The 72,089-nt window shown below is 36.9% G+C and overlaps 2 protein-coding genes and 1 pseudogene across 5 annotated transcripts; 1 reads left to right on the top strand and 2 right to left on the bottom strand.

Annotated features, from left to right (window-relative positions):
- Positions 1–23,346: 23,346 nt before the first annotated feature.
- Positions 23,347–53,119, bottom strand: VAMP4 (vesicle associated membrane protein 4). Of its 4 annotated transcripts, none has more exons than XM_072648633.1 (8): positions 52,834–53,119; positions 45,331–45,455; positions 43,686–43,732; positions 42,044–42,094; positions 32,179–32,279; positions 31,163–31,242; positions 25,903–25,954; positions 23,347–24,499 (listed from the first exon to the last, which is right to left on the bottom strand). In XM_072648633.1, exons 2-8 carry the CDS (start codon positions 45,394–45,396, stop codon positions 24,471–24,473), a joined length of 426 nt encoding a protein of 141 aa, XP_072504734.1. In that variant the 5' UTR covers positions 45,397–45,455; positions 52,834–53,119; the 3' UTR covers positions 23,347–24,470. The 4 variants fall into 4 exon arrangements, with proteins under 4 accessions (XP_072504734.1, XP_072504735.1, XP_072504732.1 ...); XM_072648634.1 differs by having other exon boundaries at positions 42,044–42,091; positions 52,834–53,075; XM_072648631.1 differs by lacking the exon at positions 23,347–24,499 and adding an exon at positions 24,532–24,685.
- Positions 53,120–64,471: 11,352 nt separating this feature from the next.
- On the top strand, positions 64,472–65,375 carry LOC140524191 (enolase-phosphatase E1 pseudogene; annotated as a pseudogene).
- Positions 65,376–67,618: 2,243 nt separating this feature from the next.
- Positions 67,619–70,909, bottom strand: LOC140529746 (heterogeneous nuclear ribonucleoprotein H-like). The gene is made up of 2 exons (XM_072648630.1): positions 69,655–70,909; positions 67,619–67,896 (listed from the first exon to the last, which is right to left on the bottom strand). Exons 1-2 carry the CDS (start codon positions 70,482–70,484, stop codon positions 67,779–67,781), a joined length of 948 nt encoding a protein of 315 aa, XP_072504731.1. The 5' UTR covers positions 70,485–70,909; the 3' UTR covers positions 67,619–67,778.
- Between the last annotated feature and the right edge of the window lie 1,180 nt (positions 70,910–72,089).

Raw genomic sequence — 72,089 nt, 5'->3', positions numbered from 1 at the left:
AAAAATGGGAAAGGGTCCCACATGTACAAAAATATTTATAGAAGCTCTTTTCTGTGGTGGCCAAGAACTGGAAATTGAGGGAAATTCCACCAATTGGGGAATGGCAGAATAAGTTGTGGTCTATGAATGTAATGGAATACTATTGTGTTAGAAGAAATGATGAACAGTTGGACTTCAGAAAAACCTGGAAAGACTTATATGAACTGATGCTGAGTGAAAGGAGCAGAACAAGGAGAACATTATACACAGTAACAGCCACAGTGTGCAAGGACTGTTTCTGATAGACTAAGCCCTTCACAGCAATGCAAGGACCTAAAACATTCCCAAAGGGCTCTTGAGGCAAAATGCCATCCACATCCAGAGAAAGAACTATGGAATTGGAACGCAAAATGAAGCAGACTATTTTCTCTTGTGTTATGTTTTGTTTTGGTTTTTCTCGTGGTTTCTCCCATTCACTTTAATTCTTCTATGCAACATGACTAATGTGAAAATGTGTTTAATAAGAATGTATGTGTAGAACCCATGTAAGATTTCATGCCGTCTCGAGAAGGGAGGGGAAAGGGAGAGGGAGAAAATTTAAGATTTATGGAAGTGTTTTGATCCAGCAATACCACTTCTAGGACTATATCCCCAAGAGATCATAAAAATGGGAAAGGGTCCCACATGTACAAAATATTTATAGTAGCTCTCTGTGGTGGCCAAAAACTGGAAATCAAGGGGATGCCCATCAATTGGGGAATGGCTGAATAAATTATGGTATATGAATGTAATGGAATACTATTATGCTATAAGAAATGATGAACAGGAAGACTTCAGAAAGGCCTAGAAAGACTTAAATGATCTGATGCTGAGTGAAAAGAGCAGAACCAGGAGAACTTTGTGCACAGCAATGACCACAATGTGCGAGGATTTTTTCTGGTAGACTTAGAACTTCATTGCAATGCAAGGACCTAAAAAATTCCCAATAGTTTTTTAAGGCACAATGCCTTCCACATCCAGAGAAAGAACTATGGAATTCAGTCACAGAATGTAGCAGAACATTTTCTTTTGTATTATGTTTTGGTTTGTTATATGATTTCTCCCATTCATTTTAATTGTTCTATGCAACATGACTATGGTGAAAATGTATTTAATAGGAATGTATATGTAGAACCTACATAAAATTGTATGCCGTCTTGGGGAGGGAGGGGGGAGGAAAATTGGAAGGAGGGGGATGGAGGGAAAAAACTAAGATATAGTAGTGACTGTAGAACACTGAAAAGAAATGAAAATAAAATAAAATAAAATAAAAAGATTTATGGAAGTGATTGTTGAAAATCGAAAACAAATAAATTAATTAAAAAATTTTAAAAAGATCATTTTAATCTACTCGTCTGTTCTTTTCCCGATAGGGAACATAGAATCTCTTCTCTGCACATTTGGTTAAACCCATGATTGGTAGACATGACTCAGAGTATTTCAGTGAAGAAAGTGTCACGAAGTTTTTATTTTGAAATGTGAGTGGATTTTCTCACTAGCAAAATTAAAGAGTGATAGAATGCCAAGGAGGCAGAGTTTGCTCAAAAAGCCAAGAAGTTTGGCTTTAACAGAGAACAGTTTGTCCTTAAAAATCCAAACCAAATAGCTCATGTCCAGGTCTTAGAGAAAACATTTTCTCCTAAAAGAAATAACCACTCACTTTTGCACCTCTTGGAGCTCTGTATAAAAGGGAAAATTCACATGTGCACAACTGAGATGACTACATGTCATTTTGACTCTTACTCATCTTCTTGTGAATTATCTCAATTAATATCTCAATTATCCCAATTAATTCTCATCAGTAAAAACCCAGCCAGCTTGTGACTGGGGACTACAATGTGACTGTAATATCAGCCTAAGCAAATGAATGTGCTAAATGAATCTGCTAAAAAATTAATTAATCCTAACGGTGAATATAAACTTCTGCAATGTGTTGCTGTGACTCGGGATTACTCATTACTTATTTACTTAGTTTTAAATTCCAAATGATCTCCAAGGTGTTTCATCTCTTGTTCTAGAAACTCCACGAACTTGTGAACTTTTGTTATGTCTCCAATGCCTCTGACCACTCCTTTTCTGTCTCCTTTGCTGGCTTCTCTTCCTCGCCCTATCCCAATTTAACAAACATGATAAATGCCTACTATGTACATTTATGTTAGAGGCTGGGGATAATCCTTGTCGGAGGAGAGACTTGGAAGCAAATTTTCTCTATTGAGTCAAATGCTTTTTTTTTGTAATCAACAGACAAGGAATACGACAGACTTGTATTTTTTTTTTAATCTTTCATTCAATTGTATGACTATAAAGTTGTTTTCTACTGAGTAAATAATTTCAAAAAATTTCCTGTTTCAAAAATTTCATCAAGGATGCCCTCAATATTTGCATAATCTTTTTAATAAAAAGATGACAATGTAGGCCTACAGACTAGTAGATGTTGACATCTCAATTGTCTTTAGAGGTTTTGTTATAATTTGTGACATCTTTCACCCTTTTTTGGGATCTTCTTTTCCCTGAGATATTCCAGTGCTTTCCAAATGTCTTCATATTGGATTTCCTCAGGTACTTGATTTAATTCAGCCTCCTTCCTTGACTTCATCATTTTAAATCTATCTCTCTCTTTTTTTGGGGGGGAGATATTAGGGGTTAAATGACTTTCCCAGTACTACACAGCTAATAAGTGACTGAGGCCAGCTTTGAACTTAGGTCCTACTGCCTCCAGGACCAATACTCTATCCATGGAACCATTTAGCTGCCCTGTGCTGTCAACTTCTTAAGGACATTATGTACTGAGATATTAGGATCCAAATAGAGATACTGACCTGCTTGTTATGGTTTCCATTCATTTGTTACTTTTTCTTCCAGTTTCATCTTTGAAGGCACTTGGGATGATGGGACCCAATGGAATATCACAACAAGTTTTCTGTTGAATTTTTACTTTTACTTCTTTTTGTTTGTAAAATTTTACCACCATCCCATCCTCCTTGGTGTTCTGAAAATGAATTTATATTATAAAATGATGATGCCCTTGGCTGCCATTTCTCGTTCCTTGGCAAAGAATTAAGGCAAAGACATAGGTTTTCTTGGCTTCCTCTTTGTGGCAACTATTTTCTATCAATTAAACTTTTGCAGGATATGGTGGTATCAACCTCTCTGGGTCTCAGTCTCTTCATCTGTAACATAAATGGGGTTGAACTAGATACCCATTACAATCCTTTCCAGCCCTCCATCTATGATCCTATGATTCTAAGTCTCCATGGCTTGGGGACTTCAGTTCCTTGAAGTGGTCTAATTGTTCCAAGTGTCTACACTTGGATTGGGCTTCATTTCCCTCTTAACTGTTTTCATACTAGAATTTTTTGGTCTGAAGATCATTCTCCATAGCAGAGAAAACATAGGCTAAACACAAATTCAATAGCTATGCCTTTTCTGTTGCCCATTGTCATCCATCCGTCCAACCTAAACTCTTATCTTATCTCTTTTTTGATCATCATCTTGCCCCACAAATAGCTAAAAAGGATCCTTTTGTAGAAAGTAGAATTGATCATAATCCTAAACTTACATGGGCCCTGAACACTAAGATTGAGATTATTTTGACACAACTGTGCTGTTCTCATGTTCTTCCTTATTGACCTGCCTGTCTTCATTTTTTGTAGATGTCTTTTTAAAATCAAAATTGGAGAGTGAGTTTCCAACATATCCACATTAGTCTCTTTAGAAAGTTTCCCCATTTTTTCCTTATGGGAATCATTGGTGTTTTGGCATCCCTATCGTATTCTTGAGATCCTCTTGAATCAACTTCCCCCCAAGAATCTCTGACCTTAGGCAGACTTTTTCTAAATTCTCTGATGTTCTTTCCCCCCGCCCCCAGCCAAAACTAACATTTTTGTGAGACTATCACTAATATTTTTCTTTATCACAAAATATAGGTTGGTATGGGTACTTCCTCTACAGGTTCTCATCATTTCCTTTCTAACAAGCCTGTGACAAGGGAAAGAGCCCTGAGCCTTGAGTCAGGAGATATGAATTCAATCCCTGACTCTGATACTACCTGTATCACCTTGGACAAGTCACTTAAACTCCCTAGGTCTCAGTTTCCTCATTTGTAAAATGAAGACAGTGGATTTTCAAAGTCCAGAATAGCAGTTCTCATTGCTTCCCCAATCTTTGGAGAATGAAATCATTATTAAGACAAATTGAGACAATCAGTGGTTGATGGCAGCAGCTGTCAGTTTCGTTTAAGGTCCCCATCAAAACTATACCATATCTTTTCCCCAAATTTGTGATCTGTCTCTGGACTTCATCTTCTGTTCTCTTCTTCTGGCCAGATATACACATACATACACACATGTGTGTATACATATATACATTCATACACATGTATCTTCTTTATAGATGCTATTACTCTAGGTGGTTTAGTGGATACAGCACTGGACTTGGAGTCAGAAAGTACTGAGTTCAAACCTGGCCTATGACCCTGGGCAAGTCACTTAATTTGCTTGCCTCCATTTCTCCGTCTGTTAAATGGGGATAATAAAAATATCTCCCTTATTGGATGATTGTAAAGATCAAATGAGATTATGATGCTAAAACACTTACTTAGCACAGTGCATGGCACATAGTAAGAGCTATGTAAGGGTTTGCTGTTATCTAAATGTTAGCTCTTATTTATCACCCTTTAACCAGTTTCCTCTGGATAAAATATACCCTCCCATTGCTATCTTTCAATCTTGATCTATATCCTACTAAGTCCCAATGAGAATATTTCCCTGGCTTTCGTCTGTCCCTAAAAGGATTTTCAGCATCCATTCAAGTATTGACGCTAATAAGACATTGACAATAGAGCAAGTTTTATTTATCCCAAAAGGTAGTAAAAGACATCTTGTACTCCCAAACTGGAGGAAAGAAAACTTATCTTCTTCCTCTAGAGAGTTTCCAGATCTTGACATTTTTCCTTTTAGTGACTTCCACCTTTCCCTGAGACTTACACAGACCACATAATTCACAGTCTCAGTGGAATACTAAACCTGGATTGCTTCCTGGTACACATGCTTCCCTGTGGGGATGATCTTTTCTTCCACTTGGGGCCTGTGCATCTTTTTCCCAATCCAGATGAGGCTGGAATCTGACTCTTCTTTTGCCTATGAAGGCTCTGAATCTCATGCTTTTCTTTATTGAGGCTCCTCTTTTTCTGCATCTCAGTCTGGAGTTGGACCCTGCCTGTGATATCCAATAAATAGTGGATATGTCTGACCGACCCAGCGTCTGTTGGGGATAGGCCTCTCTTGAGATACAAATGCAAAAACCTAGAGTCACTGAATTACCAAATCTCTAGGTTGACTATCTAGTCTAACCTGAAAACACCTGAAAAATAATGTGTAGTGGACCGTAGCTGATAAGTGGTGATCATTCTCTTTTTAAATGTCACTCGCCAAAAGGAAGCCACCAGCTCCTAAAGTAGCCTTTGCCACAAATGTGCCTCTCTGCAGCCTTCATCTAATGAGAGAAAAAAGAAAATCAAATTCCTCTCCATGTGACAAATACTTGGACACAGTTATCACATTCCCCTGGAGTATTCTCTTCTCTAGCTTAAACCTTCTTCAGCTGAGCATCATATGACATAAACCTGAACCGCTTAGCATTCTGGGTGCCTTTCTCTAGACATCTGCAGAATATTAATGTCATTCCTAAGTTTTGATGCCCAGAACTGAACATAATACTGCAAGGAGGGCAGGGAACAGAAGTACTCTCACCTCTTAATTATTGAAAGCTATACTCTTCTTCCAAGAGACAGTATAGCAAAGTAGTTAGAGTTCTAGCTTTGAAACCTGGATTTGAATCCTACCTCTGAAACATACTGGCTTTGTGACCCTGGGCAAGCCACTTAATATCTGCTTTCTCTACATAACCTGCTATGACTAAGAGTTACAAAGAAAGTGGTGACTTGTGTTTCACACAGGAATTCCCTATAACCATGAAATTCTTATTTATTCATTTTTAATGCAGCCAAAGATGACATCAGGTTTTTATGGCTGCCACGGCATTTTAATGACACATTTGTCACAAATGAAAACTCCAGATTTTTTTTTACCAACTGCTTCCTATGCCTTCCCCATTCAATTGATTTCCATTTAAATAGCCTACTGTGTGGCAGGCAGCATGCTAGGAGCTCATAGTATACAGATAAAAGCAAGATAGTCCCTCTCCTCAAGGAGTTGTCATTCTACTGTGTTGGGAGGGGGCCAGATACAACACAGAGAAGTAAAGATAAGATATCTGCAAAAGGAAAAAAAGAGTAAAAGGAGAGGTCACTAATACCAGAGAAATCAGGAAAGGTCTTTTTTGGAGATGGCATGAGCTGAACCTTGAAGGGAGCAAGGCAGAGATGAGGAGAAAGAGAACTTCAAACATGGAGAGAAAAGGCATAAAGATAGCATGTAGAAACGTGTGTGCAGGAAACTCTAAGTAGTTCATTTGGTTGGTACAGGGGGTACACGAGGGAGAATGATGTACAACCTGGGAAGAAAGGCTGGAGCCAAATTGGGAAGGTCTTTAAACAACAAGCAGACATTTTTCTATTTTATCGTTAGATTTGGTTGATGTCCTTCATTCTCAAAGAGGACTAAAATGACATCACTATGTTAGAGTCAAGTTACAGTGTGTCTGACCATGGCTGATTAGACCAACATGTCTACCACAGGTTGGGCACAAATAGTCCATGTGAACGTTGGGGTGGGTTCTCTAAATCTGTGCATCTTACATTTCTTTTGAGCTACTACAATTCTGCTTTGCTCATAGAGCTCTGTGCCTTCTTGGATGAGGGTATGCTATGCTGGGTGGTTCTTTGCCAGCATCTCCCATGTCACACAATTAATTTCAAAGTTCTTAAGAGAGATATTTCATCATACAGGCAACAGGAAACTACTGAACCTTCTTCAGCAGAAGAGTGACTGTCAGAGCTGTGTAGAGGACACATTGGAGAGAGGACAGACAGGAGATGAGAAAATCAATTCAGAGGCTATTAAAGTCACCTTGGGAGGAACTGATTAGGTCCCAAACTAGGATGTTGGCCATACAAGTGGAAAGAAGGGAACGGAAATGAAATATACTACGGCAGTATAATCAACAAGATATGATGTCTAATTGGATATGAGGAGGTGGAAAGGAAAGAGTCAAGAATGATGGTCCCCAAAGATGAAAATTTGGGTTACAGGAAAGGGTTCTGGTCCTCAACAGAAATACTAAAGTTGGGAAGAGGGAAAGGTTTTGGAGGAAAGATAATGAATTCTGATTTGGGCATGCTGAGCTTAAGATAAGCCTATTGAATATCAGTGGGGACATATCCAAAAGTTGCCTATGTAGACTTGTGCTTATCTTGTACTTGTGAAATGGATTTCTTGAACTTATGTATAAATCATTTTATTTACTTAGAATATCTTATTAGATTCAACCCAGTGCTCTAGTCTATGAAGAGCTTTTTGGATCCTGAATCTGTCTTACCTTGTGTGATTTACACCTCCCATCTTTGTGCTATCTATTAATTGGTTAAACGTGTTCTCTATGCCTTTATTTAAGTCATTAATGAAAAATGGGGCAATAGATCAAGCACAGTTCCCAGCATTCCACTGGAGACTCCCTTAAATTCTTGGAGTCTGGTGGTCAATTGTCTCTTCATCTTATTCAACAATAGCATAAAACACTTTGTTAAGTGCTTGAATGATAATAAGATAAGAGAAAGAAATTAAAGACCTAAGTACTGGCATAAAGGAGACAAAATGTATTCTATTTGCTTATAAAATGGTAGTGTAATTAGAAAACCTTTGGAAAATCAACAAAAAAATTAATTTAGACAGTTAAAAAACTCTAGTCAAGTAAAAGGATACAAAAAACCTCAACATTTCTATATAGCAATAACAAAATCCAGAAGGAAATAATAGAAAGGAAAATTCCATTTAAAAAAATCAGAAAATGCATAAAGTGTCTAGAAGATAATCTATGAAGGCAGACTCAAGACTGATATGACTGGAATTATAAAATGTTCTTCAAATAAAGAATAACTTAAATAATTGGAGGTATGCTCACTGCTCATGGTTGCATTATGCTAATATAAAAATATGATGATAATACCTTAACTATTTTATAGATTTAGGATACACCAATCCAACTACCACAGGAATAGTTTATAGAGTCAGACAAAATAATAACCAGATCCATGTGGAAGAAGAGGATCTAAAATCTCAAAGATAATAAAGATTTAGGAATGAAGGAGGGATAGTATTTGCACACCTCAAATTATAGGGGGTGTCCCAGAAGTCACAGGGCAATGTAATTAAGGCTTAATAGTTAAGCTTTTTAATAGCTTCTGAAACACTGCAATATGCATTAATATTAAAATTATTTAGTACTAGTTAAAAAGTAGAAAAGTAGACCCATGAACAGACTAAATAAGAAAGATCTAGAAATAACTGAACTCACTAGGCCAATATTCAGTAAATCCAAGAGAATAAATTACTTGGGGGTTGGGGGGGAGAGGAAGGAGCTTCCTAGTTGTCAAAAATTGCTTGTAAAACTAGAAAATAATTAGGTTGAAATTATCTTTAGGCCAATGTCTCATACCATATACTATATTAAACTCAAAATAGATATGAGATCTGTATATTAAAGGTGACAACAGAAAAAAATAGAAGATAGTGAAATTACAGATATGTCTAGGAAAATTTTTAACCAAACTTAGAACAGTAAAAAATACAAAATAAATATTTTTTACTTCATAAAAAGAAGCTTTTGTACAAACAAAAAAATGCAATTTAGGTAAGAATAGAAGCTATTGAGTGAAAAAAAATACATCAAAGATTACATCAAATACCTTTGATCCAAGTCTAATAGTCAAGTTACATAGGGAATTAATTCAAATATATAAAGCCATTCCTTATTGAAAAGTGGTCGAAGGATATGAACAATATTTCTCAAAAGAACAATCACAAACTATTAACAACCATATCAAAGATTTCTCTAAATAACTAATAATAAAAGAAATACACATCAGAACAATGCTAGTATTTCTCTTTATGCTCAATAAAATATCAGATATGACAGAAGATGGAAGCTATCAATATCGGATGGACTGCAAGACGGCAGGCACACTAGTGCCCTGCGGTAGGGCAGTGAATAAAGAAATTGAAAATTATGCTAAGGAAATTATGAAAAATGAAAAAAAATTATGAAAAAATATCTTTTACCCAGAGATTTCACTGCTATTCATGTACCTTAAGAAGACCCAAGACAGAAAGATCCCATATACACCAAAAATATGAAGGGTAGCCCTTTTTGTGGTAACAAATAACTAGAAATTAAATAGATCCCTTTTAATCACTGAAAATGAGTAACAGATTGTGGCACATGAGTGTGAGGGAATATTATTGAATAAGAAGAAAGAAATAAGAATTCCAAGAAGCATGGGTAGACATAAGAAATGACACAGAGTGAAACAGATGAAATCAGAAAACCCCCCAATATTCATGGTTGACTACCACAATACTAATGGGCAAAACAAAACAACAAAACTGAATGGTGCATAATGACCAGTAAATAATGACCAGTGTTGGCCCTGGAGAAGAGGTAAAGACATGGAGCTCTGTCTTTTCATCGTAGTAGTAAGAGACAATGAGTATGTGATCTTGAATATACAGTTAGATATGATTAATGTGATAGTTTGGATGAAATGCTTTGTTTCTTTTAAAAATTATTTGTTACAAGGCATAGCTATCTGGGTAGGGCTGACGATAGATTTGAAAACAAAAAAACATATTTATGAAAATTAAAATGAATAAATTGTTGTTTGTCCTTTGTTTTTGAAGAGGACCTCAGGGGATGATATGTTGACTTGCATATAAATTGGATTTAAGTGAGGCAGAGTTGCATAAAGTCATATGCCTCACTCCCTCTTCCAGAATCATCGAAGTCCAGCGACAAGATGCAAGTCAGAATGACTGACAATGGCTCAGGATGCAGTGGATGACCTTACTCTAAGCACTGACCAAGCTCCAAGGACTCCACAGCACCTATTTCAGCAGGCTTCATGGCTGTTGGAACAAATTGTTCTCATCAGCCCATTCCTTGAGGGGAGGTCTTCACATACTCAGACTAGACATTCCCCTAATTCACCAATAGGTGACTTGGATTCTCTCAACCTGATTTAGCCCATCTTCTAAAACAGTTTTACTGGGTTGCGGCCACTACACTTGCTACAGCTTCTTGGAGTCACAGGGGAGAGTTGGGTGACCAATTGTTATACCAAGATGAATGAGCAGCAGCACACCAGAGGTGCTGGCCCTCCCTTAATACCCCATAGACCCCCAAATGAATAAATAAAATTCTAGGGGAGCCCTAACATTCCATGATCTATTGTTTAGTTTGACATGACCTGTACTTGCTAAAGCACTACTGCTTCTTTGCAATCCCTGTAACTTAAGATCTTAAAGAGTCATCTGGACATATTGGAAAGTTAAGTGACTTACCCAAGGTCACTGAGCCAGTATGTGTTAAAGGCTGTGCTAGAACCTAGATCATCCTGACTACAAGTTCATCTTTTGATGTGCAATGCCATGCCATCTTTTGTTTGAATAGTTTTACCCTGATTATAGCCATTAGTCATCTATTCATAAATGAATACATTTTACAATTCATAACTGCAAATTTGACAGATCTATTTTTTTCACCTGAAGCTTAGTCAACACTTTTATGCATAGTCATCAAGACATAAGGGCTTGCTTAAACAAACAGCTAAACAAAAAGATAACTTGTGAATTTACTAAATATCCCTGTTAATTAATTAAATTAATTAATTCATTGTTAATCATCTTACACTCTTTAGCTTGCAGTTAAGTTACTCAGGGACATTATTTCTAAATTATTTCACCTGGATACTGAAGTCATCTCGTCTGGTGTCCAGAGGACTCATCCTATTTATGAAAATGAACTCAAGTACCACGGACAGAAGAAGATCTACTGGGACTTTGCTTTTCAGCCAGAAGCTGAACATTTTCAGTTAGAAGGGGCAAACAAAAACCAATTTTATCTGTTTGGTTGTTTCTTTCAGGGTGATTGTATTGAAGGGAATTGACAGGAAGCACATTGTGGATTTTCAAAGAAGTTTATGGTCACAATAGCATGAATAACAAAATTATGGAAATTACATGTCTTTGTCATAAGATGTTTACACATGAATGTAAGAAAATTCATGAATCTTCCTATCACTGCAGACCAAATGCACCAAGAAAGAGGCAGTATTGTATGGCAGTAAGCAAAATAAAGCTAGCATTTATATAGTTTTATATTACATAAGTATACAATATATATTAAATGCTAAATTATGTATTATATGTGTGTATATAAATTTTGTTGTTGTTGAATAGTTCCAGTCCTGACTCTCTGTGACCCCATTTGGGATTTTCTTGGCAAAGATACTGAAATGGTTGACCATTTCCTTCTCCAGCTCTTTTGATGAAGATGAAGAAACTGAAGCAAATGGAATGAAATGACTTGCCCAGGGTCACACAGCTACTAAGTATATGAGGTCACATTTGAACTCAGGTCCTCCTGATTTCAAGGCTGGCACTCTATCTACTACACCACCTAGCTGCTGTAATACACACACACACACACACACACACACACATTATGTATATAATAGTTTCATTCATATATATTTTATATAGCATTTAGGTAGCTTTACAAATATCTCATTTGATCCTCACAACCACCCTGGGAGGTTATTGTTATCCTCATTTCACAGATGAGGAAGCTGAGGTAGACAAAGGATAAAGGACTCACCCAGAGGTGCACAGCTACTCAGGGTCTGAGGCCACTTTTGAACTCGGTTTTTTCCTGATTCTAGATCCAGTGCTTTCTCCACCTATCTTAGGTACTGGATCAGAAGTCAAAGCCCTCGGGTTCAAATCCTGGCTCTGCCACTTAGCAGTGTTAGCTTAGGCCAGCTAGCTAACTTCGGTTCCTCATCTGTGAAATGAGTGAATTGGACTAGATCTCAGTAGTCAAGTGGGAGGCACTAAAATCTGTGATCTGATGAACTCCAAGGCATTGTTTTAGCCCTGGAGTTTTGTATACCACATTGATTTTGGGGACTCATAGAATATCAGAGATGGAAGGAAAGACAGAAATCAATTCTTTCTAACCTTTCATTGGAAAAGGAGATATAAAGTGACTTATCTAAAGTTATGTAATCCTAATCCTTCATGACCTCTCCATATGTTTCGACATGGTTGATCACCACCTTCTCCTTCAGATCTCACTCAAGACCTTCTCTTCTCCCTATCTTCCCAATTACTGTTGAGGGCACCACCATCTTCCCAGTCACCCAGGCTCCCAACCAAGGTGTCAGCTTCTACTCCTTATTTTTTGATGCTCCACATCCAATGAGTTTCCAAGTTTTGTTGACTGGTTGATCTTCCCTCTGCCTCATCTTCTCCACATTTCAGACAGATCTTCCTTAAAAGGAGGTCACAGTAAACTTCAGTGAGCCCAGATTATTTCCAGGATCACATATAAAACCCCATTTGGCTTTTAAACTCTTTTATAACTCCAACCCTTCCTATACTTTTCCAATTTTCTTTTACTTCATTCCCTTCCATATATTCTATAATACAACAACACTGGTCTCCTTGCAGTTCCCTGAATAAGACTATCTCTTGGCTCTGGGCATTTTCACTGTCTGCCTTTCATGCCTGGAATGCACTCCCTGCCTCATTTCTGCCCCCTGGCTTCCCCGGCTTCCTCCAAGTCTCAGCCAAAATCCCACTTTCTCCAAGAAGTCTTTCCCAAATCCCTTTAATGTTAATGCCTTTCCTTTGATATTATCTGTAATTTATTGTGTGTGTGTATGTGTGTGTGTGTGTGTGTGTGTGTGTGTGTGTGTGTGTGTGTGTACACACATACATCTTGTTTGTACAGCATTGTTTGCATGCTGTCTCCCTAATTAGTCTGTGGGCTCCTTGAGAGCTGGGAAGACTGCTGCCTTTCTTTGTAAGCTTGGTGCTTGTCACAGTGCTCAGCACACAGAGGGTGCTCAATAAATGCTTTTGATCACTGTAAGAGGGACTTGACAGAGAGGATAATAACTCAGGTTTTCGGACTCCTGGTCCAACATTTTTCTCGGTGCACCACGGTGCTCTCTTTGTTTATCCTTTACAAGCATAGAGATTAATTCTTGTGGATAGTAAGAAAGTTTGTTGAATATGCTTGTATTTCTAAAAGCTCTAATTCACTTACTTAATGTTCTATCTTTTACTTGCCTTCTGTTACCCACACCAGGCCACAGCCAGAACCAGGGACCCATCAACTCGTTTGGCAATGTCAGAGTATTCAGCGACAGCAGCTATCATAACATCTTAGGAAAGAACTAGATCCCATGAACAAAAACTGGAGATATAACCAAGCAGACATGGGATGTTACATGAAACAGCTAATTTTGAAAGTTAATGTTGTTTGACAAACTGCAACCATTAATCCTTCCTCATGTTAATGGAATAAGGAAGGGACCGTTTCAAACTTGAAAAAGTGATCATAGCTAGATTTGACATGAATACCTCTGGGAAAGGTGGCCAATTTTTTTTTTGTCTTCTAAAAATGGGTGGATAGATTGGCCAAAGACCTTGAATAAACAGGACTTTATGGTCTGAGAGTGCATGCTGTCCTGAAATGAAGATCCTATGTGAAAACAAGGGTGGAGTGAAAGAGGGAGTAGTCTTTGAAAAGAAGAAAAATGGACTTTTCAGAACAAACAATGAGATGAAAAAAGCCTAGGAATCCAATGTGAACAAACTAGGGCACTTTTAATATGAGTTGGTGGAACTAAGTGTTGGCTATTGACTTAAAGCTTTCTTTTCTCAAATAAGAAAACCACAAAAGGTGGAGATGATACTATATTAATGGAGATGGGTCCTAGAAGACAATAACGAGTTTGGGGGGAAAATAAGAAGACTTAAGGGGAGATTGTGAAGTAGGGGGAGAGGAGTAGGGACACAACTTGAATGAAAAGTAAAGGCTGTGGAAGAATTCCACCAAATAAATTAGGTACAAGAGAAGGAAAGACAAAAGTAGATGGTGATTGTGAGCATTATAAACAAGGGAAAAAAATAACACCAGAAGATAATTTTTTAAAAAAAAGTCAGCTGTAGTCCAGTAACCCTATTTTCTTCCACTAGAAAATTCCAGGGCTAGGTTGGCCAACTTCTTCCTGTTTTTCATTACCACCAATCTATCTCTTACTCTGGAATATCAGCACTGGCAGTCACCTAAATTCGCAGCCATTTAATCCAAGCTGCATCTAGACAAGGAGCCCCTCTGCCACATACCTAAGAAGTATTTATTATGCATTAGCCTGAATCTCTCTTCTGGGGAGAGCTCACTGTTATTCAAGGCAGTTCATTTCACTTTTAGATAACACTTTTAGATATGGAATTTTTCTTTACATGGAGCAAAAATTTGCTTCCTTGAAACCCCCATTAATTATTTCTAACACTTTCTTCTGGGGTTAATCAGAACAAATTTAAACTATCTCCCAGATGATAGCCCCTCAAATACTTAAAAACAGCTCACAGTGTCCCACTAAGTCTGTTCTCCAGGTTCCCTACCTCTTAGCTTTGTCTGTAAAGAAGAGAAAATAAGTTCTGAATTCTCTTGTCCCCAAATGAGTGCCTTTCCCCTCACAATCAACCTTAACCTTTTAAAGGCATCTTTTATGTAAGTGTGATTAATCTTTCTTGGGAAATATAGCTGAATATTTCAAGCATCTGCAATTTTCATCAGTGTACCCCTCATTGAAATGATGGGGATTGCAGGAGGAGTGCTAACTCTAGAGTAACATCATATATGGAAGACTATGTACGTTCCCCGAGGGAGGGAAAACTTATTGGAATGGAAAGAACAATTGTTGACTATTTGTAGGGTATGTTTTTTTATGCTTTCTGTTTTTTGTTCAAATCTGGCTTCAGATGCTTACTAGCTGTGTGACCTGGGGCAAGTCACTTAACCTTGTTTGCCTCAGTTTCCTCATCTGTCAAATGAACTGGAGAAGGAAGTGCAAACCACTCTGGTATTAATGCCAAGAAAACCCCCATGTCATGAAGAGTCAGATATGACTGAAACAACCCAATAATGACAAAATACTGTAAATACAGCCATGTTTTGTCCTGTTGGGTACTTCATGTGCTACGTTTGTAACTGATGGGTTGAGGGGGATAAGGTTTCTGTGAATGATTTACTTTTATGGTCATCCAAATGGCCTTGGTCATACAGAGCTTGAGTTTACTAAAGAACTGAGACAAATTCTGTTCCCATGATTCCCTCTGGCTTCCTTAATTTCATCCACTTTACCTGTCTTTATAAGTGAAACTATTCTTCTAAGCCTATACCTTATGCTGGGCCACAATATCTATGATTTTATTAACCCAAGAATTTGTCAAGGCCGGGAAAACTGGAAGACACGTGTACATGTGGTGTTTTCTCACTAAAAAATGTTCCCCACTAGAATAATTCTTCATACACACACACACACACACACACACACACACACACGTGTTGGGTCTTCATTTTGTCCCTAACAAGTAATAACCATAATAACAGTGAATACTTTGCCCCTTTATCGCTCTCTGGGCTCATTCACCAAAATACAAGAGGCAATTCCTCACTTATTGACAGCTTTCCCAAGCAAAAGTCATTACAACTGACTGTAAGTATTCTATAGAGACATAGTTCTAGCTAAGTTCTTTCACTGGCTTGGGCCCACTGTTTGCTATAACATTTAAAGCCTCCCAGATGGTTGACTGAAGAAAGATCAGCGTTGGTCCAGTGATCCATCCAATACCACCTTGATGCCTCCTTCCTCTTCACCTACTCATTGACTGTGGTTACTGATAAACTACCTGCGAGTGAAGAGTAACATTTTGAAATCAGAAAAACTTTTCCTTCCTTCCCCTCATGTTTCTAACTTCCTAAATTCTCTCTCCCTCTTTGTCAAATTTTTTCATTAGTTATTTAATATAAAAACACATGGGTAGAAATCAGCAGATGTCTAAACATCAAAGCAAAGAGCAACGTTGTCTTTAGATTTTTCTTTAGTCATTTTACTGTTGATAAAAGACAATGTGATTTTTCTAGGAACACTTTTAAAAAAAGATAAATACCCTAATTACTGCCAAACACTAACGTGAAGAGAAAAAAATCATTCTGCTCTCAGTAACATAACACATTTGGTCTTCAATCATTAATAGTAATAGGCAAACTCCAGTATTTATTGGAGGACACAGACAGTAAATACAAAAGAAATGACAAGGAATCTTTCCCAGGGCTTACAAGGTATTGTTCTCTGAACGTGAACTGTGATATTGTGGGAAACTTATCCTAAATCACTGATACCAACGCATAGGATGGCTATAGTTGTAGGAAAAGTAAATATTGACTGCCTTCCACAAGACTACAGTAAACTACTACAGGGACAGATTATCTTATATCGGTTGCCCCAGCAGTTTAAAGACTAAATACCCAGGATAGAAATGAGCGAAATATATGTAATTTTCATTACTGGGTATGCCAAGAGGTCTTCATGCTGCTAAGAGGCTACTTTTAATTTCCTAAAGTCTGGAGATCAGAGTGGTGGAGAAGGTGGACTGCAGCGGGTGGAAAGGTCCTTAAGCATGAGGGAAGGGACTGACAATAAAGTTTCTCCTCATTAGAGCAAGGGAAGGGGTGATGCTCTGGGCCAGGATTCCCTCTCCTGACACTCCCTGCAAATCTTAAAAAGAGAGCTGCTGCGAGCAATGGCCAGCTTGGAAATCTACCACATGAGGCTTGAAAGCTACTGGAAGATTCCCATCTATTGGGTGGAGACCCCTGAGGTATATAAATAAATGTCAAATGAAACTAATACCATTTTTGTTTATTGCCTACTAGACCATGCCAACAGTAACAACTAGTTTCTTAGGTGAAAGCTTTCTTTGTGCTATCTCTATGAAATCCTAGGTATGGTACCATCTGTTTAGAATTAAGTTTTTTGTTTTGTTGTATCAAAAATCCATAAAACCAAGATCATAAATATGTGGCAAAACTTATAAATACTTTAAACACAAGTGAGAGAGATTATTAGCAAACCAGTGCTCTTGCTAAGCCATGAATTTGGTTTTATAAAGAAGTGCCAATATAGCTACACAACCAGAGTAGTTGACTTCAGGTTGTCTCTGGGCCAAACCTCAGGGTATGGGTTTAGGTAAACAGATCTAAAGGACCCACATTGATTCTTCTATCCCTCTAATTGACCTAAAATTCCGCACTCCATGTGGCAATGCCAGAATCACTGTATTTCTTCTGGTCCCCCAAGCCTGGATGGATGTCAACATGTATCTATGTGGGTAACCAGCTGTCTTAGAAGAAAACTACAGTCCAGACCTAAAGTTTTTGCAGCTACTTCAGTCACCCTTGTAATTTGAGGTTTTGGTGATGGAGGGACACTTACACAATGGTTGAACATTCAATTCGCCTCTACTCTCACCTTTGTTATATAAAGCTAAGCAAAGGGTAGATGGTCAGATACTCCAAGGAGTCAACTATTTGCTAGCCATTGTTTAAAAACTACTTAACAAAATTAACTTTGCTAATGCAGTTAAGACTAGGAATCAGAACTCAGGACCTTGACATTTGGCTTCAAGAGCAAATTATTTTGTATCACTGCACAAATGGCTTTTTTATATGGATAGTGTGAAGTTATGGCTACCACTTTTTTTTTTTTTGCATAGCAAAAATATTCATCTATGATTTCTCCTTGGACTTTAAATTTCAATCACATTCAATTCAATGAACACTAAGTACCTAGTATGTGCAATGTACGGTACTAAGTTCTGAAAATGTAAAGAATTTTTAAAAATCATGGTCCTGTCTCTTAGGAAATTAGTCTTCTTGGGAGTAGGTAATATGGTAGATACACATGGCTATAATACAATGGAGAATGTGCTAGGGACAGAGAGCTCTGAAGTCCTCCAGGAAAGTCCAGGATGGACTTTGCAGTTAAAGGATCAGGGCAAATTTTGTGAAGGTGGAACCTGAGCTGGACTTTGAGAGAAATACTTCCTAAATGCCTGCTACGTGCATAATGCTGTGCTAGGAGACATACAGGGGTTAACTATAAGATAGTCTCTGTTCTCCTGGGAGAGGAGGTTTACAATCTAGGAAGGGTACACAAAAAACTTTAATGCAAGAGCCTATGAGAGATCTTGGGTATAAAGTAATTGAGAGTCATAGGGGAGAAAGATAGTTTCCAATCTAGGTAAAGATCCAGAGAAGTGGTAACACTGGAAATGGGATTTAAAGGGCTAGGCAGGACGGCGAACACAGGTGACATTTTCTACTTCTCTTTTGCATGCAGTTAGGAGGATTATCTGGGCATGGCATAGCCGCCTCCTATGTCTTATACTCCCATGAAGGCAAGGGCATGCATCATCATGTCTTCTACATAGTAGGTGCTCAATGTTTGTCGAATTCAATGTTTAAACTTTATCCTGACTCTTATCAATAAAGTGCAGGCTTTCTTATGTAGAAAAAGTCAAGTAATACAATTAAACAAAAATACTCCTTTTTCTATGAAATTATTTCACTGTTTACTCTGAAGAATTTAAAATGATTCTTACTGCAGCTGAGGACCATGTTTCAAAACACTGTTCTGAAAATTGCAAATATCGGAACCAGGAACACACCTCTTGGCATTTTCTTTTCATCAACTATAATTTAAAACACACCAAAGGCACTTTTCAAAAGGGCTACATTTAATGCGCTATATTTAAAAGATTTACATTTTTATTTAGACATAAACAAAGTTCTTGACATTCTTATTGCTAACATCTGACTTTCTTCCATTCTTGATCAAAGGTACTTCTCAGTAAATGTCTACAAAATACTATCTTGTGGCCAGAAAATATTCAGTTGTCAACCTTTGAACTGTAGAGAATATAATGAACACCTTAAAATGGCACTCTCTTATTCCTAACCATAATTTTACAAAACATAGTCCTTCCTTAAAGGTTAAATAATTATATTTTAAAAACAAAGAAGAAAAGGTCAACTCCTACTTATTTTTCAGTAGCCTTGGTGATTTCCTAAGCAAACCTTTGGGCTTCTGCCCTGGTATTGTCTGCCATACTTTGATTTTAAATCTCTATGATTGTCAAATAGGAAAGGTCTAAGGTTTCCTCTCTTACTGCACATACTACCAAGTTTCTTGTAGGACTTGGCTTTCAATTCTGGAGCTTCTTCTAACTGGATGAATGACTTTAAACAAGTGATTTAAAATATCTAGGCCTCTTTTGCTTCATCTGTAAAATGAGGAAGCCAATAATATACATAATCTTGAATCTCCCTCAATTTCTAGTAATCTATAATTCTCAAACTGTGCAATACAACTAGTATGTCTGTATCCTAGAGAGATCACAAAAAAGGGGAAAGGACCTACATGTGCAAAAATATTTATAGCAGCTCTTTTTGTAGTGGCAAAGAATTAGAAATTAAGGGGATGCCCATCAATTGGGGAATGGGTGAACAAGGTGTAGTATATGATTGTGATAGAATGTTACTGTGCTATAAGAAATGACAAACAGGCAGACTTCAGAAAAATCTGGACTTCCATGAATCATGCAAAATGAAGTCAGTAGAACTTGAACACTGTATATAGTGATAGCAATGTTGTCCAAGGGTCAACTATGAATAACTTAGCTCTTCTCAGAAATACAATGATCCAAGACAATTCTAAAGGAATCATGATGGAAAATGCTATGGAGTCTGAATGCAGATCAAAGCATCCTATTATCACATTCTTTATCTTTTATTTTTCTTTTGTTCTGTTTCTTCTTTCACAACATGACTAATGTGGAAATGTTTTGCATGACTGCACATATATAACCTATTTAAAATCCTTACCTTTTTAGGGAGGGAAGAGGGAAGGGAAGCAGAGAGAGAATCTGGAACTCAAAATTTAAAAAAATGAATGTTAAAAATTGGCTTTACAAGTAATTGGAAAAAATAACATTTTTAAAAATTTATAATTCTACTTCAAGGAAAGTCTAAAAGAGACCAATAGCCACCTTAAGAAATGGGTAAATCTACTCGGGTATAGCTCAACTTCATTCTAATTCACGAAGCTGTTTATCTGAAGCATGGAAGCATTGAACAGCTTACAGAAGAAGAAAAACCTAGGCTATTCCCCTTTGAGTTAGGTCTTCAGTGCCATTTTGTTTTGTTGCAAATGTAATGTATTCATAAAGAATTCATAAAGAAACATATTCGCTATTCAAATAGAAGAATGCTTCCCAAAAGCAAATGGAGGAAGGATTTTTGGATCACCTATGCTTCAAACTTGACTCTCCCAGATAGTTGTTGACTATATTGGGGTTTCCCTGACACACAACACAGATTCAACTCTGCTGTAATCTTAATTAAGGAAATTAGTTGTCTGAAATGTTTTAATTCAGCCAGCACATGAAAAAGCTCTTGAACACAGTTTAAATATGTATTTGCAACAGATTTACAATGAACAGCTTCAGTGTATTAGGAGCTACACAGAAGAATATCGTTTTTGCACACTCTTCCCCCCAACTAAGGTTAAGTATGCGAAATATTAAAGGCAGCCAAACATTTATCCTTGAAAAAACCCAGAGCTGCTTGGAGTTGGATCTGGTAGATTTATGGAGTTGCAATTTCTGTGGCAGAATTTAAATAAGGAGCATGAAATCAAAGAAGAGATATTAAGTGGAAGTTTAATCTAAGCACCACAGGAGAAACTGAATGGGGATAAATAGCAAAAAGGAGACACTTTAGAGTTCCAAGAAATGACTAAGTTAAAATGGTGGATGAGAAATATTTTCACAAAATGTTTTGCTTATGATGGCAAGGGTGAAGTGAGCAAAGCACAAGAGTACGGGCCAATAAGAGGCAGATGAGAGATCTGGCTACATGAACAAAGGAAATTCTCAGGAGCTGGGAATGAGAAGCAGAGCGAGGAGTCAGGCAACCATTCTGCTTCACGGGGAAGGCTTCAGTGGAGACGGGAATCAGAAGAGACTTTCCAGGTATAAGACAAAATGACTCAAATGCCTTTGGTGACTTGTTTCCTCATCATCTCTAAAATGGGGAGGACTCTTGCACCACCTTATCACGCTTTAGTGCTCTGAAGGAAGCATGCAGTACACTATAAACTGCCACGTAAATGTGAGCTATTATTGGAAAAAGATGAGCTGCAGTTTCATCAGTAATTAGAACTGTAAGGCATACCCAGTGAGAACAGGAAGACCACTAAAAATAGGAAGAAATCAGAGAAGAAAAGGCTCAGGAGAAGCTACTGTCGGATGTTTAACGGGAATACTAGAAGTCGTACACAAAAACTTTTCAAGTTCATGTAGCTTCCACATTTAGGGGGATAATCAGTAACGTCCAGTGCCACCAAAAAGAACTACTCAAATGCACATCCGACGTCTAGATCTTTTGCTCTCTCAGACACTTCACAACTTTTCATTTAACATCCTGGTACTTAAAAAAAATCCTACCAAAAGAACACTATTCGTTAGATGTGTTTAGTAGAGAGAAAGGTTATAATACAGCCTGGGTATTATTGTTACAATGAAGGACATGCCAACTGATCTGTTATAAGCATAATGTTCCAACAGGTTGTGGTGCTTTCTATAACTAGAACATTAATCACTAAGCTCAAGCTGCAGACCACGTGATCCTTTGGAAGAACCCTTGACTTCAGGGACCATTACTAACCTAGCAGAAATCTGTAATTTTTCTTTCTGCTGACCCCCACTGCTCCTCAATATCCCAGATGGTGGTGATGAACCTCCACTGTCATGTGCAAGACCAGCTGAGCTGCTGAATGAGAAAAAGGAGTAGCCAAGGAAAGGAGTGGGGAAACAATCAAAACCACATTTTTCTTCCTCCCTTTCTTCACTTTAAGAAGGGATATGATTATAAAACAACACAAAATGTGCCATTTAAAAAAAACATAATGGGCCACAATGAACAGAGAAGTATGAATGATAAGATGCAAATTAACACCACGGCAAAGTCTAGCGAGATTTAAAGACAGTGAGATCCCTGGCACCAGCACTGCAACATTTGAAAGTGCAAAATAGAATTACATTTTTAAACTCATAAATATTTTCTTTATTTTTTTCAATAAAAGGAGTAACATTCTCTCCACTAAAGTTAACAATGGAAACGCAGATCGTGGATGTAACCTGAAGTGCTCTTTGCCTTTACTAACGTAAGTAATGGACAGACCAAATTTCCACACAATCACTGAAAATATCCTTACTGATCATTTTGGTTCTTATCTGTTTTTTTCTACAGAGTCAGGATTTGCAAATCCCCTGAATGATGAATACAAATCATTATTTTGTCCACTTCGTTATTATCATAGTGTTGGAAGGATCCTCCAGACTCACCCGTCTGAAATAGAAATCCCCTTTCCATTTCCAGGTTAACTACTGAGCTTCTGCTTCAGATTTCTAATGAAGGGAACTCGCTGTCTATCTCCCAAGACATCCCTTTCCACTTCTGAACGTCTGTCAAGAAATTTTTTCTTCCAATGAGCCAAAACCGGCCTAAACTAGTAATGCTATTGTCTTGTGCTGAGTCATTAGCCGCTTTAGTAAAAATATTTAATTTCTTGCTTTTAAATCTAAAGGTAAAATTATTTTCTTCTGTCAGCAGAATCCCAATCCAAGTTTCTAGCAGTTGATATCTCAAAAAGATAAGGAAGCCAGGGAACATTCCAAAGCACATAGACATTTATCCTGAGAATTAGAAATGGTTCTTAAAAATACTATTAACAAATTATAAAATATAGCAATCCTATTTAGTGTTTTCATCACTTGCAGGTGTCTTGAATGTCACCTAGTCTGCTTCCTCTCTTCATGTTTCTCTCCATTCTAAACAGAACAGCTCTTCTTAGGGCTGACCCTACAGAATCAAATAAAATGAATTCTGTATTTCATATATTTTGTAGCAACAGAATTCCCTAAACAAGTAACCTACAGACTCATTTTATTAAATATTGCCATTTCCCATCTCATAACTTACTTTACATTTAAAATTTGTGAAGATATGCCTTCTAGACACAAGGATGCATGGACAAAGCTGTAAAATCAATCAGTTTTCACTGTAGAACTTTGCCATGCTTTTAAATGGATTTTTTTTTCTTTTCAGCTTGAACAAAGAACACAGCTATGTTGGCACAACTTAAGAATAAGCTTTAAAAAAAAGAATCTCACAACCTGTCTTTAATAATTTATTAAGCGAAAATAGGTCAAGAAAAATGTCCAACTTTGCATGTTAGCCAGCATGTAACTTTTCAGGTACAGATGATCCCATCTGCGGATTACTCAGGCTCCCGAGGGCTTCTCCTAGGTCTTGCTGCTTACTTTTTGGCCATCTCATGGCACGTCAGCACATCTCTCAAAGGAGAGATGCTGAGTAGGCAATGGCAGTCAAAGTCATAACAACTGAGTTTTGTTACTTGTTAGCAGCTCTGCAAGGAGGGTTTGTTGAGGGTAAATACTGGAACAAATTGAGCATCTATGGATTTCCTTTACTCATCATCTCTTAATTTCTCTCCAATTATTACTGGAGTGAAATGAAAACTTTTTTATCACAAATGTGCCCACATGCAGGAGTCATTATTCCCAAACACTCCACTGATGCTCTCCTTTCCTTCAATCTCATTTCCTGCCTTAATTGTGCCAGACTGTGCTTTAAAATTGATCAGAATACACTACCATAGCCCCAAAGTAAAAACAAAAAGTTGTCACAAATTCTACATACAAGCAAAATAGGTTTACTGGAATGTCTTTAGTCACAGTTGAAAGTAGCAGTATTGAAAACATTAGTTTCTCCATAAATATATGGAAACCATTTCCAAAATCTAATTTTTTACATGAGAAAAATTATACACTTTGTAATCATTAACTAAATGGTTTCCACCCCCTTTTACATAATGTTTCATCTCTCACCTCTCACCCTATCCCTGAACTTGATGCAATAAATCCCCACCTCTCTAGTTTACAGTAGGAAATTGTGTTGAATTATAAATATCATCATCAATGTTTAACTCTATATACAAATAATGTATTGGCAAGTATCTAGTTTCAAATTAGGTTCCTATAACATGGCAAAGTAGATGTTTCTGTTTTAAAATAAATTAATGAAAGCATTTTTTTGTGAAGGGGAGGAAGCTAATCAGGAACTTGTCAATGCTCCAATTTGAACTGGACACTTGCCTTTTCACTTCTTGAGAAAAAACACTTTTGAAAGTCATATACATATTTCATTAAATTATGCAGCAATCTTCTTTTTTTTTAATTGTCCCATATCTGTTTTATTGAAGCTCTCTGGTCATCGAATCAAGTCCGATATTTCAGGACAATAGGAACTATAAGAGAGAAAAGAAAAACCAATAGTATGTCAATTTGTTAAGGAGCATTTATTAAGTGCCTATGTGTCCAGCAACTGCAATACAAATCTAAAAGTAAGAAGTTCCTGCTCTCACGAAGCTCTCACATTCAATTGGGGGAAGATGGCATATAAATACCTACAAAATGTAGACATATGTAGACATCTGCAAAAAACACATAAAACCAAAGGCATGAGGAGGGGGGTGGAGACAAATAGTAGCAGCTAGGAGAAACAGCAAAGTTTCCTACAGAAGATAGCACTTGAACTTAGTTAGAAAGGAAGCTAGGGATTCTAAGAATAGGAGGTGGGGAGGAAGGCATCGGAGACAAGGGGATTGGCTAGTGCAAAGGCCCAGAGATCGGAGGTGGGAGGTCTGTTTGTCTAGGCCATAAGATTCATGCAGGGCTTGGAAAGACACATTAGGGCCAAATTACAAAGCACTTTAAATGATAAATAGAGGAATTTATAACTGATCTTAGAAGTAAGAGGCAGTCATCTGAGTTTAATGAGTGGAAAAGTAACATGGTCACACCTATGCTTTAGGAAAATCCCTTTGGCAGCTGTGTGGAAGATGGAATCTTGTAGGTAAATGCTTGAGGCAGGGAGATAAATCGGAAGGCTACTATGACTGTCCAGGCAAGAGGCCTGAATTAAGGCAGTTGCTGTGTGAGTACTGAGAGGTATTCAAAGATGGTGCTGACGTAGAAATGACATGATTTGGCAATTGCTTAGATATGTGAGGCAAAACAGAGTGAATAAAATTTGACATGCAAATGCTACATTTGGCTGTCTGCCTTTGGAAAGTGAAATAGAAGGCATGGCAAAGGCTTTTGGGTTTTTGTTTTTTTTTTTTACTTTTGTCTCCAACCTTATTCGACTACACAGAAGATGTTATATACTAATGAATAATAATTCCAAATCAGAGTTCTTTAAAAGATGGTCTTGAGGAAATTTCAGATTCAAAAATATCCACAAAATCCCCATAAAATAGTCATGGAAACCAAAAAAACAAAAAACCTTATAAAGGTTACAGAAATGGAGATATATTTAACTTTCTTGGTCAACTTCAAAAAGACAAAGTCTAAATAAACAAATAAAACCATCAACTATAAGTATCAACAGTGAAATGCCATGGCAATATTCAGACCATTCTTGAATCAAAAAACATTATTTTCATTGAGGGAACACATGAAGCTAATAAGCAGAGTGGAGTTGATGCTTTGGTCTAGAGCACAAGACCACAAGTCATATTTCTAACTGGATAAATGACATTCTTTTAATTGAGTTTTACGACATTAACTGGATAAAAATAAAAAGCAAATGAAGCTCAACTCCAATGGATATTCCTCAATGTTCTTCCCCAAAGCTATCAATACTCACTGATAATCACCAGCAAGAGGATGAGAGCAACCAGAGCCACGATGGCCTTCATCTGCAACACAACAAAGACACAGAAAACCATCACTACTTGTAATGATGAACAGGTGAGCCTTAAAAAAAAAAAGCACTGTGAAATCTCCATTAACCAGAATGCCTCAGGAATGGATTGTTTTTACTAAATAAAATTATTTCAGCCTATGTTGTTGAAAACTTGTGTAAAATGTTTTGATTAACAAGCATACTTTACTGCCTTAATAGATACAGTGTTCTGCACAAGGCTGAATCTTGCAGGGCTGGAGAATCATTATTTTAAATCAAATCCTCCTTGTAGAGGATTGTGGAGATTGAAGATATGACTGAAAGGGTGGGAAATCTTTGGCCCTCAGCTGAATGAATTTAATTCAGTTCATAGGAAGTACTAAGGGACCTGACATCTCCAATTGTTCTCATGTTTGTGAAAATGCATCATGGTTTTAAGCTTTGAACCATAAGACCCTAAACAGCCCCAAGGGTGCAGGGGATGGGTGGGCTGGCCTAAAGGTCTGTGTCTGGAATTCATTTTGTTCCCTCTCTGTGTCCGTTGTTATCTCTCATTCTGAATCTCTATCTTTCTATCAACCTCCTTCTTGGCATTTTTTCACTCTCTTCTTTAGGAAAAACTGAAGCATATATCTCTTATTATTTGTTGTCATTATTGACTAAAATGTTTTCTTTTTAAATAAATATTTTATTCTCTGGTTGCATGTAAAAAACATGATCACTTATTAATATTAAAATGTTTTAATTTTAATGAAAAATTAATTTTATCCTTTTTTCTTCTTTTTTTACTCCCTTTCAAAATCTAAAGCTAAATTATTAGAAAAAATTATATGACTTTAGATCAATTCTACTTGTGCTCATTTCATTTAAAACACTTTGGATAAAGTGGTCTTGGGTAGAAAAATCCTTGTTGGAAAAAATTAAGTGAAATCTACACTGACTTCAAAACATTCTGAGGAAACTGATTTTTTAGAAAAACAGATCTTTGTTATGAGTGAGCTTTAGATATTTTGTCTCTCTCTCCTAAAGGTGGAGTGATAAATATTTGGATTATAGGCATACCTGCTAGATGGCTTCAAGAAAACATAATTTTATAGGGTGTGTTTAATGTTGATATAGTATGGGAATAATGTTCTAAATAGATGTGTCACTGGGCAGGTAGCTCTAGGGCTGAGGAACACTGGAGGGGAAGAAGCACCTTCCAAACATAGTGCACGACCATTGCAAAGTCATGGAAAAAGCAGACAGAGTGTTGTGTAACAGGAATAAGAAGAAGACCAGCATCACCACTCCTAGGACGGGGTCCCCAGGAGATCACAGAAACGGGAAAGGGCCCCACGTGTACAAGAATATTTACAGCAGTTCCTTGTGGTGGTCAAGAGCTGGAAATTGAGGGGATGCCCATCAACTGGGGAATGACTGGGCAAGTTGTGGCATATGAATGTAACGGAATACTACTGTGCTCTAAGAAATGATGAACAGGAAGACTTCAGAGAGGCCTGGAAAGACCTATGTGAACTGATGCTGAGTGAAAGGAGCAGAACCTGGAGAACTCTGTGCACAGCAACAACCACAGTGTGCGAGGAATGTCTCTGATAGACTAAGCCCTTCCCAGCAATGCAAGGACATTAAACATTCCCAAAGGACTCTGGAGGCACAATGCCTTCCACATCTAGAGAAGGAACTATGGAGTCAGAATGTAAAAGAAAGCAGATTCTTTTTATTTTGTTATGTTTTGTTTTGGTTTTTCTCGTGGTTTCTCCCATTCACTTTAACTCTTCTATGCAACATGACTAATGTGAAAATGTGTTTACTAGAATGTATGTGTAGAACCAACATAAGATTGCACGCTGTCGTAGGGAGGGAGGGGGGGTGAGGAGGAAAAAAGTTTGGAACTTATGGAAGTGATTGTTGAAAACTAAAAACAAACAAATTAATTATAAAAAAGAAAAATGTCCCACTGATTGCTTAATACTCAAAAGTAAATTCATAAACTGATTTTTCTTGATGACTCTATAGAAGTCTTTCAGCAAAAATAATACACAGCAGTTCACACTGAATAGCACATACATGGCTATAATTAGGCAAAAAAATTTTTTGGGTACCACAAACTGTAATCACTCAGGATCTCTTAAAGACAAACTTATAACATTTTTGTGGCAATATATTCAACATTCTGTTGTATGTATCCAAACTAAAATGAACTAGAGGATGTCTGGCAAATCTTTGATTTGGATTAAAATATTATATAACCAAGAAAAAGAATGCAGAAAGCCGAGCCAGATGGGAACAACCGCCATATTTGGGGGGCTGGGCTTACGCAAAAATACTAACTTAAGTACTTTAACTTTTTTTTGTCTGAACACTAAGTTGGTATAGAACAAAATTCTAAGTTTTATAACCTTACCCAAAAGATGTATCATCAAGTCCTGTCAAGTTGTGCTAGATTCAAAATTCTGAAGATAGGAAATTCTTACATAACTTTTAAAACACTTCAATGAATAGTGTTTTCTTCTTGGAATATACAATTCTGCCAGGGAATGCCTAAATGCAACAATAGTAGTATTGTATCTATGTGTGGGAAAGAAAGGGAAAGGCGCCAATTTAAACGAAGAGCCAAAGTTCAGAGAAATAAAAAAGAAATTAAAAACTCTCCTAATTGTAATCATTTTCACTTATTTTATAAAATTATTTCAGATTTATTTTTAAAAAATCTTTCCGGATCCTTCCTATAATGTAATCTGGTGGAATTTGATAAAATACAGACTAACCTTGAACTCTGGACGAAGGGGTTTAATCACTAGTTCTGAACGGATAGACCTTGTAATAAGGTTTCAGTTAAGATAATCGGATTTAAAGTTGGAAGATTAGAGATCAAAAAGTAAACAGTTTCACTTTCCAGATGAGAAAATGAAGACACAAAGAGTTTATGTCTAATCTTCAATGAAATCCTGCTCACTTGAAAAAGACATTGAGGCTTTAGAATCTCATTATAGATAAAGAAGCAGTGGTGTAACGGCACAGAGTTCTTGTAGTCAGAAAGAAATTGGGCTTAGGATCTTGGCTCAGACACTTCCTATGTAACTTTATTTCACTGAATCTCAGTTTTCAAATATGAAAAATGGTGACAATATTTATAAAGCCTGCTTTACAGAGTTGTTGTGAGGCTTGAATAGGATCATATACAAAACATGCAGTAAAGTGCTATATGAACATCACCATAAAAAATAAGCATTTCCATAAGGTCACAAAGTTAATAAATAGCAGATCCTGAACTTAAGCCTGATCCCTTGGCTCTAAACCTCCTGATCTTTCTCCAACATTATGCTGTCTGCTCTGTATTGAAGTTTTTAACACATGCCTTGATGACTATATCAAGTGAGCTGTATTTCAGAGAAATAACTACATACAAAGACAGGCTTGCCAAATGTTCATTTATGAGTTGTATGGTAAAAATAATGAAAAGGTCTGGCAGAATTATTCTACTGATTTTCTGTGCTTTTGTTTTTTCATCCTGTATTTTAGGTCTTGATCTGGGCATGTAGAGGATAGAAGAAACACAAATTTAACTCTCCTTTTCTATTGATAATCTTCAAACTGTTAACTAAAAAAAAAGTACATACGCCTCAACAAATCTTTAAAATTACAGTATGGTTCCACAGCCTCCTGCCATTCTTAAGAAGGCAGAACTTGTACATACTTAAATCTGGATCATCTAAAATGCAGACTAACAACAGAAGCCAGAGCTGCCTTGGTCCGTAGCTCACATACTACCCTGGGTCACAGGATTCTCTCCCCAGATGGATCATTCTCTCTGCACCACCATTACAGTGGTTAGCTGAAAAGGCAAGAAGGATGGAGAGGTAGCTCTGGCTGAAGATTGATTGGCAAAGCAAAATGCCAGCCAGGGAAGTAATGGGCAGAGAAAGCAGAAAAATATTGCTAATTCTGATTTGTATCTGTAACAGGCAATAACTACAAAAAGAATAAATTTCTGAAGTTCTCAAGAAAGCCAAGAATGACAAATAGGTCAAGGGAAGAAATGAGGGATTTGCTACTCTGAAATTTCAAAGTCATCATTTGAGCATAAAAATAATATTTTTTCTCTAATGCCTGGTAGTCATGCTAAATTAAAGAGGTATGAATGGTTCACATCAAAATTTCTGCAGGAATGTTTCTGTAAATATACTTTTCCCCGTTAAAAATTTTTGTTGAGACTAGTAGAATTGGCTAGAATCATACTGGATACTTAGATTTTTGTTAAAAATGAATTTGCTAAATAATTGATTTCAACATTGCCTACTATTTTTCTTCTCTTTTCTGTTTGTTTATTTAAAATAACATTATCATTTCTTCCCATAATTCAATGGAATGCTGCACTGTTGCGGGAGGACTACAGCTATGCAATAATGCATACACTAAAAACGAGATCAATGTGATTCCTTTTCTTTTGTGATCACTGTCATGAGAGGGGGAATACATATATTTAGAAATGAATGTGATATTAAAAGAAAAGGCATCAATTAAAAATAGGGCGAAAGGAGGAATGGACAAAGAACCTTAATAAGGTCTTATAGAGAGTGGCTGAAAATTATTATGATATTTTATGTGTTGACATTAATTTAAATATAACTAAAGTTCAGTTCATTGTGGGGCAGCTAGGTGGTGTAGTGGATGGATGCCAGGCCTGAAGTCAGGAAGTCTTATCTTCTTGGGTTCAAATCTGGCCTCAGTCACTTACTAGCTGTGTGACTGTGGGCAAGTCACTTAGCCCTGCTTGCCTCAGTTTCCTCATCTGTAAAATGAGTTGGAGAAGGAAATGGCAAACCACTCCAGTGTCTTTGCCAAGAAAACCCCATATGGGGTCATGGACATGGCTGAAAAACAAATAAACAAACGACTCAGTTCGCTGTACTGAAAAACATCCACTATAAAAAGGAAGACCCATTCTTACGTCTATGAATGGTCTTCAGAGGGAAGATACAATGTAAAAAAAAAACCATGAGGGCTACAGCTTTTCTAACATGATAAATCTATCTAGAGGGAATAAGCTATCGAAAAGATACTGTGAATTAGGTTTTATAAAAGAATTCTGTGGCTCAGCTTCTGAAAGTGTTCTTGAAATCTCTTTGCTTCCCACCGCCCCAGTAGGATTGGTCACACATTTTTACTGCTTGACTGTACAATGCAATGGTAACCCACCATCTTCCCATGCACTCACTTTGCATCCACGCCACCACATTTGTCTTCGAAGCTGTTTAGATCTGTTGCTAAAAGCTGTTGCATTATCTGATAAGCTTTCTAAATGGGAGAAGAGACAGAGAATGATTAAAGGACACAGAGGATATCCTTATCAGGTCACACAAGGACAAGAAAACATCAGTTTTAGTTCTGCAGACTTACTCCCTCGAATCATAAATGTAATATCATTCCCAAAGAAACACCACAGTATCTATTTCAAATAAGAGAATTTCAAATGATTATGTTGTTAATTTGCATGAACTAGGGCAGAACTTTACAAACAGTAGGGGATTAATAAGTGATTGCTGAATAAATGAAGGACTCCAAATTATTCCCCACAGGTACTAACTTTGGTGAAGAAATGTTATTTAAAAGTTAAGTGGTTTAAGTGATTAGGATTATAGATGAGAAAATGATTTAATACTAAGCTAGAGAATGTCAGGAAATGAACTGAGCCAAATCAGTGAATTTTAGAAAAACAAACAAGTTTCTTGTTCAAACAAATCTATACAGAACAGCCTATTTACTAACTATATATATAAATGCCACAAAAGGAGGAAAATCTATGGGTAAATGAAGGCAACCAAACCAGGACTAGCAAAACAGAGTATGAGTAGCAGAAAGTGTGACAGATCGTCTTACTAAGAAGTAACCGGCAAGCACAAGTAAGTGGGAGCCTGACTCCTTGAATTACTCAAATGGAAAGCCTATTAGAATTCTAGAAGAAAATAAGCTCTTACTCAAAAGATAGTTTTTCCCCTCAGCTTTAATCTCCACTTTTTAGGAGGTGAACAAGTAAACACTTGAGAGCTGATCTGCATGGAATAATGACAAAGAATGGACTAGTAAAAAATGTTTTACTTAGAAAAATGTTGGCAACATTTAGTCATACAGCCAATTCTTAATTTTAAGTTATTAATGCCAACATTTTTTATTAAATCCAAAACACCAAAATAAGAATAAAAGTAGTATTAACTATGAAAAAAGTATTTGCACCTGATTTGTCTTGCAGCTCATCCAGTCTCTCTCCTCTTTCAATCACTTTTGTAATATTCTCTTGCATGACATCAATTACTTCATCCACCTGATTCTGTACACTAGATTTAAAAAAAAGGTTATAGATAACAAAAATTATTTCTCTTAGAAACGGAGTTTTTCTAACTAGTAATTGATAAAAAAAGACAATAAACACTTAAAATCCCAATATTATCCATATTGGTAGACTCTAGGATAGAAGTGTCAAACACTGGGCAACAGGGAACAAGATTAAAATATAAGTGAGAAATATTTAACAAAAGAAATAAAAATACATAGGCGATGTTAATTTATAGTTTTCTAAATCAATATGCAGTCTACAGAAATCTGTGTTTACTTGCAATGGACACCCCTGCTCTACAACATTAAGTTATGTACTTGGACACATCTGTGATGTCCATGACGTAGGTATTGCCTCCAATGGTGCACATTATAACCCATTTGTTACTCTCTAATCTTGTATAGCTGGTGTCAAACTCTGATAGAAATGGATATATTAATGCAGAAAACATTAATAGAAATGACTTCTATGTGAATAACTGAGCTGAGCCTCCACAGGGTCAGTTACAGTAGAAAAGATAAACAGTACAGGATAACACTAAAGATGAACTCATCCAATCAATAACTGAGTGTTTAAATATTACAATGTATGGTACCAAGCACCACAGGTATTCACTGGCAGGATCAAATACAGACTTGGTCAATACTACTCTCTTAAAGAGGTAAAAATACTTAGCTTATGATAAAAACTGATATTGCTTAAAATTATAGCAGCTCCATCTAACCCTATTTAAATGCGCTGCTGACTTGTCACCACAATTTCCTAGAGAAGATGAAGCAATGCAAGAATCACTTTAATGACGAGACTGAAGGAACTGATGAACTAGCTCAGCCAGCTGGGCTTGGGAGGGGACAGAGTAATGGTTCAGAGTGTAAAGTCATAAGTAAGATAGCACTGGCAAGGATGAAAAATTGCAAACAGTACTGCCTCATTGAAACAGTCAAACGGATTGAGGGGAAGACAAGACAGTTCTTAGCATGGGACCCAGCTCATCCCAAAAGAGGAAACTGTAAAGAAGGTAAAAATGGACACAAAATGGAATGTTCTGACCAGAATTTCTATAGCAATCTATTCTTAGAGACATGGCAGCAGAAAGTACGACATTTTAACTCTTTCACCTTAGTACCCATGGATCATATAAAAAATCGGCAATGATGCTTCAGATGCAGAAATTGGAAGTGGGGAAAGACCTGGTTAAATACACACACACACAAATCCACATAGACAGCCATGGAATTTGGCTCCCTGAACCTATGATTTCACTGCTATGGGTTCCCAGAGAGGACACTTCTCCCACTGTTACAAACTGGTATCATTTCTGCAACTTGTAGACTTAGAGAGTTCTCTGGGACACAGAGGTTAAATGACTTAAGAGTCACAGCATCAAGGTCTTCCTGATTCCAAGGCTACTTCTCTATCCATTCTTCTCTGCTGCCTCTCAAGATAATACAATTGTAAAGGCATCCACAACAGGGTGTACAAATCTAAAACAATTAAAAAGATCATTGAAAGTACCATTATCCCTCCACTCCCAACCACAGCCAAAATAAAGCAACTAAGAAAACATTAGCAAACAACGATCTTCATCTCTACACAATCTTTGAGAATCACAGAATTATGAAATGGGAATAGGCAAGTTTTTGTGGAGAATTTTCCATAGTAGACCACATCTGCACAGTCACACATCTGGGGGACAGTACTGAAAATGTAAGATCCCACTCTAATTCGTTGATTACTAAAAAGAATTTGACTTGGTAGAGCAAAATGTAGCAATAAAGGCTACCTTGCCCAATGAAGTCATCGTTCATCTTAAGCATATACAAAATTCCATAATACATAAGACCATAAAAATAACTTTATTCAAGGATCCAACGAGTCAACATAAAGAGAGGCACTAAATAATAATAATAGTTAACATTTATATAGATAGAGCCTTAAGATTTGCAAAGAACTTAAAAGGTATTATCTCATTTGATCCTCACAACAGTTCTGAGAGGTAAATGCTACTTTTATTTCCATTTTACAGATGGAGAAACTGAAGCTGATAGAGGTTAAGTGACTTAACCAGGGCCATACAGCTAGACAGGATCCATTCTGAGGCAGGATTTGAACAGGTGTTCCTGACTCCAGGTCAAGTTCTCTTTCCATAGAGCTACCTAATGCTTCCTTTTAGGGACATGTATCACACTGAATTAAATTAAATTCAATAAACATTTATTAAATGCCTACTATGTACAAAGCAAAAATAAGATCACATAACACACTCAACAAAAGGCCTACCATCATGGAGGATGTCACATAAAAAGTCTAAATTGAAGATTTTTAAGTTTTATTGACATCTTTTGTTTTTACATCACACTCATGTTGGGAAATACTTCTCTATCTTCCGCCTCAACTGAACACTCCTCAGTAACAAATTAAAACAAGCAAAAAAAAAAAAAAAATATGGTGACCTGGTCTGCCAGAAATAACTCTCTACAGAGTAGTTCCTTGTCTCCCTGTCATAAAAGAAGGTATGTCTTATCAATTCTCCAGGACTCAATTATTTATAATTTGGCTTCATTTCAGTGATTTTTAAAGTTTATATTGTTGTAGTCATTGTGTTACGTATATTTTCTTTTGACTTTGCTCATTTCATTCTGAATCAAAACATTTGAGTATTTTCAATTTTCTCTTAATTCTTGATATTAATAATTTCTTACTACACAATACTTTTTCCATTATAACAACAGACCACAGTTTTCTCTTCCTTATTATTCCCTAACTTATGCATATCCACTTTGTTTCCAATTCTTTGCTCTCACGGAGAGTGCTGCTGTGGATACTCCAGTATACACTAGATCTCTGTTTCAGTGTTTAATATCTTTCAATTATATAGCATGAATGGGACTGGAGAATGTGAACCATTTAATACCTTTTGTAAAAACTTCATTTTTCATTTTGAATTCCAAATTCTCTCCCTCTAGCTCCTACCCCATCTATTGTCAAGGCAAGCAAGATGATACCCACCATACATGTGAAGTCATATAAAAGATATTTCCATATTAACCATGTTGCAAAAAAAAAAAAACCCAAGCAAAATAAAGAAAGTGAAAATAATATGCTTCAGCATGTTTTCAGAGTTCATCAGGTCTCCCTTTGGAGAGGGACCGCATTTTTCATCACAAGCCCTTTGGAACTGTAGTGAATCATTGCATTAATTAGAGTAGATAAGTCTCTCACAGTTGATAATTATCGCCCTGTTGCTGTTACTGTGCACAGTGCTCTCTTGGTTCTAGTTACTTCACGTTGAATCAGTTCATAAATGCCTTCCCAGGTCTTTTAATCACTTTTTGATGGTATAATTTCAAACTGTTTTTCAGAATGGTTAAACTAATTCAAAGTCCCACCAACAGCATCCAAGGGTGCCCTTCTTCCCATAGTCTCTCCAAAACTAATTAGTCCCATTTTTTTTCTGATAATCAAAATTGCCTATGTAGTCTGTTTTCCAAATTTAGCACAATGTCAGTGGGCATATATCTTGAAAAAGAAACACTTGATCACTGAAGCATCTTGGAACAGCAATCAATCAACACTTATAATAATGTATTGTAGCCTTAATCTAGACATAGAAGGACTACATAAGGGAAACAGAAGAGGAAGGGAATAAGCATTTAAACAGTACCTGGCACTGTGCCAAACACTTTACAAATATTATCTCTTTCATCCTCACAACCACTCTGAAACGTAGGTGCTGTTATTATCTTCATTTTACAGTTGAGGAAACTAAGGCAAACATAGGTCAAGTGACTTGCTCAGGGTCACACGTTAGTAAATGTTTCAGGCTGGATTTGAACTCAGGTCTTCCTGACTCCAGGGCCACCACTCAATCCATTAAACCACTTAGCTGCCCTCAGAACTCCACAAATAGAAGTGGTCTGATTTCAAAAGGGGAGAAGTGTAAAATGTAGACGAGGACAATTTGCATTAAACAACTAGATGACAAACTAATAATTAAAATACTGACTGGTGAAAAATCAAACACATGAAAGTGAATAAGGTTTGACCTTTGTGGGTCCTCTTGGCAGAAATCTGGTAAATAAGACATCATGCTTTCATTCACGTATTGACAAAAATGTTAAACAACAAAAAGCCAAAAATGCAGTTCCCTCCTGGCTCACTCCACGGAAGGAGCCCTTCCAAGGTGACATCAAATTCCCTAATGGTTACTCTGCAAGTATAGCAGTTCAGCCAATTCCAAATTCATCTTATTTTCTCCAAGAATAGCACAGGAGACTTCATCAAACATACTGCTACAATCTACATATCCTCTATCCTCCACTCCTGGTGAATCAATAGGCTCTTTGTGTGAGTACTGTTTCCTTTTTAAGGTAGTCACTAACCATCATCACTTAATTATATATTTGATTATTCCACCAGACCAGGCAATCTCATTGGTTGATAGACATAATAGTCTTCTCTTTTTTTTCTACTTGGGCAATGTTTACTAATGAACAACCTTTGTATAAGTAAAATATCACAAAATAACAGACTTTGTAGCATTTTAGAGCTGGAAAGAATCCTAAAAATCATTTTGTCTAAGTTCATCACTGAGGAAAATGACACCGAAATAGCTAAACAATTTTCCATGACATGAAGCAATGTGGCAATGCCAGGAAGCGAATAAGGCCAGATTTTATTGATCCATTTTGTCTTTATATGACTTTTTTCCCCCAATGTATCTTCCCTTCCCCCACCCAGAAAGTCTTCCCTTATATAACGAAGAATAAAAGAGAAAAAAACAGCAATACAATAAATGTATAAAAAACAACATAGTAAAAATGTTTGACTTCACATACAGATTGCTAATTTTTGATCAATGTTATAAATAAGTTTTTCTGAGTAATCCACTTCAGTCTCCTCAATCTATATTGTAGCTTCATAGGAGCACTCAGTGTATCATTGCAACCTAATAGGTCAATCAACAATGAATTAGTGTATCATTGTGTTATTGGGGAAATGTCTTCTCTCTGTCTCTTTTTTGGGGCCAAAGTTGGTTACCAATGCCTTTTAGTTACAATATGCTGCCTCTTGTTTAGTACAATGCAGTGTTCTCGATATTTAAAAAAATGACACTTGCTTAATTCAATGTGTCTTCCTTCCCAAACATCTGTTGCCTAGACTTGTACTCACCAAGAGAGAATTACTTCTCTTTCCAGTATAACATTTAAGCGTTCTTATCAACACATAAAAAACACTGTCCCATTATTTCAAAGAAACAATATCCAAAGAGTTAAAAATTAAATGAGTTGGTGTTCAACTTTTTATCATGTAAATTTTAATCACATAAAGAATCTGGAATTGAGCTAAACTAAATGTTTAATATTGCTGCAATTAATGTTTTTAAAATCTTCACTGGAGAGTTCATGCTGAATTTTAGTATGATTTTTTTCAAATCTAAAATTCTATTTAATGTTTAAAAATGTTTAAAATGTTTAAAAATGTTTAAATGTTTAAATGTATTAAATGTTTAAAAAAAGTACTAAATGTGACCCTTCGTTTAAGATATGAATAGCAATTTTTAAATTCATTACAACGTTGGTGGAATTTTAATTACCACAAGGTTAATGAAACATTATTTCTAAGCATTACATGAATCAATGTGTATGAAATAGTTCTAAAGCAATAAATTCACTGAGAGTACATAGTATAAGAACTGAAATATCACTGAGAAAACTACAGTATAGTAAATACACTGGAACAAAAGAATCATTTGTTTTCAGTGGGGAAGTCTATTATGTATGAACCTTTTAAAATACAAAGAGTATTTAGAAACAACAGGCCTGTCGATTGTAGAAGCCAAATTAGCTATACATTTTCCTTTGGCTCAATGCACCCTTGCTCTCTCTCTCTTTTCTATAAATTTTGTACCCAGGAAAATGGTTTGAAAAGCAGCCTAATTTAAGTGACTCTTAGGTAATCCTTAAATTTATGTCTTCATGTATAATTCAGACATTGGAAAAATTGAGACTTAGCAGTTATACTAACCTCTTGAGTTGGTAAAATCACCTCATAAAGACAGCAGCTTTTTCCCATTTAGTCAAGTGCTTAATAAAAACCTGGGCAAATATAATCTGGTAAAATGAATTAAGTGGTCTTAATTCCACAGCACAACCAATAAAAAATATCATGATTAGCTTCCATTGGAAAATGTTGCACGTAATTTAGGTAATGATGAGAGACGTAAGAAGGTAACTTTCACTGAAGATAAAAGGGCAATCAATATAAGCTAATATTTTTAAAAAGTGCAACCATGGGGGAAAGATCCGAGATTTTCATATGAGAATGTATTTAGTTAGTCCATCCTGGGATCAGATTGTAATTTATACTTCTAGGAAAAAAACAAATTGCACGGATATTGCTGACTACATAATTAAAGTCACAATTTTGTCTAAACAGAGAACAAAAAATTTAGCAGTTGCATATCTGCTTAGGACCATAAGACTCTCCTACAGGTGGAACAAAAGAGAAATCAGTCAAGATTCATTTATTAAGTATTAAGCAGTTTCCATGAGTCAGGCCCTGGCCTCAGTGCTGGAAATTAAAAAAAAAATGGTAAAATCACAGCCCTTATTTCTTTCCAAGAAGCATAGGTTATAATGGGGCGATATCATGTAAATAATAATGGAGATTCAATTTATATACAAAGAACTAACAGAAGAGACAAATGCCACAGAGGTAGTTGAGACGATGAAGAGAATTTGTAGTGTTTTCGTCTGGTGAGGGTCCATGGTTTGGCCATTTCAAACTTTTTATTTGAGTCAAAACAATTAATCTGGAGTAAAAGAGCACTAGAATTGTATCACAAGACTTGGATTTGGGTATAAAGCCCACCACATACTAGCTTGTGATCTTGGGTAAAACATTTACTCTCTGAATCTTGGTGTCCTCATCTATAAAATGGGAATAATGATACTCTCTCAAAGTACTCCTGTTAGGATCAAATGAAATACTGTTTGTAAAAATAGATTTTTATTAAACAAAAAAGTGCTCTTTAACTATAAATAAAGTATTAACATTATCTCAACTGCCTATAATAACTATGTCCTGTTCTCCTTCCAAACACTCTCTTCCTTGGGGAGCTCTTCAGCTCCCCTCCATGGGCTCAATCATCTCTACATAGATAATTCCCGAATTGATAGCTATCCCTGATCTCTACCTAACCTCAAGTCCTACATTACCAACTGCATGGCAGACATCTTTGTTTGCAGATCCCATAGGCACCTCAAATTCAACATGTCCAAAACAGAACTCTTTCTTCCAGACTCAGTTTCCCTCTATATCTTACCTATTTCTGTCTGTTCTGGATGGGCATTTTTTCTAGTCACACAAATTCACAACACTGGCAGTAAGCCTAGATCCTTTCTTTTTACCCCCTACCTCACATTCAATCATATGCTACATAATGTCAAATCTGCCTTCATATTTCTTGCATCTGTGTTCTTCTCTTTGCTCATAAGGATAGTGATATGGGAAAAAATATTCAGAACACAGAATACTAACTTAACATTGTGCTCAACAAACTAGAAAACACAAATTACTTAGGAAAGAAGCTACTATTTGATTTAAAAAAAGCCTGCCAGTAAAGTTAGATAGTAGTATGGCAGAAATTAAGCTTAGATCAACATCATATGCTACATTTCATAAATTTAAAATGAATATGTGACCTTAATATTAAAGAGCATACCATAAAAACATTTAGAAAAAAAGCAGACCATCTATTTTTCAGTTATGGGTAGAAGATGTATTCTTAATGAAACAAGGGATAGAGATAATAACAAAAAATATATAACTGATTAAATGAAACTGAAAAGCTTCTGCACAAACAAAATTAATGCATCTAAGATAAGAAGGAAAGCAGACAAATAAGAAAAACATCTTTGTATGAAGTTTCTCGATAAAGGATTGGTATTCCAGACATACAGACAACTAACACACATACACATAGATACATGTGTGTGAATATATCAATGCGTACATACACACACATATATGAACAAAGGCATTTTCCAAGAGATAAGTGGTGTTCTCAGAATAAGAATTGCAAATTATTAACAACTACCTGAAAGAATGTTCCAATTCACTACTAATAAGAGAAATGCAAATTAAAACAACCTTGAGATTTTTACTATATACACACCAAACTGACAAAGATAACAAAAGATGGCAACAGTCAGTATTGGAAAAGCAGTAAGGAAGATGGGTACACTAGTAAACTGTTGGCGGGGCTATGAACCAATTCTACTATTTTGGAAAGCTATTTGGAATTATGCAAATAAATTGCTAAGATATTCATACCCTTTGACCCAGAGATTCCTCTACTAGGTTTATAACACAGAGAAGTCATTTGCTAAGAAGAAAGCTCCTATACACACCAAAATTATTTACAGCAGTATTTTTTTGAGGTCACAGAGAATTAGAAACAAAGTAGATGCTCATCAGTTGGAGAACAGCTGCACAAACAAACATTACATGAATGTAATGGAATATTACCGCACTATAAGAAATGATGAACATAATGAATACAGAGAAGCGTAAAAAGACTTACATGTTCTGATACAGAGTGAAGTAAGAAGAGTCAAGAAAATGATATTCACACAATATTACACAAAATAACATACAGCACACGATAATGTCCACAATGTAAATGGAAAGAACTACACAACAATCAAAAGTGAATATAGCAAAATTACCAAAAACATGCACGGCCCCAAAGAAGAGTTATGAGAACACAGGCCTACCCTGCTCCTCTGAACAGGTTAGAGGTCCACGGGAGTAGAATATTGCATATATTTTCTGACTATCTCTGTGTACTGATCAATTTGGCTGATTTTTTTCTTAAGTTTTTCTTTTTTTTTTTGTGATGCAGGATGGCTCTCTGGATACAGGAAGGAAGGAGATACTGGGAGAAGTTGTACTGATGTAAAAAAAAATATCAATTAAAAATCATTTTTAAGAAAAAAATAGAATATGAACTCTGGCTGGGAGGGCCCTTCGAGAGAGACAGCCTCATCATCCATTTCATGAATGAGGAAGGTGAAGCTCAGAGAGACTCAGTTCTCCAAAGTCACAGAACGAGTTAGTGATGGAGAAATAACTGACTAAAAAAAGGCCTTAAATGCGTAAAGAATAAATCCACACAACCCTGGAAGGGGGAGCTAAGATCTCATATTTTTAATGGAACAATGTTGAAAACGTTGAAAACATCCAAGAAAGTTCTTCAGATATCTCATCACAGTACGGGAGGAACTCGGGGCCAGTAGAGTGGAAGCTCGAGCAAGATCTCCCAAGTAGGAAGGTTTTGCGTACAGACTCTCATCCCAGAACTGGCCTTGCTAAATTTGGAAATGCTTAATCATCAGAAGATTGGCACTCGGATAAAGATTTTTGTTGTTGTTAATTAAGATGTAGCATGTTTACAGTTATACCAGCGGAAGTAATAACCACACCAATGTAATCATGGATCTTTGATGCTTTAAAATACTGTTTAAAAGCAGACCTTTAAAATATTTGTCTGAAAAATCATTTGTTTAACCAAGTGATCTTTTAAAAAAAAAATCACACACCTGGAATTAAAATTTTTCAACTTTGGTAAAATGATAATCAGACAAAACTTTGTGAAAGTACTATTGATTAGGTTCTTATAACACAAGGATGATTTAAGTCAACATGGATTCATCATAAGCAAATGTATATCATCAGATGGAGAAGTTCTGCAGAACTTACTGCCTAATTTTGTCATTCCGAGGTCCAAATTTTGGTCCAGATGGGCCCCTTCTGAAATCAAAGTAAAAAGTATACATTAACAGTGATTATTTTAAAAGACAAAAATCTATAAATGAAAGCCTTTTTTTAAGTATATAGCTAAGCCATTTCATGTAGTAAAATAGCATTTTACTGGTACATCTGCAGTTGTACCACACTAAATTTATTCTTGTACTTCATTCATATTCATTGCTAACCCAATCTTAGACAATTCATATTGATGTGATCATTTCTAGGGAATTAGATGCATGTAATTATCATTAATTATTCACTGTTGCTTCTAGTAAATGGATTTCAAAACATCACAAGGAATAAATCAAATATCAGTAACTGTAAAAGAGATAAGCTGAGCAACCAAAAATATGCCCCAAGAAAAGGAAAATTCACCACTCATTTTTTCAGTCAAAAAATGCTAGATGGCAGGATTGTGTAAAGAAATAATTCCTTCCAAAGATTAAAAATTTCAAAATATGTTATATTCCATAACTAGTTAGCATGAAATCTACATGACAGTATGAGAGATATAAATATGGCAACACTTCAAGTTATCTCTTTAATCTATTCACAATGTATCTCATCTTAACTACTTCTTTGCACTGGATATTATAAATAAATGTGGCAAATTGTAGTGAACATGTGGGATTGGGTGTGTATTAAAGGGCTTAAAATTACAGCCAAAAGTCCACCTTCATATACCAACATGATTAGTACTACTGAGGAAAAAGATCAGAAATAGCTTGGTGATGGCTCATTGTATAAACCTATATAACCTCCAAAAGTCATCTTCCCTAGTGTCTTATCCATCTCACCTCAAACTTAAACAAACCAGATCTATCTTTCTTTAAAATTCCTAGTACGGCTTCTCTAAACCACGTACACCTCCCCAAAACAGTCTCCTCAATACAGAGATTTTCAGAAGATCACAGAATGAGACTTGCAAAGATGAAAAGTTCTTTTTATCTCTCTCAAAAATAACCAAAGCAACAAGAAGCAAAACTGCTAAAAATCCAGACAAGAATATTTGAATTTCCCCCAAAATGAATAAATCAAAGAGTTTCAAAATAATACAAATAAGTTGCTCATCAATTGAAATAAAGGTTTTAAAGCAGTAGAAGCAATGAATATGGGAAAAAAAGGAACACACAATAATCTCAAGATCCTCAAATGGATATTACATTTAAGGAAGAATTAACAGTGGCAGAAAGTTACATATAAAAATGAAAAATGAATAGCAATTTTAAAAAATCTTGGGAGGAATTCATGCTAGAATTGAATGGTCCTCAAGAAGATCACAAGGAAATAATTTTAGAAGTTATTAATATAGAGAATAGAATAGAAAATTTGATAGTATTAACAGATAAAAATCATGAATTAATTGCAAAATATTAACCTTCATAAAAACCAAATGCTTTGAACTAAGACTACTCCCTAAAACTGGGCAACTGAAAAGTACAATGGTTAAAAAAAAAAAGTTCCTGAAGGCAAGATTAGAGAGAAGTAACTAGAATGTACTAAAATTAAACAATATCAGTTTGTGAATTATCCCCAAATGGGATGGAACAGATTTCATTTCTGTTCAACAAAGGACTTACAAAATACTTACAGGAAAAAATCCTCTTCTTCATCTGAATCTTCTTCCAAAAGGTTTCTCTGCAAAATATGGCACAATTATCTTTCTAGAAAACGCAACTTTATTCTTTAGCCTTCAAACTTTAATATGTCATGCATCAGATGAGTCTAAAATTTAAACAAATTCTCCAAAACTCCGTGCACTGAAGTTTTTTAAAAAAAATTTAATATGACCTTAGTAAGAAAATAGGCTTTAAAATATTTCTTTGCCAACAAGAATAATTTTTAAATGCTTGTTTGATTTCTATTGTCAATTATCAATTATATGCAAGTATTATTTCAGAAGACTTTATAAAAAACCCTTCTCTCTAATTATTTGGCTAACACCCTAGTTTGATATGTTCCATGGAATAAATTTTGTTCCCTTTTTTAGAACTCCTCTTTTGGAATTGCCTTCAGAGCCTTCAATACATCTTTTAGGGAAAAAAACCTTATCCTTTGAAGGTTCATTTGATATTTAAAAACAGCCAACTTTTCTGAGACAAAATCCAGCAAATATGATATATGAGCAAGTTGTACCTTTTTTCTTTTCTTTTTTTTCTTAAATCTCAAATAAGGTCAGACCATAAAAATGACAAAACTGATTTTTTAATTTCCTAAACTTGCAAAGACAATGTTCCTAGGGAAGAGTTCACGTGTTTTCTGGAGTGATGGAGGAAGTAGTATCAGACTAAGTGTGTATAGCCTTAGAAGATAACCACTTTAAAGGATAACACCCTATTTCCTACAAGTTTCTGGTATATCTGATTTGAGAAAAATAAGTCATACTTTTAAGTCACACTTCACACAAAGAAATGACTTTTTTTAAAAGGCAACTGTTAGACTATCTTCTTGGAATGCTATAGTTACTTAGTGGTTGGATGACTTAAAAGTTTACATCTGAACCCAGATTTTTTTTTTAAACAGACAATTTAGGTGTTCACTTCTGTGTGGTTTGAGATCATCAGCCTTGGCCCTTTAACAATAAATTACAGTTTAAATGATAAAAACAGGAAATTGTGGGAGCGCGCGCGCACGCACACACACACACACACAAAAAGCTTCTTCTTAATGTTTACTTGATAAAAAAAATTAGAAGGGCAGGACAAGTTTTGCTTTGTTAAGCTAAAATCTTTGCACGGTAAGGACTTCAATCAGCCAAGTAGATCAATAAAAAGAGATAAATGAATGCCTTCATTTCCTCAACAGGAATTTAAGTGCCTGCTAAAAAAGTAATCTACTTAACAATCCATTTCAAAATGTCTACTTTTAAAACGCTTCATGATTTTCAGATATAAGTGCAATTTTCATGTACTGTTCTCAAAATAGACTAGTCATTTAGATATTACATAATCTGCTTTTAAAAATTAGGTAATTATATACCTTTTAAAAAAATAAAAAAGATTCTGTCAGTAGGAAATTATGATACATAATGATGGGAGCATCTCAGTTAAGGAATTCATTGCTCTTGGCAAGAATCTCTCTACATATACACTTTGTTATATACACCAATAATAGATAAGAAATTAATTTAGTATAGTCAAATACTTTTAATTTTGTTCTAGACCATATGATTTAGAAAATGATAAAAACTATTATTGTGATTTACTATTTTTTACAGCTTCTTGCAAAGAACTTACCCTTTCACTCTTCACAGAACCAGTGACATCATCATCATTTAGGTGGCGCTTGAATTTAGGAGGCATCTTTGTTACTCAAAAAGCTGTTTTCCTTTTCCCGACTTTAAGAGGCAGGTATCCACCACCTTAAAGGGAAAAACCAACGTGTGTTGATGAATTCAGCTGATGTGAAACTTTTAATGCATCACATTCAATAGAGTAAGATCCGAAAGGTTTTAACCATCATGACATGTTAACATTCACCCAGTTCTTCCCTTGTCCTTACATGAACACAATCTTGTGAATAATTTTTAAAAGAATTATTCAGCTTTCAAAACCTATCTGGTTTTCTCAGATTACACTTAATCCCAAACCCACATTGACCACCTGTCTGTCCCTCCATCTTATTCTATTGCTTCTCATATCACTAAAATGAAGATCATCGAATTTTAGAGTTGAATGGGACCTTAGAGACGTAAGACTGAAATAAGAAAATAAAATACTGTAGTGTTGGTGGTGATGGTAGTAGTAGTAGCAGTAGGAGGAGGAGGAGGAGGAGGAGGAGCAGAAAGTAGATAGTACTTTTTAGTTTTGCAAAGTACTTCATAAATATCTCATTTGATCCTCACAAAAACCCTGGGAGGTAGGTTATTGTCCTCATTTTACATATGAAAAAACTGAGTCAGAGAGAAATTAAGTGACTTACCCTAGGTTACAAACTAAGGTAGGATTCAAACTCAGGTCTCTCTGAGTAAATACAGTCCAAGGCTCTATCCACTCTACTAACAGTTCCTGGCTCACCTTCAGCTTTTGCCCCCTCTCCCTCCACACCAACTGCTTCACCCTTAGGGGATGACTCCACCCTGAGGCCGACTCAGACTCTTCTTAATTCCTGACTAGAATTCACTCTCCTCTCTGCTCTCTCATCAATCTGCTTGACCTGCATACTGGCTTCGTAGAGCCCTGAGGATGGCTCTACCCTAAGGTCAACTCACTGCTTGGTGAATCCCTTTCTGGATTCTCCATGATCAGAGAAGGCCCAGATACACTGCTCTCATTCTCTTCAACTCACTCTCCATTCTGCTCTACCTCCAGGCACTGGTACCTTCTACCTCCCCACTACTACACCAGCTTTCCAATTCCCCATTATGCCTGTGTTCCATAATTAGAATATAAGTTCTTTGAGAACAGGAACTGTCTTGTTTTCATATCCCTAGCACTTAGCACACTGCTGGACACAGAGTAAGTCTAAATGCTTAAGAAATGTTTTTTAAATGAGCTAGGAGAAAGGATCAAGGAGAAATAAATCTAATAATCACACCAGGCTTCCTGAAAATTATGACTTGAAATCCCCAAATGAAAACTCCTGGAACAATTTAGCAAAAATCCAAAGCTTCCAGGACAAATAAAAAAACTGACAGGAAGCAAAAAAGAAAAAAAGAGTCAGAATCTAGATCACAGAAAGAAGACCAGCTGCCATTGTAAAGGAGAAGGCAACCTGGAATTCAACATTCCAAAATGCAAAAGATTTGACAAAACTGAGTATAAATCCTACAAGAGAAAAAACTTCCAATCATTCCTGATGAAAAGGCTAGAACTAAGTGGAAACTTTGAAATGCAAACATTTGATCAAGGAAAACATCAAAAGGAAAATTTGTTTGATCACTTTCAAAGTACAAGATTATAAATTGTTTACATTCTAACAGAGAAAAAAGAAATGTGCCCTTTCATAATTCTAATGTCTTTGATTGCCACAATGAAAGGTAAATAGGCAGGCAGAGCCTAGAAGTAGTTCTCTTCTGTTTTGATGATCTTAGAAGACAATAGGAGGGATAGCACAATTTACTAAGGAGAAAAGGAAGGAAAAGGAACTTACTATCTCATGTAATAGGAGTGTAAGAAATGAACACTTTAAAAACAAGGAAAAAAAGATGGGTGGAACAAGTGTCACATGAACTTCACTTTCTTCTGAACCACACAAAGAAAGGCTGAACACATCATATACACAAAGAATATTAATAATAATAATAATAATAGCTAACATTTACATAAAACTTACTATGCAATAGGCATTGCTAAGTGCTTTACAATTATTATCTCATTTGATCCTCACAACAACCATGGGAGGTAAGATGCTACGATTATCTCCATTTTACAGATGGAGAAACTGAGGCAGAGAGTAAGTAACTTGCCCAGGATCACACAGCTAGTAAGTATCCCAGGTCAAATCTGAATTTAGGTCTTCCTGATTCCAGGCTCAGAGCTCTATCTACTGCCCCCACCTAGCTGCCCAGTACAATTCAAATTAAGGTAACTGAGATGTCACTTTGCATCCATCAGATTAGCAAAAATGACAATTGTTAGAAGGCCAATGGGAAAATAGGAACAATAACCACCGCTGGTGGAGCTATGAATTTATCAGGCTATTCTGGCAAATGACTTGGACTGAGGACCAAAAGGTTACCAAACTGCACATAACCTTTGTTACAACTAATCTTAGGTCACAAAGAGATCATAGGAGTAGGAAAAGGACCCATGTGTGTATGTATAGATATGTCAATATATCAGCTATTTTTGTTGTACGTAAAAAAGGTGTGCCCATCAGTTGGGGAATAACTGGACAAATTATGGTATGTTAATGTAATGGCATACTATTGTGCTCTAAGAAACAATAAAATTGATGGTTTCAGAGGAACCTGGGAGGATCATACGCACTGGTGACCTGCCAAATAATTTACATAATAACAAAAACATTACAAAGACAAACTGAAGGACCTTAGAATTCTAATCCAAGCAATAACTAACTCCAGAGGGCTGATGATGAAGCATGCTACCCACATCCTGACAGGTAACAGACTCAAGGTAAATCTTTCAGACACAGAATACTCAGAATAAGACATGCATTATCTATTACAGCTAACATGGGAATTTGTTTTGCTTGACTACAGCTGTAAAGACAGATTTTGGTTTTGAATTGTGGGGAACAGGAAGGGCAGTGGACCTAGGTAGAAGGTACTCAAAATGAAAAGGAAGGCAAGAAAGTCACTGAAACATTTTTTTTAAATATACAGAAAAAAAAAAACCAGACTGAAAGTCAGTAAGACTCAGACATGTAAGATGACTTTGAAAGTTACATTTTTAATTTCTATTTAAAAGAAAAGCAAGTTGTACATAAGAGATTTACTGCTTCTTGCACAATTCTCCTTTTCTGTTCTACTATATATATTTCATTTAGTGTTTGTTATATTCTGAATTTTTTTTAAAAATGCAAATACTTACCTAAAACAATCAAAATGGTGGTTAAATAATTAGTTTTGAATGAGATAGAGAATTTTGTCCTTCAAAGGGAGGCAGGAATGTGATATATTAGAAAGAGTACTTGATTTAGACTGAGAAAACCTGGATATGAATGTCACTGATACTGTATACAACTCCCTTAACCTCAATTCAACAACCATTATTTACATGTCTGCTACGCGTCAGGCACTGTGCTAAGTTCTGGGGACAGAATGTGTATATAAGTGAAAGCATTTTGTAAACTGCAAAACTTGGCAAGGTATCATGGGTAATAAAGCTGCCAATTGTTGTTGGCTTAGGTGAGCATGGGCAAGATTATAAGTTATAAAGAAAAACAACAAACTATTAGCAAATCATGAAGTTTTGTCTATTCTACATACCTGCATTTTAAAATCAAAATTCCCACTCTTGGTTAGTGTCCTGTCTATAATTCTTTCACTTCCACAAAAGCATCTTCTGTATGAATAAGTGATTCTTAGAAGTCAGACGAGGACATGAATCAAGCTACATTTAAAGCCCTCAGATGCAAATGTGACTTAAATATGGATCAGGTCAAAACATTTTAATCAAAGGTTGGGGTTGGCTCAGGTCAAAAAGATTCCAAAACGTAAATTTCCAAAACTGTTAATCAGTTAGTCTCCAGGCTATGCCATGTAATCCCCAAGTCACTCCTTAAATGAACATAATTAGTATCTGACTGACAAGGAGTCAAGAGTTCCACTGAATGACCTAAATGTCCTGTATAATCAATTAGATCACCACCACATAGCTCTCTAACTCACAGAAGCTTCAAGTTTGTTTTGTGGGAAGTTTTTGTTGTCTAAATTAGAAGACTTTTCTATTTCACTGACGTGGGTATTTCAACGTTCATGTGATTCCCAAGATTATGTGCCAGTGTAACTAGGAAACACTGACTATACCAACACCTTCAGGCTCCCTTTTTTCACAGCCACAATACCTCCCAAAAGCACCATAAAATCCAACTATTATTATCATAAATTATGTCAAAGCTCCTGGGGCAACGACAAGAGCAGAATTAAGCATATGCAGAAAAGAGCAACAAAGGATATGAGCAAAATTGGCCTTCTCTCCATTCCTCAGAGACAATGCTTCATCTCCCAACTACCTTGTGTTTATTCCGTAAAAACACACACATACATACACATACATGTGTGTATGTACTAGCTATGTCTTTGGTTAGAATGTTAGCTACTTTAGAGTTGGGATTATTTCATTCTTTGTATTTAAAGCTCCAGTACCTAGCACAGTTCCTGGTATACAGTAGGTACTTAGTAAGTGCTTGATTGACTGGCAGGCTGCCTAACCCAGTTTAAAGGCAAGTGGTTAAAAGGAACCAGTTCCATTGGTTTAAATATTTAATGCAAAGTGGGCCTAATGAGGAAAATGATCTTTTTGACAAAAAACATTTGTCCTGGGAACACAATGTTTAATGGGAAAAATCCCTGCAGCATTCTCATTTTTCTTTCCTTACTTTAGACATAAGTCTGCCAGGACATTAGTTATAATTTCAACACAGTTTCCTAATGATCAGTTGAAAGATCAAAAATGAAAATCGTTCCATAAATTATTTTGTCTACAAATACCAAAAAAATGGATTGAGTGCTTTTTACAGAAATGACTAAATTTGGGCACTTAGACTCTAGCTATATAGCATTTTATCCAACTACAACTTTTAAGGTGTAAACCTCCCAGCAGATTGTAAGTGCAGGGGAACCCTAAAGCCCCTAACACACTGCACAGTTAGTCACTCAAATGTTTGTTGAATTGACTTCCATTGCCAAAAGGTGTCCCTGATTCCACAAAGGTAAGAAATACTATGCTCCAACTACAGACTTTGTTCTTTCTATTCCTTCCTTCCCTTTCTTAAGTTCTTTAATAACTCTTCCAACAGAGGCAGTTAGTATTTGATATTTAAGTCACAATAAACCTATGTTTATGTGCAGAGAATGGTGTGAGATGCTTCACTTTCATTCACAGATAAACCATGATGGCAAATATTGTTATGGATTTGGAATCAGACTGAGTTCAAATCAAATCCCAGTTCAATCACTGAATCCATAAACATTGATTAAGAACCTAATATGGGCAACTAGGTAACATAGAGCACTGGTTCTGAAGCCAGGAAGACATCTTCCTGGGTTCAAATCTGGCCTTAGACACTTAACTAGCTCTGTGAACCTGGGTAAGTCATTTAACCCTGTTTGCCTCAGTTTCCTCATCTGTAAAATAAGCTGGAGAAGAAAATGGCAAACCACTCCAGCATCTTTGCCAAGAAAACCCCAAATGGGGTCATGGAGACAGAAACAACTGAAAGTTAGCAAACAACCGCAAGAACCTTAATATGTGCCAGATACCGTAATCAAAGCTGAGGTCACAAAAATGAGAAAAGAAATAGTCTTTGCCCTCTGTCCATCAACAAGCATTTATCAAGCGTTTATGATGTATCTGATACTGCTGTATCAGCTCCTCCAGATGGGTCTGTCAGGGAAAGTAACTGCAAACATACAAGTAAACAGAAAATATACACTAACAGCTGGGAAGAAGGGAAGGGTAGATAAAGGCCTAGGGCTGGGGATGGCCCTTAAGCAGAGAGTATATCTGAAGGCTTCTTCAAAGGGCAGGATGGGAGAGTGCGGACTCTTAGGTAAGGCTGACCAATTCGTAAACATCCAACTTGTCATACTGTCTTAAATATGACAAAGAACCAGGTTACTATTAATTATGATTCCCCAAATCCCCTAGAACATAACACCCTAACCCTATAACATTTTTATAAAACTTCAGCTTTAAGGAGCTAGATTACGGAGCCATCAGCGTATATAGCATAAAGAACACTGGATATGGAGTCAGACAGCCTGAGTTCATCTCTTGGAGCCTTAACTTCCTCATCTATAAAATAAGGCGGTGGGAACTGACTAGCTCCAATGTCTCTTCAATCTCTAAATTCTCCTCTAGGATAAGAGCTTGTATAAAATTACAGTCTTTCCTCTTTCTCCTCCTTTAAGATCTTTAGTTTCTGGTACACAGAAATACAATAAAAAAAAGTTGATCTGTGAGTTATTTACAAAGCAAGTCAATTGGTGACAGACACATTCATACCAAAGAGTGGTTGAATAGGGGCTGGCCCACAATGCCTAAAGGAAGCAAGGTAGCACAGGGAAATCACAGGGCTACAATGCGCAAGATTCCACTTCAAATTCTGCCTCAGACTTTTACTTTGCCCTGAGAGCCTGGGCAAATCACTTAACTTCTTTCCGCCTCAGTTTCTTTATCTGTAAAATAAGGATAATAACAGTACCTACCACGGTGCCTGCTGAATGAGAAGTCAGCAATGAAGCACTTGGCAAAACTTAGCAGTGCTACAGAGATGTTCATTATTAACCTTCCACAGCGGTCAAAAATGTTCGGTGGCTTCAGAACCCCCATGTGAGGGAACTAACTTCCTCTATTCCCAGCAATTGAAGAGCTGCTTGGGACACCAAAAGGTTAAGTGACTAGCCCAGGGTTCCTAGCCAGCAGACATCAGTCAGTCGGTCAACAAACATTTAGTAAGTGGCTACAATGTATCAGGTACTGGGCTAAGCTTTGGGGCCAAAGGAATTCAGTCTGGAAACAACATGACAACCGCTAGGCACAAACAAGCTACGGACAGGAAAAACGGGAAATAATCGGGAGGGCCAGAATTCTTTAATTCTTAGTAATAGTCACAGCTAAAAGTTACGTGGTGGTGTTGCACTACTGGCAAAGAGCTTTACATGCACCGTGCGCCCCAGAGTCTTAATGCAGTTTAAAACTACTAAAGCTTCACCAGTTCCTCTGCGGTGCCTCAACTGTTTTACTTAATTGGAAGTGGGCGAAACTGGGAAAGGCTTCTGGTACAAGAAGGGATGCTGGACGGCACTCGAACCCAAGGCTCCCCCCGTCGCCGGCTGCCTCGGTCATCATCAGCCCGTTTCATCCCCCCAAGGCTGAGAGCGCCCCCCTACTCGCCCTCGCCCCCGCCCCGTCCCTCCAGGGACGTCCGCCCATCTGTTCCCTCCCCACGGCCGATCGCGGCCCCCGTGCCCGCCCCCACCCTCACCGGCTCGGGCTCCATCCCAGCCCCGAGCCGGAGGACGGCCGGCGGGGCCGGCCCGGACTGGCCGTTGGGGCCAGCGGCTATTCCGTCCGCAGTGACCCCGCCACCCGCTGGGGCTCCCCCGGTACCTGGGCGTCCGCCGGGAGGCTGCTGGTCGCCCCTCGGAGCCAGGCCAGGCCGAGCCGAGCCGAGCCCGACCGGCAGAGCTGGGCGGGGGGAGGGAAGGGGAGGAAGGAGGAAGGAAGGAGGAAGGGGAGGAGGGGAAGGGGGAAATGGCCGCGGGCGCTGACCCAGCGTCAGCCGCTCGGCTAGTCCGCCGCCCGCTCGGACCAGCGAGCATCCAGGCGCTCGGCGCTCCCCGCTCTTCCGCAGGGCAGGCTGGAGGAGGGGGCGGGGCGGGGGCGGGGCTGCTGCGGCGCAGGCGGCCGCGATCGCCGAGTGGATCGATGACCCGAGAATCCGGCTGCGAGAGTCCAGCTGCGGGAGCCCAGGCGGACTGCGTCCTGGCTGAGCCCGCGACCCAGACGGGGTGCTCCCTTCGACTCACCACGCTGTCCCCTCCGTGCACACGCTCCTGGGGAGTTATCAGCTGGGGGGGCTGCCGTCTGGGGACACCTGTCCGCGGGAGGATGGCCATCCGGCCGGACAGGGGGCGGTCCTCTCCTCCCCCATCCCCGTGGGATGCTTGGGGACGATCCGGGTAGGGAAGAGAACCTTGTCGAAGGAAAGAAAGATCGGGAATTCTAGGGCAGAAGAGAGTTTTGTCAGTACAGGAGGGAGGAGAAAAAAGGAGAGTGCTGACGTTCGGAGCTGAGCAGATTCTTTATGGAAAAACGAAGCCCCGCAGACCTTCGCCGGGGCTCCTCTGCCATCTCTTGGCAGCCTCAGCCCCGTGTCCATGTGATGTTGGCTAAAGCCCTTCAGACTTAAGCATCGGTAGCGTCTCTCCCGACAGGGTATTCCCAGCTATCTTCATCCCATGCCAGAATTCATTCATTCTCAGGGATAGTGATGGCTTAAAATTAAGCAGTGCTTTAGTGTTGGCAAAGAGTATAGACGTGTCTCCAAAAGCTTAATGCAGTTTTAAGCTATTATAGCATACGTATTTCATTTGTGGTATCTCATTATCTCATTTGTTTTACCTGTCTGCTCCTTGTATTCATTAATTTGTTTTGGCCGTATTCGGTGTTTTGTTTATTATTTCAGGTTCTTTCATTCTCACTTTTGGACCTTTGTTTTTATTTTATTACGTTGAATCCTGTTCCCTGCCTCTATTCTGTGCAAGGTGTTTTATGAACGTTACCTGTGACTTTGACAGGAGTTCTTAACCTGGAGTCCGTGAACTTTTAAAAAAGTTTATAAGGATGTTTCAATATAACTGGTTTCCTTTTAAAGGCAAAAAGTGCCACCTATAGTAAAAGCAGGCACACTATATCAGATAAAGGGAGGAGGAAGGGATAGAATTTGGAACTCAAACCTTTTCATTAAAAAAATTTTAAAAATTGTTTTTACGTGTAATGAGGGAAAAATAAATTATTTTTTTAAAAAGAAAAAAGCAGCAGGTTCAGTAAGTGGTACAGTAGACAGAATTCTGGACCTAGAATCAGGAAGAACAGGAAGAATCAAATTCAGCTTCAGTAACTTACTAACTGTGTGACCCTGGGCATGTCGTTAAATCCCTGTCTGCTTCAGTTTCCTCAACTGTAAAAAAAGGATGATAATAGCACCTAATGTTATTGTGATCATCAAATGAGATCATATTTGTAGAGTGTGGTACATAGTAGGCACTTAATAAATGTTTGTTTGCTTCCTTTTTAATATTGGACATATTGTTTTATGCACTTAAAAACATCATTTCCAGAAGGGGTCCACTCTATAGGTCTCACTAGACTGTTTAAGGGATTCATGACAGGTAAGATCTCCTGCTTTAAGAATACCTTACACAAAGAAAATTATAGACCAATTTCTCTAATGAATTTAGATGCAAAAATTTTAAATAAAATATTAGCAAAGAGACTTTGACCAAGTTTAGGATTTATACCAGGAATTCAAGGCTGGTTCAATATTAGGAAAACTATCAGTATAATTGACTATATCAACAACAAAATTAACAGAAATCATGATTATCTCAATAGATGCAGAAAAAGCTTTTGACAAAATACAGCACCTATTCCTATTAAAAACACTAGAGAGCATAGGAATAAATGGAGTCTTCCTTAAAATGATAAGTAGTATCTATCAAAAACCATCAGCAAGCATTATATGTAACAGGGATAAGCTAGATGCATTTCCAATAAGATTAGGGGTAAAACAAGGATGTCCATTATCACCACTATTCTCCAATATTGTACTAGAAATGTTAGCTTTAACAGTAAGAGAAGAAATCAAGATTGGAGGAATTAGAATAGGCAAAGAAGAAATAAAGCTGTCACTCTTTGAAGATGATATGATGGTATGTACTTCAGAGAATATAATAAATGAAATAATAAGCAACTTTAGCAAAGTTGAAGGGTATAAAACAAACTCATATAAATCATTAGTGTTTCTATATTTTACTAACAAAGCCCAACAGCAGGAGATCAAAAGAGAAATTCCTTTTAAAGTTACTGTGGATATTATAAAATATTTGGGAGTCTACCAGCCAAGACAAACCTAGGAACTATATGAATACAATTACAAAATACTTTTCATACAAATAAAGTCAGATTTAGGTAATTTGAAAAATATTAGTTGCTCATGGGTAGATTAAGCTAATATACTAAATAAATAAACAATTCTTCCTAAATTAATTACTTGTTCAGTGCTATACTAATCAAACTGCCAACAATTACTTTATAGAGCTAGAAAAAATAATAATAAAATTCATCTGGAAGACCAAAAGTTCCAGAATATCAAGGGAATTAATGGAAAGAAATGCAAGGGAAGGTGGCCTAGTTATACCAGATCTTAAATTGTATTATAAAGCAGCAATCATCAAAACTACTTGGTACTGTCTAGAAAAAAGAGTGATGAATCAGTAAAATAGATGAGGTACACAAGGCACAGTAGTCAATGACTACAGTAATCTACTGTTACATAAACCCAAAGACTCCAGCTTCTGGGATAAGAACCCACTATTTAACAAACACTGCTGGGAAAACTGGAAAATAATATGGTAGAAACTAGGCATAGATCAACATCTTATACTGTATATCAAGATAAAGTCAAAATGGGTACACAATAGATATAAAAGCTAATACCATAAGCAAACTAGGAGAGCAAGGAATAGTTTGCCTGTCAGATTTATGGAGAACTGAAGAATTTATGACCAAACAAGAGATAGAGAACATTATGAAATACAAAATTGATCATTTTGATTACATTAAATTGAAAAGTTTTTGGACAAACAAAGCCGCAACCAAGATTAGATGGGAAGCAGAAAGCTTGAAAACAATTTTACAAGCAGCATTTCTGATAAAGGCCTCATTTCTAAAATATGTAGAAAACAGTCAAATCTATAAGAATACAAATTACTCCCCAATTGATAAATGGGCACAGAAAATGAATAATTAGTTTCAGATTAAAGCTATCTATAGTCATAGGAAAAAGTGCTCTAAATCACTATTGGTTAGAGAAATGCAAATCAAAACAATTCTAAGGTACCACATCACACCTATGAGATTGGCTAACATGACAAAACAGGAAAATGATAAATGTTAGAGAAGATGTAGGAAAATTGGAACACTAACACATTGTTGGTAGAATTATGAACTGATCCAGTCATTCTGGAGAGCAATTTGAAAATATGTCCAAAGGGCTATAAAACTGTGCATACTCCTTGACCCAACAATACCATTTTTAGTCTATCCCAAAGAGATCATAAAAATGGGAGGACCTACATGTATAAAAATATTTATAGCACCTCATTTTGTGGTGTACAAGAATTGGAAATTGAAGGGATATCTATCAATTGGGGAATGGCTGCACAAGTTGTGGTATATGAATGTAATGGAATACTACTGTTTCATAAGAAATGATGATCATGTGGACTTTCAGAAAAACCTGGAAAGGCTTAAATGAACTGATGCTGAGGGAAGTGAACAGAAATTTGTACACAGCAAAAGCCATGTTGTTCGATGACTAACTGATAGACTTAGTTCTTCTCAGCAGTGCAAGGATCTAAGACTGATAATATGTTTAATATGAAGGTTTATGTAGCACCTATATCAGATTGCATGGCCTCTTGGGGAGCAGTGGGGAGAGGGAGAAAATTTAGAACTCAAAATCATATAGAAGTGAGTGTTAAAAGTTAAAAATTAATTAATAAAATAAAACAAAAAAACATACCTTACACAGAGGTAGCTAGAGGATAGAGCACTGACCCAGGAGTCAGGAGGATCTAAGTTTAAATTCCACCTCGGACAATTGTTGTGTGACCCTGTCACTTAACCCTGATTGCCTCCATTAAAAACAAAAATTAAGGAATACCTTATACAACAATTTGGAATATTCAAAGGATTTCCACATGAATGAGTTTGTTTGATCCTGAAATAAGTAGGATAGATGACAGGAATTATTAACCCCACTTTATAGAGGAGCAACTTCATGTTTGTAAGATTAAATGACTTTATTGAGAACACAGAGCTAGTTAAGACATGAGACTTGAATTCCATCCACACTATGCACTATTCCCATTATGCCACATTTCTTTTTCTTTTGGGACCTGTGATTTCATTGATGTTGGGATTTTCCGGTCAGAAACATCCCTTTACCACAGAGAGTTGCCCAGCATCAACTAGAGGTTGAGTGATTTGCCCATATTGCCAGTAGGTATCAGAGATTGTACTCAAAGCCAAGTCTTCCAACTCTGAGACCTACTCACTTTTCTGCAATGTCACATTGCCTCTCATACCACTGATTTAAAAAAATAGAAATGAAAACAGTAAGAGTAGACAGTAGGAAAGAGGAAAAACAGAAGAAAAGAAACAGCCCCAAGAACAGCAAAGAATAAATAACAGTAGCAACCTGTAATAATCCTGGTTTTACAGAGCATCATGCTTCGCCAGTCACCTTTCAATATTCTAACACCATCACCAAATGTCTAAATTGTTCTGAAATATGATTTATTAGTACCTCCTGCCTTGATGTAGGAAAAATTCATGGTGGAGTCAAAGAGCATACTTTCCACTACATTCATGTGTAATTATTCTCACATTCATTTGGACTTTCAGTATCTTTCCATACTAAACTTGTCCAGATGGGACTAATGATTTGTTCTTCCGGAATAACATTAGGAAAATTTTAAGCCCTGTCAAACTCTACATGTTGTTATTGATTAATAGTATGATTAGTAAGATTTTAGACAGAACAGGATAAATTTTGTCTCCTTCCTGCCTGGCTGCACTACAGTGTAGAGGAAGAGACTACTCCAAGGGCGACCTTTATCTCCTCCACATTGGAGCTACTGTCAAATGGCACATGGGTGCCTGATTGTACTATTTCTTCTTTCTCTATTGTGGCTATCTGTTCTCCTTGCTTTAAGTGAAGGAATAGTGGAGCTAGCTATGGCTTTGTGAACTCAGAGAGGTTAGGATGGTGAGCCATCAGAGTTTAGGGAAGTAGATTCCACATTGGACTTTATAGCCATCCAGACCATCAGCAAGTCCTTGAGAAGTGATCTTACAGACACAGCCCAGAGATGGTGGAGATGAGATAGTTCATTCAGCAGCTATGCTACATTTGGAAGTGAGCTTGGTGGGACCACTGCTATGTAGACAGTGATTTCAGTTTGAGCCCATTCTCCCCATGGACCACAATGGCATAGAGGACAGTGTCTGTCATTCCCCCCTTTCAGGTGCTGGGGAATGGAGTATTTGTAACTTCTGTTATTGCTATGTCTTCTTAGTAAATATACTCTTGTAAAAGCTTTTAAAAGTCTTTGACTGTATTAGTAATATTAACATAGGTTGGTAACAATGTAAAAGACCAGAGATATAGTTTCTGGAAAGTTTATATAACAAAGGCATAAATTTAGGGCAAAGATTGAATCCCATGTTGAGTGGAATAACAATAGGGAGCATTGTAGATGCTCAGCATCTATAAACTTCCTTGACTTAGCCCCACACATGATTTTTTTGGGTAGAATTCCCCTAATGGTTTGAGGGCATGAGGACAGATGATCAGAGTTTTGGTCAGAGTCAGAAAGAATTTTCTAACCCCAAGTCAGATAGTTGACTGGGTCAGATGACTTGGATATGGGGGTAACAGGAGGAGGTCTGACAAAAGAACAATCAGTTCTAGCCTAAGGACCTCTTCTGAATTCTGCTGATTGCATGACTTGGTGTAGCCATCTCACCTACTAAACTACATTTTGTAGATACCCAGACTAAAAGAGATTAACTTTGCCTTGCAAGGGTAAGGCTTCCTAGCTACTAAACCCCAAGTAGATAGCAGCAGAAAGTAGCTCAGAAAATACAGAAGCTAGTGACCAACAGAGATACCAAGCAGAGATACTATAATGCCTAGTGATTAATGTAAATATAATGACCAACAGATATATCATTCAGAGGAGAGCAAAGATACAATGACTCGTTGGGAGCAACAGGAAGCACTATGATGGTATCACAAGAAAATATAGGCAACTCTCAGAGTTGTGAATTGCCTTTATCATGTATATTTCTTGGCACCACAGATTACTTGCACATATTTGCCACGGACGTGATTCCTCAGAGATTTCCAATCTTATTTGGCCTACCATCCCTTTTAAAAAAATTTATTCAGTACCCCCCTGGAAATTTATTCTCTCTCTCTTTCTTTTTATTAAAAAAGGTTTTTTTTGTTCTTAATTTATCTATTTATTTTTAATTTTCAACATTCATTTCCATAAGATTTTCAGTTTTAAATTTTCCCTCCCTCCCTCCCCTCTCTCTTTCCTATCCTCCCCCTTCCCCAAATGGCATGAAATCTGATATAGACTCTATATACACATTCATATTAAACATATTATCATATTAGTCATGTTGTAAAGAAGAATTACAACCAATGCAAGGAACCATGAGAAAGAAGAAACCAAAGAACAAAACAAAACAAAAAAAGGGATATAGATATAGATATAGATATATACACACATACATATAGTATACTTTGATCTGGACTCAGACTCCATATTTCTTTCTCTGGATGTGGATAGCATTTTCTATCATGAGCTTTTGGAGTTGTCATAGATCCTTGCATGCTGAGAAAAGCCAAATATATCAGTTAGTCATTGCACAATGTGGCTGTGACTATGTACAATGTTCTCTTGTTTCTGCTTACTTCACTGAGCTCAGTTCATGTAAGTTTTTCCAGGTTTTTCTGAAATTCACCTGCTCATCATTTCTTATGGAACAATAGCATTCCATCACATTCATATGCCACCACTTGTTTAGCCATTCCCCAATTGATAAGCATCCCCTCAGTTTCCAATTCTTAGCCATCACAGAAAGAACTGCTATAATTTTTTTTTTTGTACATGTGGGTCCTCTTCCATTTTTATGATCTCTTTGGGATACAGACCTAGAAGTGGTATTGCTATTGATCAAAGGGTATGTACAACTTCATAGCCCTTTGGGCATATTTCTATATTTCCATTTCCATGCTCTCCAGAATGGTTGGATCAGTTCACAACTCCACCAACAATGCATTAGTGCTCCAATTTTCCTACGTCTTCTCCAATATTTATCATTTTTCTGTTTTGTCATGTTAACCAATCTCATAGATGTGATGTGGTACCTCAGAGTTGGTTTGATTTTCATTTCTCTAATCAGTAGTGGAAATTTGCTTTCTTTAATCCCTAAGTATTTTTTTTAAATTTGTATCATTTCAAAAACTATATATTTTTTAAAACAACACAACTTAAATTTAATAGTTTATTGTAAATTTGTGTGTTTTTTCTTGCATTGAAATTTTGATGATACAATATTGGGTCAGGTAACCATATAGTATAGTATTGTAAACAAGTCATTGCACACATGTATTTCTGCAATGCATACTGGACTTCCTGACAATGTGCAACATGCTGACCTGTCAACACTTGTTTATTAAGACCTGGTAGTAGACTTGGCCACTGATCAGTTGTAACTTTCATTTTGTACGTTTATTTGGAAAATAATGTAATCACTTTGACTTTAATTCTGTTACACAACAGATGAAATATTTTTGCAAAATTTTATTCTGCTTTCTTCTTTCCATATGCTTCTACCACCTGCTTATTTTTACTCAATGCTTCCCAATTGTACCCGAGGCTACTATCGACTCCCTGTATCATTCCAGCACCCCCCAGGGAGTGGTATCACTCCCTTTGGGAACCTATGTGTTTCCTGCATGTGTATCCCTCCACATGTAATTCCTTTTAGTTTGTATTCTCTGCCTGTGTACACTAGACCTGAGTCTGGAGTAAGGAAAACCTGACTTTGAATCTTGCCTCAGTTGTGTAATATCTGTGTGACCCTGGGTAAGTCAATTCACCTCAATTTGCCACAATTTCCTCAACTGTAAAATGGGTATAATAATAATACCTGCCTCTAGTATTTTTGTAAGGATCAAATGAGGTAATCTTTATAAAGTGCTTAGCACAATGCTTGGCACATAGTAAGTACTTAATAAATACTTGCTTCCTTCTTTCTACTCACCCTATTGTTATTATAATAATAACCTGTGGGAGAATACAACACTCTTAAGCATGGGGGTGAGGAATTCTTCAAAATGTAGTAAAAGAAACATTGGCTCTGGAGTCACAGAGGACATTTATTCGTATCTTTTCTTGGATGCCTACTATCAGTGTAAACCTTAAGCAAGTTAGATAAGCTTTCTGGGCCTCAGTCTCTTATATGTAAAATGAAGGAATTGGATGCGATAGCTCCTCTAGTTGTAGATTTAGGATCCTAGGAAGTTAATCTGCTTTGCTTTCGATAAATTTATTTTGCTTTGAACTGTGTATTTTCTGGTTAATTTAGTAAAAGTAAATACATTGCTGGGGGCCTGTCAGCTATGATTTTGAATGAGGCTGACCCATAGAATACTTTGAATCTAAGGTAGCTTTTTGCGGGGAGCCCACATGAGAGTGAAGGCCCAGGTGCTATGTTAACATTTGTTAGGAATCCTGACAAGTTTCTCTAACTTTTTGTAACTTAGAGTTTCCAAGGTTTGTGGACAATATCCATCTTTAGAATAACTTTATAGTCACATGCCCATGTGCTCTAGAATATGTGGACAGGATATATATATATATATATATATATATATATATATATATATATATATATATATATATATATATATATATATATATATATATATATATATATGATCTGTTCCATTTGGATATGTAATATCCTTCTACAGAGATTGAATTCTAAATTATTCCAGAACTGCACCCAAAGATTCGATGCTCAATACATATATGTTGATTAATAAATTCTATTTTTGGGGAGGGGGGAACAGGGAGGACAGCTAGGTAATACAGTGGATAGAGTGTCAGACCTAGAGGCAGGAAGACCTAAGTTTCAAATCTGGTCTCCACTACCAACTTACTAGCTGTGTAACTTTGGGCAAGTCACTTAACTCTGTTTGCCTCAGTTTCCTCATCTGTAAAAATGACCTGGAGATGGAAGTGGCAAATCTCTTCAGTGTCTTTGCCAAGAAAACCTCACAGAGAGTCACAAAGAAGCAGGCATGATTGAAACAACTGAACAATCGAACTTTTTTTTTAGCTTTTGTTTTTAAGAAGGGGGATGATGATGAAGGAAATTTAAGATAAAGAAAATGGGGAGAGAAGATGAAGTGAGAAAGGGAAAACAGGAAAGGGAGAAAAAGAAGAGAGAAAATATATATAATCATGAACATGAAAGATGGGCATAATGATTCCTTGCTGGAGCTTAGGTCAAATTTTAGCCTTGAGGAAGTCACTTGTTCAATGTTTGTGCCAATTCCTTGTCTGAAATATGTGAAAAGTCATGAAAGACAGTGTGATATAGGGGATACATTGGACTGGGAGTCATGAGGCTTGGTTCTATCATATTAACATATGACCTTGGACTAATCTTTTCATTTATTGAGAGTTCAAAGTTTTCTCATCTGCATAAGAAAGTGGTTATGTTAGGTTACCTCTACTTTCCTTTTCATTTCTAAAATTCTATGATTATAATCTCTGCCCATTATCTTCCAGAGTTACTATAATGTTTAGTAAAAATAATGTTTGTTTGTGAAATGTCCCATTAACTCTCACATGAAAACTTTTAGCTAAGTATTGAATATATCTATTTAATTTAAATAGTAATTGGTATTGTTTTCTATATCATTGTTTTATTAGGTTAGATGATAAATATAGGCTATTGCCATTGTTTTTCTTCTGAAAAGACAGAACTGAATAGCATTATCTATTTTAGGAGGATAAAAAGGAATATTTGACTTTGCAAACGGATAAGATAAAAGAAGGAGACATTTTGACTTAAAAAAAAATCTTGAGCCTCATCAGATAATATAATGGGATAGTCACTAGATAAAGTCCTATGCTTTGATTATATGCACTCATCTCACATAACCATTTTTACCTTTGTAGTTGCATTTTAACTTAGGATTCTGTATTCCTTAGATGCTCTTAACTTTCTATCTTTATCCCCACATCTAAGAAAAGACAAAAGAATCACATTAATAACAATGAATTCAAGTTCATCACTGAGAAACAAAGTGATTTTTATTGGAAAATTGCTTTGTGCAACTCAGAAGTCCATTTCACAAAATAAATGTAGCTAAAATAAGAAGCTGATAATTGATTTTAAAACTGCACCTTTTGTTGTTTATTTATTGCAGATTTTATTGGTGCTTCCAATGAGTGAACTCCTAATAAAGAAACCTGTTCAACCAATATCATTGGTTAGTTCACAAACTGTAGTCTAAAGAGAGTTGCAGCAAATACTTCTGATAAAAGTTTGAAATTCAAGATATATAGGGAATTGACACAAAATTTATAAGAATAAGAGCAAGAGCCATTTTCCAAGAGACAAATGACAACAATTTTCATTTTTAAATAGTTTTTCTTGCTATCTTTTGTTTCTATATCACCTATATTTCCTCTTTTTCTCACTCCCAGAAAGCAATCTCTTATAACAAATAATTCTTTGAAAAAGAGATCGTTTTTAAGAGAAAACATGTAATCTCTCAGCATGTTTTTAAAACTGCTCCAAACCATTAGCAACAAGAGAAATGCAAATTCCAACTGAAGTTTTACCCCATACCCATCCAATGGACAGAGAAGATAAAATATTCGAACAGCCAGTATTGGAGAAATTCTGGAAATACCAGCACATTCATGTCCTTTTGGTGGGGCTGTGGATATATCTAACCCTTCTAGAAAATCATTTGAAATTATCTTTTTTTTTTTTTTTTAAGTCATTAACAGCTCTAAAAGACTCAAGATGGAAAATGCTATCCACATCCAGAAAAAGAACTGTGGAGTCTGAATGCAGATTGAGGCAGGCTATTTGCTCTCTCTCTTTTTCTGTTTCTTCTTTCTCATGGTTCCTCCCATTGATTCTAATTCTTCTTTACAACATAACTAGTGTAAAAATATGTTTAATATGAATGTATATGTAGAGCCTATATCAGATTGCGTACCATCTTAGATGGGAAGGGAAGGGAGGGAGATAAAATTTGGAACTGAGAATCTTATGGAAGTAAATGTTGAAATCTAAAAATAAATAATTTTTTAAAAAAAAGTTATGAAGCAGCCGCAGCCGTCGAGGCAGTGTCATGGGGGTGCTCTCAGTGTCCCTAGAGGTGACCGTGATCCTGCCCGATATCGAAGGACACATTATTTTTTTAGGTTCGCGAGAACGTTAAAGACTGTCTGCACACATACTGGGGAGAAAAAGAGTGCCAACAGGACGTGAGTCTGCTGAGAAAACAGGCAGAAAAGGATTCTCACTTGGATGGAGTTGTGCTGATTCCCCCCAGATCTGAGTTTGGTGCTGATGACACAGAGCAGATGATCCCGGCCGTGGTGGACAATGTCTACTGGCACATGTCTTCGACGGGAAGACCCCAGACCTGAAACAGCTCTAGGGCCACATCTGGTGGGCCGCCTTCGCAGCTGGGACAGTGAAGGTCGAGTTCTTTGAGGATGTGGTTCCCTCAATCAGGAGATGAAGACAAGCAGGCATGAAGGTGTATATTTATTCTTCAGGAAGTATGGAGGCACCAAAGCTGCTCTTTGGCTACTCGACAGGAGACATCCTCGAGCTTTTTGATGACCATTTTGATATTAAGATTGGGATAAAATAGAGAGCGAAAGTTACAGGAGAATTTTAACAAGCATTGGCTGCTCCCCCTACAACATCCTGTTTCTGACAGATGTTACCTGAGAGGTCAACGCGGCAGAAGAGGCAGATGTCCATGTGGCAGTGGTCAGAAGACCTGGCAATGCGGGATTAACGGACTGTGAAAAGTCCTATTTCAACCTCAGCACTTCTTTCAATGAACTCTTCCTGCCTTCCTTAACTTAGAGGAAGACATTTTCTTGTTTTTTTAAAGAGAGATCAAAACTATTTCTCAAAATTGTACCTCTGCCCTTGTTTTCTGGATTCATTCTACTGATAAAATAGCATATCGAAAGAAAATTATGTATTCAGATCACCTTCCCCAAGGGTCCCTAAGGGAGAGGAGAAGGGGAATTTTGATTTAGTGAAATGAAGGCCTATTTTAAAAAAATTATGAAGATAGGAGTTGTTGAGAGGCTACATCACTAAAGTATTTGCCCCTGTGGGGTGGCAGTTGCTAAACCCAATGGGTAAAAAGGAAGAAATAATTGCCTGCTTTAGCTGGTTCTTTACCAAGCAGAAAGCTAATTTGGAAAAGTCACTCACAAACCTCACTATTTTAAAACCATTCCTTACAAACTTGCTGTGATTTTAGAACATACAACATCCCCTTTATGGTGATGGGAGCAAAGTTTGGTTAGGTGACCAAAGCGTAGCCAGTCTCGCATACAAGAAGGCCAAAAGTCTATTGTTAGCCTCTAGAGGAGAAGGAGACTAGGAATGAGAATCACTCCCAAGGCTTGACTAACCAAATGTTGATGTCATCATTAGATTATAGCTTGTGATTTCCATGGCTCTGACAGGGGCCCTCTATAGCCTTCCCTGTTATCAAGGTGCAAAATCAAAATGTGGTTTTAACCTGTGACTCTAAGAAAACAATGCTGCTTATCAGTATCCTCCTAGGCTTGAGTACTTGTCATGTCATCCCTAAGATCAAGACTACCTTGTAATTGTTAGAGAAGAAATGTAAATTGTAGAAGTAATATTTATCGCAGTTTGGTTTTGATATGCCTGTTCATGGGATATTTCATGTTGTGATTAATAAAAAACAATTTCCCTGTCATTTAAAAAAAATAAAAAAATTAAAAAGTTATTAAGATCTTCATATTTTTAGACTCAGTTATCCCATTACAGGTGTGTTGTGGTCAAAGATAAATATAAAGATACATGTGTGTATACATACATACAGACACACCAGCATTTTGTAGTAGCAAAAAAACTGGAAACAAAGTGAGCCAATTGGGGAGTGAAGGAAAAAGTGTGGTATGTATGAATGAAATGTTATTCTGTAAGAAATGAAAAACATGAGCAATTCAGAGAAATGTGGGGAGATGTGTTTGACCTGAGGCAAAGAGCTAGAAAATATACACAATTACAATTATGTAAATGAATTCAGCATTAAGAGGAAACCTAACAGAGATTAATTGCAGTGACTCATCTAGGTACCAGAGAACAGATGATGACACACTTTTTCCTCTTCTTGGTAGACGGTTACAGGTACAAACTGTATGTGCTGTCAAATTGGTCGGCTTTTTATTCTTTTTTTTTTTGTTGTTACAAGGAAAGATTCAATGGGAAATAACTATCATATAAAAATAAAAAGCATAAATAATGCTAGTTTGTTTCCATTCACTATTTTTATCTACTACTATGTTCAAACTTCTCTGTGCTAATGGATTTCTTTTGAACCATTCATAATTTTTCTTTGCTGTGTTTTCAGTAAAGGTAATTGGGCATCGAGCCTTTTTTTGAAGATTACTTCCAAGCCACTTGCTATAAGGGACTTGAAACCCAGTGCTTTTCCTAGGAAACAAAAAACTTGTAGCTTACTGTTTGCAAAACATTAGCTCTGATACTTGCATTATTAGTATGCCTTAAAGTATGTCATTTTGGCAGAGTCTATTCTGCCTCATTTCCACTAGGATGATGATAAAATTGTCAACTTCATTGAATGGTGTCATGAAATTTTTTTTAAAACTTTATGCTTTGAATAATTTTGAAAAATGACCTTTCAGAAACACAAATGCTTTGAGCCTGTTTCCCCTACCACAACCATGGGAAAGTAGTCTCTCAAAAATCAGTAGGAGGGACATTTTCTGTCTTTGTGGATTTACAATGAGGGTAGAAAAACAGTTTTCCTACATACATGAAGTTCTGCATGTGGTCACAGACCACATGGTATGTGTGGTCTGTGGTTATGTATTATTTTAACCACAAAGCTGAAAATGGGAGTGTGATGGGGACAGGTCAGAAGGAAGCCAATATTTTGCCCCATACTGTGGTGGTCATGATGAAATTACAGTCAGAGAGACCTAATTTTCAGTCTCACTAATGGCATTTACCAGCTGTGTACACTTGAACAATTCTCTTAAACTCTCTGATCTTCAGTTTCCCCACCTGTAAAATGGGCTAAATAATACCTGTTCTAAATAAAAGAACTCAGATCAGAGTTCTATCTCAGAGAGTTGTTAGGAGAATCACATGAAATCATAAGATGAGAAAAGTTAAGTATTTTACAAATGATGAATGTACCATATAAATTCAATTTATCATTATTATCTTTATTATTTCTAGCCTACATTGTAATTGCTACAATAGAGAGCCTTATTTATTGTTAGCTCTGAACTTCAGATACAAAAAAACCCCAAAACAAACATATCCATACACCAAGCAGAACATAAAACGAAAGTTATATGGGAAACTTATGTACAACTTGCTTTTTTAAAGTACATAATACTACATTATTTTCCAAGCTGAGTCCTTGTCTCTGTTTCCTTTTGATCTTCTGTTCTCTTGCGCACACTTCCATGCTTCAATGACCCTCCTTCCTTTGTTCTTTTTCTTCTGCCAACACTATCTCTTATGGAGTGGGGAAAAAAAGAAAAAAACAACAGAAGTTTGTTGTTGTAACAAAGTACAAGTGAGATTTCCCAGGTCCAAAATGGTATGTCTCATTCTACACCTTGAGTCCTCAGTAAGGAGGTGGGTAGTATGCTTCATCATCGGTCCTCTGGAATTAGAGCTGTTTATTAAATTGATTAAGGTTCTTTAATCTAGACAGGCTGTTTTTCCTTGCAGTGTTGCTGTCTCTATGTTTTTCTTGTGGTTCTGCTCACTTCACTTTGCTTCATTTCTTATATCTTCCATATGTCTCTGAAACTGACTATTTTGTCATTTCTTACAGAGCAGTAATGCTCTATTATATTCCTATGATACGATTTATTCAGCCATTCCCACGTGATCGGTACTCCCTTAGTTTCCAGTTCTTTACCAACAAGATAAGAGCTACTAAAATATTTTTTCTACATATCAATCCTTTCCCACTTTCTTAGATCTCTTTTGGGTCTAGGTCTAGTAGTGGTTTCAGTGGGTGTCAAAGGGTATGCTCAACTTGGTGACTGAAATGTTTTGCAGAATGAATAACTATTCTAGTTTTCCAAATGAGTGAACCTATTTATAGCCCCACCCATTCTGTTTCTTTGAAACCCTTCAACAATTATTTTCCTTTTTTAAATCATCTTTGCCAGGCTACAAAGTATGAGGGGGAACCATAGAGCAGACTCTTATTTCTTCATTCCAAAGAAGGAGAAGAAAGAAAAGAGAAGGAAGAGGAGGTAAAGAAAGAAAGAAAAGAAAAGAAGAAAGAAAGAGAGGGGGGAAGGAAGGAAGAAAAGAAGGAAGGAAGGAAGCAAACTCCCTTATAAGCAACTACATACACTGCTGGAGTTTGTGAAGTATGAAAACAAGAATTATTCTGTTTATTCTCAAGAAAGTGATACCTAGGAATTTTTGTGCCCAGAGTTAGTACTGCCCCCCCATCTCCCCCAAAAAACACCTCACCTCACCTGAGAGATTAAGACTGAGGATTCATTGGAGTCACTTGAGGGAGGGAGGGAAATCTCCCACCCAGGAATACCAGTTTGAGGTTGCAGCTGTGGAGACCTATATAAAATGGCCGTGGGGGAGGAGGATCAGGACAAGGCAAGGGAAATAGCTGTCTAACTGTATGCTAAGCTCTGTTGTTTCTACTGTGCTGGAAGACTACAATGCTGTCAGCACTTTCCCAACTTGGGGCCAGCAGGCAAAACCCTTCTCCAGTTCCCAGGAAGGCATATTACAAACATCTTCCTAGAAGCCAACAAGAGGACAGAGTCCATTATCGCTTATATAATTCATAGTAAGAAGTGAGCAGGTGTGTGAACAGGGCCATAGTTTGTGTCAGTCAACTTTATTCACTGTGGTATTTACTTCCTGGGTGATTTTCTTGAACCATAGACTATGCTGTCAAATAATTTTTAAATTTAATTTTTGTCTACTTAATGAAAGGTGGAAAACAAAACCAAGTGCAGTCATCTCCATTTATCACACATGTTAGAAGAGCCCTTCACTCGTATACACATGTTTCCTTTGCCGTGGCAATGACTATTCATCACTTCTCGATTCACATATCCTCCTCCCAGGCTGTTTTTAAGACCACTGCTTAAGCTACATCCCATATCCAGTTGTTGCCTCTCAAAAAGATCACATCTGAGCTGGTTTTTCCTGGCTCTTATGACCTTACTAGTGAATGCATCCATTCTTTCTCTTGCAGTAGAGTATAAGAAAAGTTCGATGTACCTGTGCTGCATGTAAGTTTTCTCTTTCACCATGGCAGCCACTGCATCTTCATGTGTCACAAAGTCAACATCAGCCTCTCCAGTTGCCTTCCCATCTTGTCCAATTTCAATGTGTACTCTCAAGGGACAGAGTGGTGAAAAGAAATGGTAGATGTCATTCACTGTTGCTTTATAAGGCAGTCCTCTCATGTGTACCCAGTGGTGGCAAGTTGCATTGTGAAAGATGAAATCTCCATATGTATTATTGGGCATTCTTCTGGTACTGATGTTGAAATCAATGCTGTGATTATTGTTGAATCTACTCTTGTAATCATAACTTCCATGTACCCTTTCATAAATTCTAGGTCTCCATTCCTTATTAGAATCTTCTCCCCTTATTGTTTTAAGCCTCAATCCAGGACCTTGCCTGTCATAGGGGCCTGGTCTCTGCTTGACCATGAATGCCCGAAAGGGTCCCCAGTGAGTGGACATTTGTATTGAACCATCTTTGAAGTTTTCCAAATAACTAGGCTCTGGTCTTCCCTTGTGTTTCCTAATAGCTATTTCTGCTGCTTCCTGGGAAGCAAATTGCACCAGTGCAGTACCTGTGCTCTTCCCCTGAAAGTCCACGGGAAGTATTATTCCACTGGGCACCGTTTCCAACCCTGAAAAGAAATGCCTAATGGTTTCCTTATTACAGCCAAAGGGAAGCCCTCGAATACAGAGAAGGCCACCATTAGGAATTAGGGAGCCATCAGGAGTGGCCCGATTGAAAACCTGAATCATTTCAACATTATTCCAGGAAAAGCCTTCATTGTACCCAGGTCCAACGCACTGATGCTGTTTCTTCATTCCCAGCTGAGGTTTATCATCTGATTTAAGATCTGCAAAGGCCTCACTGACTTAGTTGATATCTTTTTGGAGAAAAGTGAGTCTACACAAATCTTCTTGGAACTTGGTCTTTGGAGAAGCTGCTCTCAATCCTGTTTGGATAGTTTTTGTATCTTCATCATGTTCCAGTTGCTGCTAAAATGGTCAGGAGCATTTGAACAAAAGATTCAGGCTGGTGTGGTTAAGAAGAGAAGAAAGTTCTTTTGATAATTTTCATTTACAGATAGAGAGACCTACAAGAAGATATCATTGGCATTTGTCATTGGAGTTTTGCTATAGCAGAAGAATGAATTTTTATACTTTCATATTACTTTTAGATTTTTCTTTTATTCTGAATACTATTTTTTAAGCAAATGAAATACTGCACCTTCTACTAACACCTCAGTTTAAATGCCCAAACACAACACAGGAAAGCCAAGGCTTAGGTCTTGTTTCAATGAGTTAATATGACATCATAAACCAAAAGGGCTTTGTTTGGGTGCTATGGTTACAAGCAGGACAGGAAGTCCTGGAATGATGTCACCACATCTTATTGGGTGAACTCATCTCACAACATCCTTCAGAAGATTAAAAGCAAAACATTAACTCTCTTTCTGCCTAAATATCAGGAAATTTGGTTGTTTGCCATATGTTACATTTTAAAACACACACTTCTCCCCTCCATCTCTTGGCAGGGCATGTGCAGTTTTCTTAAGAGTTTCTTTTGTCTTTTTTGTTTACCTTTTTAGTATAATAAACGTGGTTAACTATTGTATTGCTGGTAAATATATATTCCTGCTGGAATGCAATTGAGAGGACCATAGGAGAGTACCTTAGAGAAGAGAGAGGGAAGAAAGGAGAGACAAAGACAAGGGGGAGGAGGAAAGGAAGAAGGAGGGAGAGAATGAGCCTTACTACTGTGGCATCTTTTTGTCATATAAGTTTTCTGGTTGGGAGCTCAGAGCTATAAGAAAAAGAATTATTGATTTTTAAAAATAACTTCCAAGACAGAGAAGACTTATATTGGGACTCCTCAGCATTTAGCACAATGCCTGGCACATAGTAGATACTTTAAAAGTACATTGATTGATTTATTGATTGACTTCTCTAGGAAATGAATGAATCAGAAGTCTAGCTGGAATGAGTTGTAATTAGTTGGCCTAGTATCAGAGGTGGAACTTTCAGAGTTTTCTTTACATTTTTTCCCTAGGTCAGGTTTGAAAAGAAAATCACTCCATGGAAGGGATAAACTGAAAGAATAATTAAAAAGAAAGGCATGTGCAAGGGAGGGAGCTGAAGGAGTGATTGGCTAGGGAGGTATGTCATTGTTCAGCTGTTACAGTCATTTCAGACTCTTTCTTGACCCTATTTAGGATTCTCTTGGCAAAGATATTGGAGTGATTTGCCATTTCCTTCTCTAGCTCATTTTACAGATGAAGAAACTGAGGCAAACAGGGCTAAATGACTTGCCCAGGGTCTCTCAGAGCTAGTAAATGTCTGAGGCTGGAATTGAACTCAGGTCTTCCTGACTCACTGCCCAGCCACTGAACCATTTAGCTGCTCTACCCTAAGAGGAAAGGACAGACA

The sequence above is a fragment of the Notamacropus eugenii genome, chromosome 2, assembly GCF_028372415.1.
Source record: "Notamacropus eugenii isolate mMacEug1 chromosome 2, mMacEug1.pri_v2, whole genome shotgun sequence".
In the NCBI taxonomy this organism is placed as follows: domain Eukaryota; kingdom Metazoa; phylum Chordata; class Mammalia; order Diprotodontia; family Macropodidae; genus Notamacropus; species Notamacropus eugenii.
Note: the sequence above shows the minus strand (reverse complement) of the source record. Positions and strands in the feature narration are given on the sequence as shown.

Bases quoted from the DNA above. Each gene is read 5' to 3' on its own strand.
- LOC140529746 (XM_072648630.1), bottom strand. From the start codon at position 70,484: ATGAAGAAACAGCATCAGTGCGTTGGACCTGGGTACAATGAAGGCTTT. The intron at 67,897-69,654 runs GTACATCGAACT...CCACTCCATAAG, and splicing joins AAAACTTACATGCAGCACAG to AGATAGTGTTGGCAGAAGAA.
- VAMP4 (XM_072648631.1), bottom strand. From the start codon at position 45,396: ATGCCTCCTAAATTCAAGCGCCACCTAAATGATGATGATGTCACTGGT. The intron at 32,280-42,043 runs GTAAGTTCTGCA...TTTTAAATCTAG, and splicing joins CGGAATGACAAAATTAGGCA to TGTACAGAATCAGGTGGATG. The intron at 24,686-25,902 runs GTGAGTATTGAT...TGTTTTTTGCAG, and splicing joins CCTCTTGCTGGTGATTATCA to ATGTCTACATATGTCTACAT.